The sequence below is a fragment of the Dioscorea cayenensis genome, chromosome 5 (assembly GCF_009730915.1).
Source record: "Dioscorea cayenensis subsp. rotundata cultivar TDr96_F1 chromosome 5, TDr96_F1_v2_PseudoChromosome.rev07_lg8_w22 25.fasta, whole genome shotgun sequence".
NCBI lineage: Eukaryota > Viridiplantae > Streptophyta > Magnoliopsida > Dioscoreales > Dioscoreaceae > Dioscorea > Dioscorea cayenensis.
Window position 1 is genome coordinate 11,700,064 of NC_052475.1, and position 72,089 is coordinate 11,772,152.

Below are 72,089 nucleotides of genomic sequence, written 5' to 3' on the forward strand. Positions count from 1 at the left end.
GATGGGATATTTTAGCTCATTGTCACTCGGGACGGTGGGTGGTCATTATGCTTGAGGGAGGAGCGGCCGAAAAAGGTCATGGCGGCTGGTTTTTATTGGCTAGCGTTATTTCAAGATGCAAGACAATTTGTACAATGTTGTGATAGTTGCCAAAGAGCGAGGGAATTTGTCTAAAGCGTGATGAGATGCCGCAAAAATCCAATGCGGTTTTGTGAGGTTTTTTTGATGTGTGGGGTATCGACTTTATGGGGCCATTTCCTAGCTCAATGGGAATCGTTATATCTTGAGTCGCGATGGACTATGTGTCTAAGTGGGTTGAGGCTCAAGCTCTCCCTACAAATGATGCTAGAGCGGTGAGTCAAATTCCTCAAGAAATTGTTCACTCGGTTCGGGACACCTAGGATCATCATAAGTGATCGAGGGACTCACTTTTTGCAATGCACAACTTGAGAAAATTCTGAAAAAGATATGGAGTGAACCATCGTCTTGCTACTCCGTATCATCCATAAACAAGTGGACGGGTAGAGGTAACCAATAGAGAGTTGAAGAGAATTTTTGTCCAAGTCGGTGGAGCACGGTCGGAAGGATTGGTCGGGAAAGATTAGATGACACGTTGTGGGCATACCGGACAGACATACAAAACCCGGTGGGGACCACACCATATAACTTAGTCTATGGGAAGCGTGCCATCTACCGGTAGAACTTGAGCACAAGGCATATTGGGCAATTAAAGCAATGAATTTCAGCCTTTCCCGGGCTGGTGACCAAAGAAAGTTGCAATTGAATGAGTTAGATGAATGGCGTTTGAGAGCTTATGAAAATGCGAATCTACAAAGAAAGGATACGTCTATGGCATGATAAGCACATTAGACTGCACAAGGACTTCAAAGTAGGTGATCGAGTGTTACTCTTCAATTCTCGATTGAAGTTATTCCCGGGAAACTAAAGTCAAGATGGTCGGGACCATTTGAGGTCACTCAAGTATTTCAACACGGGCGCAATCGAAATCACTCACCCGGAGAAGGGAACCTTCAAGGTGAGCGGACATAGGTTAAAACCTTACTTTTGAAGGAGAGGTGCAAGATGCTAATAAAGAGGTTTTTCCATCTTTATGATCCACCATAAGGTAAGGAGAGAGTACGTCAAGCTTAGTGACGTTAAACAAAAGCGCTTCTTGGGAGGCAACCCAAGTTTTTAGTTAGTTTTTTTAGACTTGAAATTTAATTCCTGCGATAATAATTTCATGAGTGTGTGCCTTGATCAATTTTTTTGTTGTTTTGCTTGGTGTTTTTCATGAAATTTTTTTCGGTGATATGCATTATTTTTTTCATGTGTATGACATGGTTTAGGGTGTTTCAATGTTAAATGTTGAGCAGTTGGTGTCAATTTGGAGTTTTTGGGCCCTTAGTGGGTATGCTGCGAAGTGCATGCACGCGGCAGCGTGGAATTTCCCGCGGTGCGTGTACGGTACCTGCAGGGGGGAGTGGCAAATCCACACCCCCATGTGCCTATAAGAATGTGAAGGGGCACTATTCATCATCTTCCATTTTTAAAGAACCCTTTCATCTTCCATTTTTTTCACTCCTATAAAACTCAAGTTTTTGATCTCTAAAACCATTTGTTTTTCAATTCCTTGGGGGATTAGAAGTGATTTGCGGAGTTTGCACCGATTTTTTTCTTCTCAATTTGCTCGGTAGCTCTCACTTTCTCCCACCCTTTCCATGTTCTTCAAGGTCATTTTTCATGGAGTTTTTCATGGTATTTGTGTGCTATTTTTTTCATAGGAAATCATGTTAGACACCTAATGAATGCTTGAGAATGATTTATGTGAGGCGTAGGGAGCCCAACTCCGGCGAAATCGCTGGGTCGAGGCGCCCAGCGAGCGTGGCCTGCCCAGCGCTGCGTGGGCTGGCGCATGCGACCCGCGAGCCCGCAGCGGCCCGCGTGGCCCCGCTGGCGCGAGCGACCCCGACCCAGCGCCCGGCGTGGGCTGACAGCGCAGCTGGCTGGCGGCAGCGCGCCAGCGACCCGCGCCGCTGGCTGGCCAGCGCAGCGCCATGGCGCCCAGCGCCGCGCGCTGGCCAGCGCGCGTGCCGTGCCAGTGCCGGCCCGCGGCCTGCGCGCCCAGCGTGGCTCGCCGCAGGCGCAGCGGCCACGGCCCGAGCGGGCGCCGCAGCGGCGCGCGTGGCCTGCCCACGCGCCCGCGTGGGCTGGACAGAGGCCGAATGGCCCTGTTTTCTCTCCGACTCGCTGCCCTCGCGCGCGCGGTGCCCTGTTTACACTGTATACATGCCGACTGATGTTTTTACACGTTTTCTTCGCAGATATGGCACCGCGGACCAAGAGATTGGCTCGAAAAGCGTCCTCGCCATGACGAGGGAGCCGACTCCACCACCGATGGTGGAATTTCCACGACCCCGTTCATCGACAGCGGTTCGGCGTCTCGAGAATCTCAAGATTGGGCGATCACGATTTATTGGTAGGGGCGCACTAGAGGATATTGGTCTTCTTGAAGAGGTCAGAGAGCTAGTTAGTGTGGGAGGTTGGGACCGATTGCTTGCTATTCGAGGGAGCCCGTCGGGGCGAGATACCACCTTGGAGGTTCTTGCCTCGTTTTTCCTTCGATCGTGATGCGATTGATACCGGTTTTGACACGGAGGATGCCATTTGTTTCCGAGCCTTTGGTCGGCCCGCATGGGATGTCTTTGACCCGATTCTCGATATATCTTGGGTTACTCTGATCGGGACTATCTTGATACTATCAGTACACGCTGACTCCTCACCGATTACCCTCATGGTATCACTGCGGGCGGGTTTTTCCATGATTTATCGCGGTGACCGTCAATATTCTCGAGGCGATCGAAGGCCTCTTGCCTCACTCGACCCGGTGCGCAGGTACATTCACGCGATTCTCGGCCCGGTCGGTGGCGGTCGGGGAGATGAGTCTTGGTTCACTCAGCGGGGACGGATCTTTTTGTACCTCCACTCCATGGTCCATGGGTCCCTCTCCCACCTAGGATTTGTGGTCGCCGATTACTTTCGCCATCAGAGTGAGTACCTACGGTTGGGAGCATTGTTCGCGGGACCCTATATCACTCGTCTTATGTTCAAGATGGGTCTGATCCGCTCGGTCGAGGGCGAGGAGAGGTCGATAGCCCAGTACCATTGGGTTTTGGTTACTCTCCGTTTGATGGGCATTGTGAGGCGTCACGAGGGCTCGGTGGATGCGCACTAGTGGAGTCGTCTTCGAGGGACGGCGAGGGAGCTCTTGAGGCCACGGAGGCACCATCTGCGGTCGAGCCCGGGATCACCCAGGCGGCACCGATAGCATCCAGCGATCGAGTCATCTACCTCTCGAGTACCACGGCGCTGGCTCGACTCGAGGCTGCCGTTGCTACCATCTTGGAGAACCAGTGCGGATTGCGGGCGACTTGATCGTATTCGGCAGACTCTCGGCGAGGAGGTCTCATCCGCTACGTACCCGGCGTCGCGCCCGGCCTGACCCTGACTCGGATGCGGCGGCTTAGGCGTCACATTCATGAGACTTTTTATTTTTTTGCATTTTTATGTTTTTTATGTGTTTTCATCTTTAGTTTGTGGACTTTTTGTGCTCGAGAAAGGTTTCACCTTCGAGAGTTATCTTTATGCTTTCGTTTTTGTTATTTGTTTGCATTCGTATTTCCCTTTTTCTATTTTTGTTGAGATTCTTGAACCCCTTGTATTCCGATGCGGTTGGCCTTGAGAGTGATGTTGTTGATGTTTTTAGTCATGAGACACGATCATGTGCTTTATTCCATGGTCGTGTGAGCTTCACAACCGTTACAATGCGCCCTTGAGATAGACTTCACCAAATGTCCATGAGGGATTCAGGGGAGTATTGTTTTAATTGCATTCCGCACACATGTTGCTTTCATTGATACTATTTTTATTGTGCTTACATGTGTACATTGAGGGACAATGTACATCTTAAGTGTGGGGGAGGGTTCACTTTATACATGACTTATACTTGTGTTTTTCATGAGCATGCTCTTGTTGCTAATGAAGGTTCACCTTAGGGTTAAGAGTTTAATTCTTAGTTTTTTTGGAGGTTGTGAACATTAGATTTTTATCATGCTCTAGTTTTTCATCCAATTTTTCTTGAATATTTTTTTGTCCGTTTGCTCTTTGTGCACTTTTTCTCGCTCATTAGACCTATGAATACTCTAGTTCATTATGTTTGGGACTTTAGTGTGCTAGTTTAGTTAAAAAAAAAAATCAAAAAAATCAAAAAAATTGAAAAAAAAAAATTTTGGAAATTGTTTGTTGCTTGTACATAGAGGGTGGAAAGAGCTACCACTCATGATGTATGTATCTACTCTCATAAGTCGGATACTTGTTCTGCCCTAATGAGAGAAAGAGCTATCTCATGGGATGTGTGAAAGCTACCATCCCTTAGTAGAAAGAGCTACCACCTCGAAAGTGTGAAAAGCCACTCGGGAGGCATCTTGGGAAAGGGCTACCTTAGAGGATTGTGTGAAGCTACTACTTTTTCTTTTTTTGTTCATAAATAAGTCCCGTTTTAATAAAAAAACTTAGTAGTGGACATAGTGTTGACATGAGTTGAGCTTTTTCACACACACACGCATTCGGATTTTTATCATATTCATTTTTTTGATTGGATTGTTTGCTAGAGCATTGATTGTTTTTTTGTCTAGTGTTTTTATTTTTCTCCATAACTTTAGAATTTCATTCTTGTACCCTTCTTGGTGAACCTAAGGCCAATCACTTCTCTTTTTCTTTCCCATGAGTTTAATGTTTAATTTTTGCTTGAGGGCAAGCAAAGGCTTAAGTGTGGGGAGTTTGATAAGTGCTTGAGTGAACATGTTTTTTTATGCATGTTTTACATACATTGAGCATCATATTTTTATACGGTTTATGTCTCATTTCGTGTATTGGGTGTTCTTTTTATGCATATAGGTTGTGAAGGCATTGGGATTTCAAAAGGGAGCGAAGATAGGCTATTATGGCATAATATTGGGAGTTCTTGTACAAATCAAGTTGGAAGACACAAGAGGAGTTCGTGTATGAGGAGATGTGTGCCAACTTCCATAGTTTTTTTGCAAGCCAAGTTATTAATGGAAGGGCACAAAGGCAGCCATGTCTCCACATTCCTCCTCTTTGTAAAGATTTCAAGACCTTTTCAAGGCAGCATTGATGAAGGAAAAGCCGGATAGCCTACCATATGATCGTGTGCCCGATCGTGTGGCCTTAAGAGGAGAATGTTTATCGTTGTGCGGCGAAATCATGTGCGGAATCATCGTGGCGAATTCATGTCACGCGCCCAGCGGAAATTCCAGCGACCGCGTGGAAATTCCTGCGACCCGCGAGCGTGGAAAATCCACGGGCGCGTGGGGGCACGTGACAGACACGTTGTGAGGCTATAAATACACCTTTTGGCCGATTCTAAGAGGGACTTTTTGCGGAGCTTTGAGCATAGACATTGAGAGAGGCGGCTAGGGGTTTGAGGAGAAGGTCTTCGCCAATTGAGAGGGAGTTCTTCACCAACTTTGATAGGTTCCTTCGACGTCATAGCATCTTTGGGGGAGCCATTGGCGACCTAGCTTGAGAGGAACCCTTCAAGGCGTAGAACTACCAATCAAGGCCAATCCAGCGAGTCGAGGGGTTTTCTCTATGGGTTTTTATTGCTTTTCATTGTATTGATTATTGTTTTTGTAACTAGGCCCATGGAGGGCTAAACCCTAGTAGGTATTTGGGCATGTGAACCCTAAGATTTATATTTTTTTGGATTGATTCTCTTAATGTTTCTAGTTAATCCGAGTTGTCTTGAGTTTTTAATCTTGTGATTTAATTGCTTGCTAGTGTTGTTAATCCTTGTGGTTGATTTACATTGCATGATTTAATACTTTAATGTGTGAAGTCTCCATTAGAGTTAGATTTCCAAGATTAAAGAGGGTTGAGAGGGTGAGCCTTGAGATGGAGGAATGTCCCCTTTCCCCTTTCGATTGAGTGTTTCCCTATCTCCAGTATTCCATATTCTCTTTGCAACCATATTTGGTGTGAGGCGTGAGATTGCTCGATTTCTCCGCCGGGACCTTGTAGGGGGTTAGGATCCTTCGCCGGGAATTAGGGGTTGGATCTACATTTAGGAATCGGTTTCACTCTTAGGTTTCCTTAGAGCATATTGCGGTCATATAGGGGTGTGAAGTGTTGAGATTGGTCGATTTCTCCACGGGACCTTGTAGGGGGACTAGTGCCTTTTGCTTGGAGACAAGGATTGGTTATCGTTGGATTACCTCGACTCATTAGACTCGATTCTAGAGCATTTAGTGAATCTTGAGCTTCAAGGAAGATCTTAGGGGGATCATTGCCCGAATACCTCATCCTTAGTGATTGAGACTCTTCTACTTTATTTCTTGCATACTCGTTTGCTTTGCTTGCAATTAGTTCACTTCATCATATTAATTGATTCCGACTGAATAATTGAGAAGTGGTTATTACTAATACTTCCGTTCCCTGTGGATTCGACTACCCACTCACCGGGGTAATTATTACTTCGACACCCGTGCACTTGCGGTTTATACACGCATATTCGGATGTGTCAACAAGGTCCCCTTGCGTATATCCCGCAAGTGCACGGGTTTGTCAAAGTAATAATCCCGGATAAGCCGGTATCGAATCCACAGGGAGTAGGGAATAAAAACACTTAATCTGCTTCTTAGCTATATGAAAGTTCAGTAGTGATAAGTGTGACAATGATTCAATTCTCAAAAGTAAAAACAACAAGTAGGAGAGCACGAGTAAAGGAGGAGGTAAGGCAATCGATAAAGATAGGGTACTCGGATATTGCTCCGCTTAGGACAATCGTTCAAGTTCAAGAACCCTCTATTATGCTTCCTAATCAATGCAATGGTGAGTCGTGGAAATCCTCAAATACATAGTCCCAAATCTAAGGTCAACTATGCCTAACTCTATACATGTCCTGGAGGAGAGATTAGATAACCTCTCAACCTCGCACTCGAATAGAGTTGCAATGAGCTCTAGGGATTCCAAGTGATAAATCTCTTCCTAATTATGGACCTAACCCTTTGGTCCAGGTGGAAGGTCCCTAACCACGATTAAGCCCTAGATTCTAAGATCACCTCAATGCTTCCACTCCCGTTTCATGCGCGCAACTAAGCCCCTAGCGAGGGTCATCCCTTAGTCCATTCACTCTATTATGGCCGCAAGAACTTTAGGAACGAGGTAGAATCTATCACGTCGGAGGGGGAAAAGGGATGCTTCCTGTACCTCTCGACTCACCCTCTCAACCCTCCCCAACCTGGCTTTGCTTAACGCTCGTGGTGTGTCACTCACTCACAAGGTTACCAACAAGAACTCTCAACCCTAGTGTTACTCTAGGGGAAATGTTCATACAATCAAGTATTCAAGGTTGGAACTCACAACAAACATCAATTAATTGAAAGCATAATAAAGAGATTCAATGACACAAATACATCCTAGGGTTCACAAATACCCAAGTACCCACTAGGGGTTTAGCTCTCCATGGAGCTAAGTACAATCAAAGAAATAGAACATAAAAGCAATGAATCCATAGAGAAACCCCCTCGATAGTTGTGTCGATGGTCTTGTGGAAAGTCCTCTACTCGTCGTCCAAGGATTCCCTTATCCGGTATAGGATATGCCTCGACAGAAGCTCCCCTACCAACCTTCTTCCAAACGAATGACGATGTCGGAGCCATAGAACCTCTCCAAAACCCCAGCCAATACCTCTCAAAACCCTAGCCAAAACCTTCTCCCAAGTTGGGGAAAAGATGGAGAAAAGAATGCTAAAATTGGGGTTGAATCAGCTTTAAATAGGGTTGGAATCGGGAATCCACACGCCCTTGTGGGGCGCCTCTTTGTGGAAATTTACGCCGAGCGTTTGTAATTTCCACACGCCCTTGCGGATTCTCTAAAAGCTAGTATTTTTCTGCAGTGCATGAGCGATCGCCCTCTGAGTTTCTCTGCATTACTCTACCAAAAATACTCCCGAAAACCACTTTTTCATCGAGGTAACCTAAACGGGCATGCGTTTATCGCAGTGGATCGCTTTTGCTTCTTCAATGACGAGATAAGTTGATGAAAATCTTGTTCTATGTGCATAAGTCGGGAGTGCTTGAGTGTAGAGCGCCTCTTTTGCCCCTCCAAATGGTTGTTCAAACTCAAATCACGGGAGGTTGGCACACACTCTAGCATCTCGCACCCGACTTATATCTTCGCATTTGAACTTTAGCAAGATTTCCTCCAAAATCGATTGCCTTTGTGATCCACATTGGCTTCTTTCCTTCATAATTGGTTTCACAACCCTACTTCGATAAAAGTAACATAAAAACACACATATTAGTGTAAAAACCCGAGAAACGTAATGCTCAACATAAGGAAAGAATCAAATTAAGCAACCTTCCACCTGGACAAAAGGGTTAGGTCTATATTTTGGAAGAGATTTATCACTTGGAATCCCTACAGTTCATTGCAACTCTATGCGAGTGCGAGGTGTTGAGATTGTTCGATTTCTCCTCCGGGACTTGTATAGAGTTAGGCATAGTTGACCTTAGATTTGGGACTATGTATGTAAGGATTTCCACGACTTACCATTGCATTGATTAGGAAGCATAATAGAGAGTTCTTGCACTTGAAGCGATTATCCTAGGTGAAGCATTATCCGAGTACCCCATCTTTATCGATTGCCTTACCCTCTTCTTACTTTTGCTCTTTCACTTGTTGATTTTATTGTTGAGAATTGAATCAATTTCACACCTATCACAATTGATGTTCCACATAGCTAAGAATCAAATTAAGTATTTTCAGTCCCTACTCCCTGTGGATTCGACCCCGCTCACCCGGGATTATTACTTCGACAAGCCCGTGCACTTGCGGGATATAAGCAAGGGGAACTTGTCATGGATCAATCATCATTCAAGTTCCATGCAAGAAAAATGTAAATAAGACAAAATAAAAAAAAATAGAACTGTGGAAGAAGGTAGTGAAATAGATAAAAAAACAAAATAAAAAAATCGATGAGAATGATGGAAGAAAAAGAAAGTGCGGAATAGACAAAATAAAAAGAAAAAGATAAGTGGCTAGAGCAACAAAGTCCTAGCGTTCCAAGTATCACGTTCACCGACAATGGTGCCAAAAAAACTTGACACGTCCGAATATGCGTGTAAACCGCAAGTATACGGGTGTCGAAGTAATAAAATACCCGGTGAGTGGGGCAGTTTAATCCATAGGGAACAGGGCTTCTAGTACTAAGGTTTTCTCTGCTTTCTAGCCTAATGATAAATGGAAAGGTGTGGTGATCTAATGTGCTATGAAATGAATACCGAGAGCGAATATGCAAGGGTGAAATGGAGGAAGAATCTCAATCAATAAAAGATGAGGGTACACGGGTAATGATCCGCCTAGGATCTAACATGAAGTTCAAGATTTGCTAAATGCTTCTAAGTCTAGTCTAATGAGTCGAGGTAATCCAAGAACAACCGGCCCTTGCCTCCAAGCCACTGGTACTAATCCCCTACAAGGTCCGTGTGGAGAAATCACTCAATCTCAACACCTCACAACCCATATGACAGCAATACTCCCCAGGGACACCTAAGAGTGAAACCGATTCCTAAAGATAGATTAAACCCTAATTCCCGACGAAGGATCCCTAACCCCCTACAAAGTCCCAATGGAGAAATCTCTCAATCTCACGTCTCACACCAAATATGGTTGCATAGAGTCTAGGGAATACGGAGATAGGAAACACTCAATCAGAAGGGAAAAGGGGCGCTCCACTATCTCATGACTCACCCTTTAACCCTCTTTAACCTTAAAGTTCTAACTCTAATGTAGACCTCTCTCTCATCAAAGTAACAAATCATGCATACACAATAAACCACAAGGATCAATAAAACATGCAAGTAATGGGAACACAAGATTAAAACTCAAATCAACTCGTATTAACTAGAAACATAAAGCAAATTAATACAAAAGAATAGATCCTAGGGTTCACATGCCCAAATACCTACTAGGGTTTAGCCCTCCATGGGGCAAGTTACAAGACAATGATTAATACAATGAAAAAAACAAAAACCATAGAGAAAACCCCCTTGAATTTGTGATGATTGGCCTTGGTGGGTAGTTCAACATCTTGAAGGATTCCTCTCTGAAGCTAGGTCTTTTTCTTTACTTATGGTGCAGCTCCAGGTTATGACCCCGAGGGAATCCATCAATATTGATTGAAGGAGACCTTGAGCTTGAACGTACACTTCGAAGGAAAGGGAAAGAACCTGTACAAGAACAGCCTAATCTAGCTGATTTGGAAGTAGAAGGATCTGACAACATGGCAGAACAAAATGAGCAACAACGGATACTATCCAATTATACCAAACCTTCAGTGTTGGGGACACAATCGAATATTGTGCGTCCCCCAATTACAGCTCAGAATTTTGAGCTAAAGCCGGCATTCAACCATATGCTGCAGCAGTCTGCACAATTCAACGGTTTGCCCGATGAGTATCCAAATAGTCACATAGAGAGCTTCCTCGAGGTGTGTGACATGCTGAAGAAAATGGTGTGACGGATGATGCCATCAAATTGAGAGCCTTCCCATTTTCCTTAAAGGGGAAAGCAAAGCAGTGGCTACACTCATTACCTAGGGCATCAATCACTACATGGGAGGAGATGGTAGAAGCTTTTCTAGCCCGTTATTTCCCTCTCGGAAAATCAGCAAAGCTTAGGAATGAGATCTCATCCTTTATGCAGTTGGAATTGGAGTCTCTATTTGAGACATGGGAAAGGTTCAAGGAACTCCTACACAAGTGTCCGCAACACGGATTCCCGGAGTGGATGATTGTTCAAACCTTCTACAATGGTTTGAACACGAGTACAAGGCAACTCTTGGATGCGGCGGTAGGAGGTACCTTAGGTAGCAAGACCCCCGACGAGGCTCGTCAATTGATTAAGGAAATGGGGTTAAATAGCTACCAGTGGAACGCTAGAGAGAAGAAAAAGGTGGCCGGTTTCCATGAAATTGATGCGGTAACATCATTGGCGGCCCAAGTGGAGAGTTTGAGTAAGAAGCTAGATCTTATAGCTTTGATAGAGTGGCGGCCGTGACCAATTGCACCGGTTGTGGTGGAGGACATGCTTCCTCCAATTGCCCAATTGTCATTGGTGATGTTACTTCAGTTGAGAATGTCGACTTTGTAGGTAATGGAATGAGACATCAAGGGAATCCATATAGCAACACCTACAATTCAGGTTGGAAGAATCATCCCAAATTTTCATGGAGTAATCAAGGACCACAGAAGACCATGGGGCCATCGGGGTTCCAACAACAACAATAAGCCCCTCAAGTGGAAAACAGAATTTCAGGTTTGGAAACCCGAATGATGGATTTGGAGAAATACTTGGCTAGATTTGTTCAATCGGCAATACAAGGTTTGAATCAGTCGAGGCTACACTTCGCAATCACACCGCCTCCTTGCACAACCTTGAAAATCAAGTGGGGCAAATTGCAAAATCTCTTTCCGAAAGGTCACATAGAAGTTTACCAAGCAACACGGAAACCAACCCGAGAGAACATGTGAAGGCGATCGCTTTGAGAAACGGTCGTGAGGTTGAATGGCGGCTTCCGAGTGAAAAGCCGAAAGAACACGCACCCGATGTCGTAGAGGTTGAGAAGGGAGCAAACAAAGAGAAAGAGGTGGCACCCCATATTTCAAGCCAAGAATCCCTTAATCCTCTAGATTAAAGAATGACCAAGGGGATGACCAGTATAAGAAGTTCCTGAGTTTGTTCAAGCAACTCCACATCAACATTCCTTTTGTTGAGGCTTTGGCTCAAATGTCGAAGTATCGCGAAGTTCTGAAAGACCTATTGACCAACAAGAGGAAATTGGAGGAGAGTGCTTTAGTGGTGCTTGATGCTTCATGCTCGGTACGTGTTACAAAAAGAACATGCCGAACAAGAAGAAAGACCCGGGAAGCTTCATTATTACGTGTAACATCGAGCAACTTAGGTGAGGAAATGGCATTGGCGGATTCAGGGGGCAAAGTATCAACGTCATGCCATATACTTTCTTCGAAAAGCTAGGCTTGGGTCAGCCTAGACCTACTTGGATGACTTTACAATTGGCGGACCGAACGGTACGACATCCGAGAGGCATCATTGAAGACGTACTTGTCAAGGTGGACAAGTATATTTTTCCGGTTGACTTTGTAGTGCTAGATGTTGATGAGGATGCAGATGTACCCTTGATACTTGGGAGACCGTTCTTGCGGTCTTCCAAAGCATTGATTGACATGGACGGCGGAGAGCTCACATTGAGAGTCGGAGACGATAAACTCATTTACCGCCTTGCTGAAGCCATGCGGCATTCTATCGATTTTGATGACACTTTGTATTTTCTAGACACTACTGATGAAATTATTGATGAATATATACAAGAAATGTTCAACCCGGATCTGTATGAAGGTTTGTTCGACCAAGGGGAGAGCAATGAAGAAGTAATGATGCTTTGTTCGACTGGAGAGGAAACATATACCCCGGGAATCTTGAAGAAGGTGCTTCGGAAAATGAAGAGGGCTGGAAGATGCCACCGAAAATGCCCCAAGACTGTTGGAGACGTACATGAGCAAAGGGAGTTGGACGAACAATTGCTAGGTGGTCCGAAGCCCGATAGTACACCCTCTACCCTCAAGAGACTTTGCTCATCATGCTTTCAAGTTATGGGTAAGAGGACAACCTTCATTCATGAACCACCGTGAGGTAAGAAAGATACGTTAAGCTTAGTGACGTTAAACAAGCGCTTCTTGGGAGGCAACCCAAGTGTTTACTGTTTTTTTGTACTTTTAGTTTAGTTTGTTTGCGTGAATAAATTGTTAAGTGTTGGTGTTTCAATTTTTGAGTGCTTGTACTGTAATTTTATTGTGGGTTTTTAAAAGAATTCATTGTATGTTTTGTTGAGAATTGGCGAAGTTTGGTCGTTTGAGTTCTATTTTGTGTTTTTATCTGGTATACCTTGCACTATAGGGCAGGCTCTGAGTGTGTAAACATGTTCAGGCTAGTTCTGCATAGCCTGCAGGTTTTTCTAAGTCATCCAGAGAAAACACACGGGCGTGTGGAAATGGGTGTGTACTGTGAACTCTTCCAGAGAGGCACAGGGGCGTGCGGCTGCCCTTGTGGACGATCATGCGACTGGCGCACGCCCGTGGGTAATTTCCACACGGGCGTGTGCCTTGCTGCAGAGTTGGGCAGATTTTCCCGAGAATACACAGGGGCGTAGCTTCGCCCATGTGGATGACCTTGTGAACCACGTACGAGTGTGGGTAATTTCCGCATGGCTGTGCGAAACTCTGCAGGTTGGTTCCTCCATCCCGAGAAAACAAAGGGGCGTGCGGCCGCCCCTGTGAGTTGAGGCCTTTGAATGCCCACACCCGTTGGGAATTTCCGCACGGGCATGTGGGCGACTTGATATTTTTCTCAGTTGACCAGGGAAGCCACAGGGGCGTGCGTCTGCCCCTGTGGATCTGGCGCACGGGCACGGATAATTTCCTTACGCCCGTGGGAGATCGTTTTAAGTCAGTGAGAGTTTTTTTTCCGAGAGTGCACAGGGGCTTGCATACGCCCCTGTGGAGCTTTTGAAGTGAGGCACACGGGCATGGCGAATTTCCACACGCCCGTGAGGACGCACAGAACGTCAAAAGTCGCGAGTTCTAGTTTAAAAAGGGGATGATTTCTCTCCTTCTTCACAACTCCTTTTCCCTTGAAAACACTCTCACAATACTCTCCGAGTCCATTGCGCCAGTTTGGTGGGATTTTAGCAAGTTTTCCGGCCGGCTCTCTTTTTTCTCATTTCTCCTCGTCGGTAAATTCATTTTCTTTATCTTCTTCATCAATTCATGATTTCTATTGATTAATCTAGTCAACAATGCTTCGTTTCTTCAATTGGAACAATGATTTACATTTAGAACGAAGTTAGAGATATTATTGATGTGTATTTTTGGATTGTTGATACCTGGCCGTGCGTTTCTCACGTCTCGTGAATCCACACGGGCGTGCGAAAATTCCACACGACCGTGTGGATTCCTGCAGTATTGTTTTATGAACTTGTTTGACTAATTTGGTTTAAATTTGGCAGATCATGGCACCTAGGACAAAGAAGCAAACTGATAAGAGGCCACATGAGTCATCCTCTGAGCCCGAGGCCGTGCGATTTTCTATTCCCGTACATCAGGCCCGTTATGAGCGCTTATCGAGACTCCGCTTCGGGAAGACTCGATTCCTGGACACGACTATATTACGAGATCTTTAGCAAGGAGATGATTTCGCTGAGGAGATTGAGGACCTTATTTCAGAGGGGGGTTGGCGGCAGTTGTTGATAATTAGAGAGCCAGCTATCCGAGAGTTTGCACTGGAGGTGCTGTTCTCGTTTGAGTTTGATAGAGCGTATGCGAGCTTCAACAGTTTGGGCACCATTCAGTTCAGAGTGTTTGGACGCCACCATAGTTTGAGTATTACGCAGTTCTCCATACTACTTGTCTTATACGAGGAGGCATTCACAGATTCTGAGGAGTACGCACAGTTACCTACTGATTATCCTGGAACCTTGACCCCGCGGAGAGCTTACAGAATGCTATGCGGTCAGGGTCAGTACGAGCCCGGGTTTCCAAGGCCACGTGCCTTTCTCGGCCAGCCTACAGATACTTGCATGAAATCATGAGTAGGTCAGTGAATGACCGTGGTGATAGTACTGGTGTCCTGAGCCGGCAGGAGTTGCTGTACTTCTACTCGATGGTAGAGCGCATACCGATACACTTAGGGCACATCTTGGCTGATTACATCAGACATCAGGGACAGTATACTAGACTGGGAGCGATCTTCTCGGGTCCTTACATTACGAGATTAGTGCTGGGCATGGGTCTTTTGGATTCGATTCGCGGGGCCGAGAAGATGAGTGTACCGGCTCCCCTGGGTCTAGAGACGATGCGGTTGATGGGCATGGTCCGCAGGGTTCGGACAGGGGTTTTTGCGTTAGTTCTACCAGCCCCAGAGATGGCTGAGGATGAGGGTGATGATGCCGGAGGATCTCAGCCCGCCCCCAAGCCTCAGCCCGCATCGATGGACACCGAGGCACCTCCAGCGGCCGAGTAACCACCTCCAGTGCGTATGTTTTCACCTTCTCGAGCCAATGATCGTTTTGAGAGGCTCGAGAATGCTATAGGAGTGGTCCGAGCCGAGGTTGTTGAGATTAGGGTTACGCAGGCCACTCAGTACACAGAGTTCATGGCAGATTTTGACATATTATAGCAGATCCTAGAGCGAGACGTTGTCTCATCATTCGTCCTGCAGCCGAGGACTCTTCAGGCACCACCAGTACCTCCAGCACATCCATCCTCGACCCCAGCACCAGAGGACCCACTATATGCTTCCACTTCAGCAACAACAGCAGCGGAGACTGAGAGCGACTTCGACACTTGACCTTTCTTTTACTTTCATGCATTTTACTTTATCTTATTTTCTTGTTTTTAGACTTCTTCACTCAGAAAGGATTTTCCTTCTGAGTTTATGTTATTTTGCATTATCGAGTTGTATTCATTGCTTCATCTTTTATACACTCGAGTTATTTTTGTTTTTCTTGAGCTTCACTGAATCCCCTCGTGTGTGCATGCAGATGGTCTTGTCTTCTTAGAAATTGAGACTTAGTCATGGGTACGGCCGAGATGCTTTGGCACTTGGCCGTGCGAGCTTCACAACCCGTTGGAACACTACTCCCAACGAATTAGCTTCATCAAACGCAACACTAGGAGTCGGGGAGTATTGTTTTTGATTGCTTCTCCCACATCTATTTTTTTGAATGATATATTTTGAGTGAGCTTGCATGTGTACATTGAGGACAATGTACAACTTAAGGTGTGTGGGGGAGTTTCATAATGCGCACATCTTTTTCTATTGTTCTTGATTGATATATGCTCACATAGCCAATGGCGGTTCACCATAGTTGCAATGATTGTATTCTTAAGTCTAGGAGAATTGTTAACATTGAATATTTTCATACTCTAGTTCTTGCTTGAATTTTTAGGAATTTTTGCCCGATTTACACTTAGTGCACTACTCACTCTTTGAACTCTATTGGAAACTCATGTTCGATGTTAAAGGGACTAGTTAGGTTTATTTTCTTGTGCTAAACTCCAAAAAAATATATATTTTTTGAAAAATGAAAAGAAGGAACAAAATAGTTTTATTATTTATTTGTGTTTGTTGGGTGGAAAGAGCTACCACCTATGAAGTATGAAGATACTCTCACAAGTCGGATACTAGTTATGCCCTTATGAGAGAAAGAGCTATCTTATAGGATGAGTGAAAGCTACCACTCGGGTAGAAAGAGATACCACCTCGAAAGTGTGAAAGCCACCTTAGCGGCCGCTTTGGAAAGGGCTACCTTAGAGGATGTGTGAAGCTACTACCATCTTTTAAATTTTTGTCACTTTTGTAGATAAATAAGTCCCTTGTACTTCGAACTTTGAGGACTATAGCTTGGGTTGTTTTGAGTGAGTTCACACACATACACGAAATTCGGGTTTGTTGTCCTTTTTGATTCAAGTTTTTAGCTAGAGCATTGATTTTTCGTATTTGGTGTGAAATTTTCCTTAGTTGTAGAATACTCTCTTTGTATACCTTGGTGAACCTAAGGCCAAGCACTTTCAATATTTTCTTCATCAATGCATAGAATGTTTTAATGTTTGCTTGAGGACAAGCAAAAGCTTAAGTGTGGGGGAGTTTGATAAGTTCTTGTGCGATATGGATGTGAACCGTTCATTCCTTATGTTGAGCATTACTTTTCTCAGGTTTTTACATTAATATGTGTGTTTTTATGTTACTTTTATGCAGGTAGGATTGTGAGGCCGAGTATGAAGGAAATAGGCCAATGTGGATCATAATGCACCTATTTTGGAGGAGATCTTGCTAAGGTTCAAACGCGAAGACATAGGTCATGTGTGAGATGCTAGAGTGTGTGCCAACCTCCTCGTATTCGAGTGAGCATATTCATTTGGGGGGGGCACAAAGGCAGTCACACTCGAACTTTCTGATTTATGCATATAAGAACAAGAGATCCACCAACGTGCACATCATTGAAGTGGCAAGTGATTCACGACGTAAACGTGTGGCCGTTTGCGTTACCCCAATGGAAGTATGGAATTCGGGAGTAAGTACTGTAGCAAGTACTGTAGCATCCCAGCCGAGAAATCAGAGAAACCGAGAATCCACACGGGCGTGTGGAAATTATCCACACCCGTGTGGAAATTCGACAGGGGCGTGTGACATCATACACGCCAGTGCAGTCGCCCGATTCCAGCCCTATTTAAAGCCGATTTCAGCCATGATTTTGGTATTCTTTTCTTCATCTTTTCCCCAACTTGTGAGAGGACTTCGGCTAGGGTTTCGAGGGGTTTTGGCCAAGGTTTTGGAGAAGTTCTACGGCTCTAACATCGTGATTCCATTAGGAAGAAGATTGGTAGGGGAGCTTCGATCGAGGCGTATCCTATACCGAACGAAGGAATCTTTGGACTACGAGTAGAGGACTCTCCACAAGACCATCGACACGACCATCGAGAGGGTTTCTTTATGGATTTATTGCTTTTACATTCAATTTCTTTGATTGTATTAAGCTCCATGGAGAGCTAAACCACTAGTGGGTACTTGGATGATTGTGAACCCTAGGATGTATTCATTTCATTGAACTTCTTTATTATGCTTTCAATAAATTGATGTTTATTGTGAGTTCCAACCTTGAATGATTGATTGTATGAACATTTCCCCTAGAGTGACAATAAGGTTGAGAGTTCTTGTTGGTAACCTTGTGAGTGAGTGACACACAATGAGCATTAGACAAAGCTAGGTTGGAGAGGGTTGAGAGGGTGAGTCGAGAGGTACAGGAGCGTCCCCTTTCCCCTCCGGTGTGATAGATTCTACCTCCGTTCCTTGAGTTCTTTGTGGCCATAATAGAGTGAGCGGTCTAAGGGATGAACCACCGCTGGGGCCATAACGGAGTGATGTGTTGAGAGGATCTTAGTATCTAGGTCTTAATTGTGGCTAGGGACCTTCCGCCTGGACCAAAGGGTTAGGTCTATATTTAGGAAGAGATTTATCACTTGGAATCCCTAGAGTTCATTGCAACTCTATGCGAATGCGAGGTGTTGAGATTGTTCAATTTCTCCTCCGGGACATGTATAGAGTGAGGCATAGTTGAGCTTAGATTTGGGACATGTATTCAGGTTAGAGATGATGAGATTGATGGGTATGATTCGCAGGGTTAGGATGGGAGTTTATGCTTTGGTTCTATTTGCTCCAGACATAGGCGAGAATGAGGATGATGATGCCGAGGCTCCTCAGTCTACTTCTGAGCCCCATCCAGCACCAATGGAGTTCGAGGTACCTCCGGTGGCAGAGGACCCATCCCTAGTACGCATGTTTTCACCATCTCGAGCCCATGATTGCTTTGAGAGGCTCGAGAATGCTGTGGGGGTGATACAGACAGAGATCGCTGAGGTCCGAGCAGAGATTGCTGAGGTTTGGGCTGTGCAGGCCACACAGTATATGGAGTTCATGGCACGTTTCGACACGTTATAGCAGATTTTAGAGTGAGACATTGCCTCGTCATTTGTCTTGCGGCCGAGGACTCCTCAGGCCCCTCCGGCATCACCATCACCACCTCCACCAGCACCCTTCTATCTTACACCAATAGTTGCAGAGGAACCAGAGTGCGACACTGACACTTGATTTATTTTCTTTCTTTTTAGTTCATTTTGCATTTCATTTTAGATTTGTATACTCAGAAAGGACTTTCCTTCTGAGTTTATTTTCATTTTGTTATCTCGAGTTATATGCATTGCCCTATCTTGTATATACTCGAGTTATTTTTGTTTTATTGAGCTTTACCGAACCCACTCGTGTATGCATGCAGATGGTCTTGTCATCATGGAAATTGAGAACTAGTCATGGACACGACCAATGGTGTTTCGGCACTTGGCCGTGTGTGCTTTACAACCCGTTGGAACATCACTCCCAAGGATTTAGCTCCATCAAATGCAACACTAGGAGTCAGGGGAGTATTGTTTTGATTGGTTCTTCTGCATTTGTTCTTGATTGATATACATTATGAGTGAGCTTGCACGTGTACATCAGGGACAATGTACAACTTAAGTGTGGGGGGAGTTTCATAGTGCACACATCTCTTTTATATTAATTTTGATTGATATACATGCTCACATAGCTAATGGCGGTTCACCTTAGTTGCAATGATTGTATTCTTGAGTTTAGGAGAAATTTTAACATTGAATGTCTTCATGCTCTAGTTTTTGCTTGAATTTGTAGGAATTTTTGCCCAATTGACACTTGTTGCACTACTCACTCTTTAAACTCTTTTGGAAACTCATGTTCGATGTTAAAGGGACTAATTATTGTTGTTTCTTTTATTATTTGAAAAAAAAGGTGAAATAAAAAGAAAGAACAAAAATAGTTTTATTGTTTAGTTCAGCTTATTGGGTGGAAAGAGCTACCACCTATGAAGTATGAAGCTACTCTCATAAGTTAGATACTAGTTATGACCTAATGAGAGAAAGAGCTATCTCATAGGATGAGTGAAAGCTATCACCCCGGTAGAAAGAGCTACCACCTCGAAAATGTGGAACCCATCTTAGCGGCCACTTTGGAAAGGGCTACCTTAGAGGATTTGTGAAGCTACTACCATCTTTGAAATTTTGTTACTGTTTGTAGATAAATAAGTCCCTTGTACTTAGAACTTCGAGTAGTATACTTTGGGTTGTTTTGAGTGAGTTCACACACTTACACGATTTCGGGTTTGTTGTGCATTTTTATTCAAGTTTTTAGCTAGAACATTGATTTGTCGTATTTACTGTTGAAATTTTCCTTACTTGTAGAATGCTCTCTTTGTATGCTTTGGTGAACCTAAGGCCAACCACTTCCAATATTTCCTTCATCTATACTTTAATGTTTTAATTTTTGCTTGAGGACAAGCACAAGCTTAAGTGTGGGGGAGTTTGATGAGTGCTTGTCTGATAAGAATATGAAGTGTTCTTTCATTAGGATGAGCATTATTTTTATCGGGTTTTAATACTAATATGTGTGTATTTATGTTACTTTCACGCAGATATGGTTGTGAGGCCGAATAATAGAGAAAGAAGCTAATGTGGATCCTAAATGCACCAATTGGAGGAAATCTTGAGAAGATTCAAATGCGAAGACATAAGTCATGTTCGAAATGCGGGAATGTGTGCCAACCTCCTCCTAATAAAGTTAGCACAATGATTTGGAGGGGCACAAGAGCAGTCACATTCAAGCATTCTGGCTTGTGCATGTATAGCAAGATCTCTACCAACATGTCCGTTATTGAAGAAGCAAAATGATCTACAATGTAAATGTGTACCCGTTTACGTTACCTCGATGAAAGCATATATTTGGGAGTGTCTCGGACGGTACTGTAGCAAGGCAATGTAGCAAGCACTGTAGCAAAACAATGTAGCAGTGACTGTTCACAGTCGGCCAAAGAAGGTTGAAAAGAGAGAATCCACACGGGCGTCTGGAAATTCCACATCCCCATTCGAAAAATCGACAAGAGGCCCACATGGGTGTGTGGATTCCTGATTCAACCCTATTTAAGGCCGATTTCAGCCCCGATTTCAGAATTCTTTTCTCCATGTTTTCCCCAACTTGATAGAGAGCGATGGCTAGGATTTGGAGAGGTATTGGCTAGGGATTTGGAGAGGTTCTACGGCTTTGACATCGCGCTCTATTTGGAAAAGGTTAGTGGGAGAGCTTTCGTCGGCACCGATCCGGCGAGGTGTATCCTAAGCCGGACAAAGGGATCCTTGGACAAGTAGAGGACTCTCCACAAGACCATCACCATGACTATCGAGGGGGTTTTCTATGGATTCTTTGCTTTTACATTTGATTTCATTGATTGTAATTAGCTCCTTGGAGATCTAAACCCCCTAGTGGGTACTTGGGTATTTGTGAACCCTTGGATGTATTCATTTCATTAAACCTCTTTATTATGCTTTCAATTAATTGATGTTTTATTTGAGTTCCAATCTTGAATGCTGGATTGTGTGAATACTCCCTTAGAGTGACAGTAGGGTTGAGAGTTTTTGTTAGTAACCCTTGTGAGTTAGTGACACACCACGAGAGTTAGACAAAGATATATTGGAGAGGGTTGAGAGGGTGGGTAGAGAGGTAACAGAGCGTCATAGTAGAGTGAATGGGCTAAAGGATGACCTTCCGGTGTGATTTATTCTATCTCCATTTGCTCAAGTTCTTTGCGGTCATAGTAGAGTGAATGGGTTAAAGGATGATGATAAGTGCTTGTGTGATATGAATGCGAAGCATTCTTTCCTTATGTTGAGCATTACTTTTCTCAGGTTTTTACATTAATATGTGTGTTTTTATGTTACTTTTATGCAGGTATGGTTGTGAGGCTGTGTATGAAGGAAATAGGCCAATGTGGATCATAATGCACCTATTTTGGAGAAGATCTTGCTAAGGTTCAAATGCAAAGAATAGAACAGGTTTGAGATGCTAGAGTGTGTGCCAACCTCCTCGCATTCGAGTGAGTACATCCATTTGGAGGGGCACAAGGGCAGTCACACTCGAGCATTCCATCTTATGTATATAAGAACAGGAGCTCCACCAACAAATATATCATTGAAGAAGCAAGTGATTCACGACATGAACGTGTGCCCGTTTGCGTTACCCCGATGAAAATATGGAATTGGGAAATTATTCAGAGCACTGTAGCAAGATAATAGCAGAACACTGTAGCAAGTACTGTAGTAGAACTGTTCACAGCCGGCCGAGAAACCAGAGAAACAGAGAATCCACACGGGCGTGTAGAAATTATCAACGCCCGTGTGGAAATTCCGCACGGACGCATGTATCGTCCACGCCCGTGGAGTTGCCCGATTCCAACCCTATTTAAAGCCGATTCAGCCCCGATTTTGGTATTATTTTCTCCATCTTTTCCCCAACTTGCAAGAGGGCTTCAATTAGGGTTTCAAGGGGTATTGGCCAAGGTTTTGGAGAGGTTCTATGGCTCCGATATCGTGATTCCATTAGGAAGAAGGTTGGTAGGGGAGCTTCGATCGAGGCATATCCTATACTGGACGAAGGAATCCTTGGACGACGAGTATAGGACTCTCCACAAGACCATTGACATGACCATCGAGGGTGTTTCTTTATGGATTTATTGCTTTTACATTCGATTTCTTTGATTGTACTTAGCTCCATGGAGAGCTAAACCCCTAGTGGGTACTTGGGTGATTGTGTACCCTAGGATGTATTCGTTTCATTGAACTTCTTTATTATGCTTCCAATAAATTGATGTTTATTGTGAGTTCCAACCTTGAGTGCTTGATTGTATGAACATTTCACATAGAGTGACACTAGGGTTGAGAGTTCTTGTTGGTAACCTTGTGTGTGAGTGACACACCACGAGCGTTAGACAAAGCTAGGTTGGAGAGGGTTGAGAGGGTGAGTCGAGAGGTACAGGAGCGTTCCCTTTCCCCTACGACATGATAGATTCTACCTCCGTTCCTCGAGTTCTTTGCATCCATAATAGAGTGAATGGTCTAAGGGATGAACCTCCGCTGGTGCCTAGTTGCGCGTGCAATGGAGTGAAGCGTTGAGGTGATCTTAGTATCTAGGGCTTAATTGTGGCTAGGGACCTTCCGCCTGGACCAAAGCGTTAGGTCTAAATCTAGGAAGAGATTTATTACTTGGAATCTCTGGAGCTCATTGCAACTCTATGCGAGTGCGAGGTGTTGAGATTGTTCAATTTCTCCTCCGTGACATGTATAGAGTTAGGCATAGTTGACCTTAGATTTCGGACTATGTATGTAAGGATTTCCATGACTCACCATTGCATTAATTAGGAAGAATAATAGAGAGTTCTTGCACTTGAAGCAATTATCCTAGGTGAAGCATCATCCGAGTACCCCATCTTTATCGATTGCCTTGCCTCCTCCTTACTTTTGCTCTCCTACTTTTTGCTTTTAATTTCTGAGAATTGAATCATTACCACACTTATCATTGTTGATACTCCACATAGCTAAGAATCGAATTAAATGTCTTTACTCCCTACTCCCTGTGGATTCGACCCCGCTCACCTGGGATTATTACTTTGACAAACCCATGCACTTGCGGGATATAATCAAGGGGACTTTGTCAGATGACCTTCAGCTGGAACTTAGTTGCGGGTGCAACGGAGTGAAGCGTTGAAGTGATTTTAGCACCTAGGGCTTAATTGTGGCTAGGGACCTTCAACCTGGGCCAAAGGGTTAGGTCTACATCTAGGAAGAGGATTTATCACTTGGAATCCCTAGAACTAATTGCAATTCTATACAAGTGCGAGGTTGAGAGGTTATTTAATTTCTCCTCCGGGACATGTATAGTGTTAGGCATGGTTGACCTTAGATTTGGGACCATGTATTTGAGGATCTCCAAGACTATTGTTGCATCAATTAGGAAGTATAATAGAGGGTTCTTGCACTTCAAATGATTGTCCTAGGTGGAACAACATCCGGGTACTCCATTTATATCGATTGCCTTACCTTCTCCTTTACTTGTGCTCTCTTTCTTGTTCTTTTACTTTTGTTATTTCACATCTTGTCACACATATCACTATTCATCTTTCACTTAGTTAATAAACAATTTAAGTGTTTTTATTTCCTACTCCCTGTGGATACGAAACCCCACTCATCTCGGATTTTATTACTTCGACAAACCCGTGCACTTGCGGGACATACGCAAGGGCCATTGTCAGGTACTTTATTATTTCGACAACCCTTGCACTTGAGGTACACACACGCAAGGGCTGTGTCACTCTTCATCTCTGATTTATGTATATTTTCATGTCAAATTGGATGTTTTTCATGAACAAGTTTGAAAGGTATAGAGTTTATTTTGAGTTGCCAATTTGAGCAAAATGATCTTCTTTTCTCTTTTCTTTTGTTTTTTCTTTCTAAACAAAATATACATTTGCCCAACCCTTGAATTCTTTTCATTCATTTTGGGTTTCAATTGGTAGTAGCATGATGTGCTTGTCATAAGGCATTGGCTAAACTGATTTAAGTTTCCATATTTTTCCCTCTTTTTATCTAGTCTTCACTCTATTGTTTTTGTTTGATTTTGAGTTTTGAAAAGAAAATATTTACTGGTTTGGAATGCTTCTTATTCTTTTCTTTCCTAATGATTCTTGCTAGAGTGTGTTGGATTCCCCCTTTTTGTATGTTTTCTGGAGTTTCATCAAGTGATAAAATCAAGAATATGCTAATATATGGTTGTGATGAATGTCGATTTTTTGTATTAAAAAACATAGTGAAATCCCTAATGCTCATGAAGAACTATTAACCGTGCCTCGAATTTTCCTTTGTCGAACCAACTCTAAAATTTGGAGTAATGCTCTTAGTTTTTATCTTTTGGGATTATAATATTGATATCATTTTACTATACAATTGATTTGCTCACTCTACATCTACGGTTTTGGTCGGATTTGTTTGGACTATTTTGTATATTTTTAGCTTTAATTCTTAAAGATAAAATTCCTTCAAAGTATACCCTGTTACGTATGCAGAATTGTAATGCTAAGAGCAAGGAAACAAAGTATAAATTGATCATTCTCTATATCTTATATGAAAACTACTCAAATTGTGTTTAAATGACAATCAAACTCTCTAGATTTTTTTATGACATTGAGGATAGCTGATCAGTCAACTCGTGGGATATATATGAACTTTTTCGGGAGGATACTACCAAATTACCAAATGTTAGGTCAAATGGGAATATCATATGTTTACGTCGTGTTGTGCTAGTTTCTATGACCATTACTTATGCATTTCATTTGTTCAGTGTTCAAACAATATTTTATTTTTATTTTTGCCTGTACGTGTGTTATCATTTCTTTCAAATAAATTTCTCGTATGTTATTGGAATGTGGTGATTTTCAAGCTGATTTCTTTAGTATCACTTTTGAAATGGAAACTCAAATATTTTGTTGAATACCTCTATTGATCTTATTATGATATTTGCTCATTTTTTTTGGGTATTGATATGCTTGTCGCTATAAGATCTATTTTAAAGAAATTTTAGCTGAACAGAATGTGACTTTCCTTTTCATTTCCTATATTTGGTATCTAATGATCTCAATTTAAGTTTAACTCCTACTTAAACTTTTCCATTTTTTTAAACCTTCATGAATACTAATTTCGCATGTGATAATTTTGTAATTGATTTTATCATAAAGAGTCTTTTATCAACCGATGACCTTTTTTTCAATAAAAGACTATTGTTTCATCTTCTAGATTCTAGCCATTTATTGTTTAGTGAAAATGTTCCAAACATTCTACTCTATTAGATGTTGTCATGCCCAAATCCATGGGTCCCACACATGACATACAACCAAGACAACCAAAAGGAGGTCCAACACTCCCTCAATATTTGATCGCCATAAGGCTAACCTGTTCCCTGTACAATACATCTATAATAACAAAGAATAACTCAACAATAAATACATACATTAATCTTCCTATACTGGATCAACAAGTTAACACCAAGGTATAAAATACAACAGTCACAATAAGGTAGTGATAATAGCCACAACAACAACAATAACAACTCCAGAATATAGGGTAAAATCCCTCATAGAAAACCTAATCCTAATTGACATACAACCGTATTCAAAGAAGAAAAATACATAATAGTGTTCAACAACATCCTAGTGGATCCCTAATAATATGTGCCAAAGAAATAAAGTAACGTACACAACTCAAAATGTGGAAAAAAACACTAAATTTGCTAAGCACATCACGCTTTGATCCCTTACGTTGTGCTTTCACCTAGGAGGAAGAGAGAAAGGGGGAGGGGGTGGTTTGAGTAACTAGGTTACTCAGTGAGGAGCTAAACATGGACTATAGCTCAAACATGTATAAATAAAAATAGAATATCAAAACATGTTTCAACTCCCCACAATAATAAAGATAATTTAAATCACAATCATAACATAAGAGTTTAAATTGTTCTTAATGAAATGTATGATAAAACCTTTTGAAATCATCTAAGAATTCATACAAGTATGAAATCCAAGTTCCAACATTCTTTTCAATAGCTTAAAATCTAGAATGTTTAAAAAGAGATAAATCAACAAATCAAAATATTCGATAGTTTCCCAAATAGTCTCAGAAATCCTCCATCGCTAACAGTGGCCTTGGTTAGGTCGGTAGCCACCAAGATGCGCCTATCTTGGCATTGGCCATTACAAAACACATGTGGTAACTCCGGGTACCCATTAGTTCACACCTTTCAGGCTCTCTACGCGCCCCCTGAAAGGGTGACACCTCATTTGAGTACTCCATGCCACCCCAACTAGATCAACCTATGGAAACTCTATCAATTACTGCAGTAAGTATTGGAGATCGGCTACATTGTTACCATCAAAACAAATAAACAATAATTAACCCATAGGTTTTAGTATACACACCAACACAATAATATAAGCCTTATCAAGAGCTCATAAGTTCTCACATATACAACTCTGACTCCAAGAGTGAACAAATTTATCATAACATCTTCAATGAAATCCCTTTTAATCAATAAAACATAAATTTATCAATAATCCTTGAAGATACACTTCAAGTATAACATCATAAGAATGTAGTTCAACATAGTTTGCACATCTCATTTAACATCGTAACTAAAATATCAAGTTCCATTAAAACATCCTTATGAAATATCTCATCAACAGTGAGATTTCCAAAATAAAATGTTCTTTGTGAAATTCTAGGAAATAGCTAAATCATGATTTAACTATGATTTCCAAACATCAAAGAAAGAATTTCAAAGGCTTTAGTAAACATAAGTCATCATTCAAAGAAACAAATGAAATGTAAATATAAGAAAACATGCACGATTTATAGTCCTTTATTTAGTAAATTCCCACTCACAAACTGGGCGATCTATAAACTTCGGTGTCACTTCTCCACAGGCTCATTTCCCTTGTTTGAAGTTTCACTTCCTAGAAGCAATTAAACAACCAACAAAAGCAACAACCATTAGCAATAAATTAACCAAGTAGAAAGAAGCAAAAAAAACTCAAAATGGGAAAAGATTACTTCTAGGGTTTGCTACACAACTCATCTAGAAGATCCTACAAGAATGAAACTCTTACAAGGCTCAAAACTAACAAGAAAAGCAAAAGAAACCCAACTTGGGTCGTTGCTACAGTAACTCTAACCTAGAAGATGATAGATCTTTCTCAATCCTTCACCAAATCAAGGATTTACAACTTTAAATTTTTTCCTAAACTTTAAATCCAAACAAAACCCAAGATTTTCCATCATAAATCCAAAGGAATTTGGTAAAAAAATCAATGAGGAGGAGAAGAAGAAGGAACTCACCTCCAAGCTTCACCAAACCCAAAGGAAGCTCTTCTTCAAGAGAGGAGGAGAAAGATCTATGATGATTGCAATTCATATAGATATTTTTATACCTTTTCATGTATTTATCTTGTCCTTAAGTGTTTATTTGTTATGATTCAATGCTACTATGAGTGTTATTGTGTATTTGTGTAGGAAAACAGGTCCTTGTACAAAAGAACAGGATTCGGCATAATAACAATGTGAAAAGGTCAAAACACGGTGTTACAAGTGAAACACGGTCTAAGCACGAGCGTGTTTCTCCCCCTAATTATCTCTTGATTTATGCATCAGATGAAGCACTGGTACTGCAGTAAAACACCGTAGCTATGTTACTGTAGCATTTATTATAGTAAAACACTGTAGCACAAGTTGGTGAAAAAACACAGTTTCAGTGCTCCTTTCACGGGCGTGCTCAAGCTATGCACAGCTGAGCACACCCGTGGTTCACCCCCTGATTTTTACTGGCTTAGAGAAATTGAAGGGCCACACTCTTGCTTTTGAAAGCACGGACCTAAGCAATCCTGTGCTTAGGCCGTGTTGAGCTCAAAAACCCTTTTTAAGCCAGATCTAGGTCATTTCTATGGGGATTCTTCATCCTTCTTCTTGGGGGTAGGTACCAAGCTCTCCCCCTTCACATTTCTCGGGCTGGAATAAAGCTATGATATAGATATTGAGTAGAGCAGAGCTTGGCCAGCGGGATTTCATCGAGCATCGTCGGAGTGGTTGAGAAGCAAAGGAGGGAGCCTTTCATGGCTTCTTAATGTTTTATTTTCCTTAGCATTGTATTGATCTATACAACTATGGGGGGCTAACCATTCTCTGGTACCACGGATCTATGAACTTGGATGTTGATGTGATATGTTGATTTACTTGCATTTAATGTCTATGGAGTTCTATTGGTTTCTTGTGTTTAATCTTGTGTTGCATAACATGATGTGTTTGACTTGCACAATTGCTTAGGTAAAACTTGGTGTGTGGATTACCATAGTTTTAGTTGCCTTGTGTGAATGTAAAACTAGATGTGTATGAAACTCACAGTTATCTTAGCAAAACTTGGTGTATTTAAGAACCATAGATGCAACATTGCGTTTGAGCACACACAAGAAGCGTAGGATGTACCTAGTACGCATTAGAAGGAAGTCCAAGCACATTTCTCCAAGGGATTAGTCTGAGGCACGGCTATATCTCTTTGTTTCTCACCTACTTTATTTCCAGCCCTTACCTGTCATCTTACGCCCTTTTAGGATCTATAGTTATCATTTTTACCCATAATTAGTGATCCTTCTAGACATTGGAAGATTAACTAGTATTAGGAGTCCAGTCCCCGTTGTTCTACAATCCTACCCCTCATGTGGTACCATTGTATTACTTGCAATGATCCATACACTTGCAGAGAGTACATCAATCTCCATTTCTTTCTTTTCTTGGAGGCCAAAGATGATGAGTTTAGAGAGGAGAAATGAAGGCTCTAGAGGAGGAAGAATGACAACGACCCTTACATATGTCCCGCAAGTGCACGGGTTTGTCGAAGTAATAAAATCCCGGATTAGTGGTGAATCGTATCACCAGGGAGTAGGAAATCATTTAAATTGTTTCTTAACTAAGTGAAAGATGAATAGTGATATGTGTGACAAGATGTGAAATAACAAAAGTAAAAGAACAAGAAAGAAAGCACAAGTAAAGGAGAAGGTAAGGCAGTCGATATAAATGGGGTTATTCGGATATTGTTCCGCCTAGGACAATCGTTTTAAGTTCAAGAACCATCTATTATACTTTCTAATTGATGCAATAATGAGTCATGGAGAACCTTAACTACATGGTCTCAAATCTAAGGTCAACCATGCCTAACTCTATACATGTTCCGGAGGAGAAATTGAATAACCTCTCAACCTCACACTCGTATAGAATTGCAATGAGTTCTAGGGATTCCAAGTGATAAATCCTCTTCCTAGATATAGACCTAACTTTTTGGTCCAGGTGGAAAGTCCCTAGCCACAAATAAGCCATAGGTGTTAAAATCACTTCAGTGCTTCACTCCGTTGCACTCGCAACTAAGCCCCAGTGGAAGGTCATCCTTAAGCCCATTCACTCTCATGGTGTGTCACTCACTCACAAGGGTTACCAATTAAAGCATTAAAGATTGGAACTCAAATAAAACATAAATTAATTGAAAGCATAATAAAGAGGTTCAATGAAACGAATACATCCTAGGGTTCACAAATACGCAAGTACCCACTAGGGGGTTTAGCTCTCCATGGAGCTAGTTACAATCAATGAAATCAAATGTAAAAGCAAAGAATCCATAGAAAACCCCCTCGATAGTCATGATGATGGTCTTGTGGAGAGTCCTCTACTCATCCAAGGGTCCCTTTGTCCGGCCTAGGATATACCTCGCCGGATCGGTGCTGATGAAAGCTCTTCCACTAACCTTCTTCCAAATGGAGCGCGATGTCGGAGCCCTAGAACCTCTCCAAATCCTAGGCAATACCTCTCCAAACCCTAGCCATTGCCCTCTCTCAAGTTGGGGATATGATGGAGAAAAGAATCCTGAAATCAGGCCTGAAATCAGCCTTGAATAGGGCTAGAATCGAGAATCCACACGCCCATGTGGGTGCCCCTATGGATTTTTTACACGGGCGTGTGGATTCTCTATTTTCATCCTTCTTCAGGAGACTGTGAACAGTACCTGCTACAGTATTTTCCCTACAACGCTTGCTACATTGCCCTACTACAGTGCTAGCTCGAGACACTCCCGAATCCAGGCTTTCATCAAGGAAACGTAAACTGGCACACGTTTATGTCGTAGATCATTTTGCTTCTTGAATAACGGACATATTGGTGGAGATCTTGCTATACATACACAAGCCGGAATGCTTGAATGTGACTATCCTTGTGCCCCTCCAAATCGTTGTGCTAACTTGAATATGAGGAGGTTGGCACACATTCCCGCATTTCGAGCATGACTTATGTCTTCTCGTTTGAACCATCTCAAGATTTCCTCCAAATGATGCATTTATGATCTATATTGGCTTCATTCTCTAACCTTCGGCTTCACAACCCTAAATGCATGAAAGTAACGTAAATGCACACATATTAGCGTTAAAACCCGAGAAAAGTAATGCTCATCATAAGGAAAGAACACTTCGTATTCTTATCACACAAGCACTCATCAAAGAAAGAGAGGAGAAAAAGACTCAAGAAGACCCTAGAAGGTCCAAGAAGGGCCTTAAATAGGCCCCAGTCCAAAGATTGTTCAAGGGCTCCCTTGTGGCCGCAAGGGATGCCGTGAAAGTCCTCTAGAAAGCTTAATGGGCTCCCTCATGGTTGCAAGGAAGGTCGGGAAAAGGTCGTGAAGGTTCCCAGAATAGTCCCTTGTTTTTACCCCTTTTTAACATTCTTGAAGACCTCAACTAAGGTCCTAACATAAGAAGACACTCAAAAGAACTCATGCACACAAGAAACACTCAATAAAAAAGAATCAAAGAGAAATAGAGTAGTAGGAAAAAAGTCGAACTTCCATAGATGTGACACTAATGCTAACGCTCTTAACCAAAATTTCTATAATTAGTCTTATGGAAATTGTTGCCAAATCATACTATTGTACATTAAATGAGAAACTTCATTTTCAAGAATATTAAAGAAAGTTGATAAGAGAGGGGTCATGGTCACCAAATAGAATAATCCATAATATGTCCTTGGCATGGGCAGTAAATTACTTTACATTCCCACCATGTCATTTATTAAGTCTATGTCCTAGAATATGTTGTATCAATATATATATATATATGGTACAAAGTGTACTAATATTACAGGTGGCCCAAAATTTAACTACTCAAGAGAAGCTATTACAGGTGATAGCTCTTTCTACCATTTTTTTGCATAATATTTACAAAGAACCGATGGGGCATCCCTAATGGAATCTGACTTTCCAGTTTTTTATTAACATAAAAACTCATAGCAAGGTCTCTAAACTAGGTCTTATTCCTAATCACAAATGGCTCCACAATTAGGGTGACATGAACGAACTTAGAATTTCAAAGCAAGAACCAGTCTACAATTAGATTCAAACACAAACTAAAAATGCATAAATAAAGACTGAAATGAAACTAACTAAAATGTCAGTTTAGCAAGGGACTCCCCTTACTAACTGAGATAAAATCATGTCCAGATGTACAAAAAAAGAAATACAAGTCTGAAAATAAAATACAAAACATAATGGTAGCTGAGAATAAATCAAAATACGACTTTATTTGCCATTGCAGTCGGCAAGTTTCCTCTAGAATATGTGTGAGTGGTCAGTAAGTCTGATGTATCTACACCCATATGACATGAGAGAGATGTAAGAGGAGGAGATTGCGTTGAGGATGACATGACACAGTGGTCCACAATGCGTTATAAGCTCTATCCTAACCAACAAAAAAGAGGGAATTTTTGTGGGGAGGGTGAATCATTAATGGATTATTCACTAACTATAGCAGACAATGAGTGTGATAAGTGCTTGTGCGATAAGAATGCAAAGCGTTCTTTCCTTATGATGGGCATTACTTTTGTCAGGTTTTAGCACTAATACGTGTGTATTTATGTACTTCTATTTGTGAAAGAAGCCATTGTAGATCATTTTACACATTATTTGGAGGATATTTTGAGAAGGCTCAAACGCGGAGACATGAGTCAGGTTTAGAATGCTAGAATGTATGCCAACCTCCTTGTATTCGAGCTAAGGCAATGGTTCAGAGGGGCACAAAGGTAGTTACATCCCAGTATTTTGGATTGTGCATACTTAGTAAGATCTCCACCAATGTCACCATTTATTGAAGAACCAAGATGATCTACGACGTGAACGTGTGCTCGTTTACGTTACCTAGATGAAAGCATGGATTCGGGGGTATTTCAGGTCGTCACTGTAGCAAAAACTGTTCACAGCCGGCCGAAGAAGAAGCAAAAAAGAGGAGCCACACGGGTGTGTGGACATTCCACATGCCCATGCGTTAATTCCAGATGCCCATGTGGAATATCCATAGGGGCGTGTGGAACCCCGATTCCAACCCTATTTAAGGCCGATTTCAGCCCCGATTTGAGGATTCTTTTCTCCATCTTTTCCCTAATTTGAGAGAGGGATGCGGCTAGGGTTTTGAGAGGTATTGGGTAGGGATTTGGATAGGTTCTATGGCTCCAAAATCATCATCTCTTTGGAAGAAGGTTGGTAAGGGAGCCTCCATTGGATTGATTTGGCGAGGCGTATTTTATACCGGACAAGGGGATCTTGTGACGAGTAGAGGACTCTCCACAAGACCATCGCTATGACTATCAAGGGGGTTTCTCCTATGGATTGCTTTCTTTTACATTTGATTTTATTATCGTTTGTATTGTGCTCCATGGAGAGCTAAACCCCTAATGGGTACTTGGGTATTTGTGAACCCTAGGATGTATTAGTTTCATTGAATCTCTTTATTATGCTTTCAATTAATTGATGTTATTGTGAGTTCCAATCCTGAATTGTTGATTGTTTGAATACTCCCTTAGAGTGACACTAAGGTTGAGAGTTCATGTGGTAACCCTTGTGAGTTAGTGACACACCACGAGAGTTGGACAAAACTTGATTAGAGTGGGTTGAGAGGGTGAATCGAGAGGTACAGGAGCGTCCCCTTTCCCCTCCGATGTGATAGATTCTAAACTCCGTTCCTCGAATTCTTTGTGACCATAATAGAGCGAATGAGCTAAGGGATGACCCTCTATTGGGGCTTAGTTGCGAGTTCAACGGAGTGAAGCATTAAGGTGATTTTAGCATCTAGGGCTTAATTGTGGTTAAGGACCTTTCTTCTGGACCAAAGTGCTAGGTCTAGAATTAGGAAGAGATTTATCACTTGGAAATCCCCAGAGCTTAATGCAATCCTTCTTACGACCGCGAGGTTGAGAGGTTGTTCAACCTCTCCACCGGGACATGTAGAGTATTAGGCTTGGTTAATGCTAGATTCGGGACCATGCATTAAAAGGATGTCCCTGACTCATCATTGCATTAGTTAGGAAGCATAATAGAGAGTTTAGTTTTGCATGAATAACCTGTTAAATGTTGGTGTCGTCGTGTTTAAATGCTTGTGCTATGTTCATTTTGGTGGATTTCTGTGTCATCGTGTGTTTTCAGGTGGATTTGGAAAAGATTTATTCGTTTGAGCTTGTTTCTATTGTTTTTTTTTATTAGTAACTGTTGCATAAAAGAGCAGGCTCTGAATGTGTAAACATGTTCAGAAAATTTCTGCATAGCCTGCAGAGTTTTTCAAATCATCCAGAGAAAACGCACGGGCGTGTGGAATTTCCACACTCCCGTTGGGTTGTATTGCGAGCTCATCCAAAGAAGGCACAGGGGCGTGCACTCTCCCCTGTGAGCGACCATGCGACCAACGCATGGGCATGGGTATTTTCCACTAGCCCTTGTGAGTTAGGCCTGTGATTGTCCACGGCCGTGCGGAATTTCCGCACAGGCGTGTGGAACACTTAGTGATTTTCTCTCGGTTGCACAGAGAGTGCATAGGGGCGTGTGGCTTCTCCGGTGGGTCAGGCGCACGGGCGTGGGTAATTTCCACACGCTCGTTCGAGTGTTTTCAGAGACAACAAGAGCTATGCCGAGAGTACACAGGGTTGTGCGTCTGCCCCTATGGCTCTCCACTGTGGAGACACACGGGCATGTGGAATTTCCACACGCACGTGTTGATATACAGAATTCCAAGTGGCACGAGTTCTTTTTAAAGAAGACTTGTTTCTCTTCATCTACATCTTTCCACTTTCTTCATAATACTCTAGCATTGATTATATCTGTATTCGATGGTGCAGCGCATACCGATTCATTTGGGGCACATCCTTGCAGAGTACATTCATCATCAGGGGCATTATGCTAGATTGGGAGTGATCTTCTCGAGCCTCTACATTACGAGGCTAGTCATGGGCATGGGCCTCTTGGATGCAATTCGCGGGGCTGAGAGGATGAGTACTCCTGCTCTCCTAAGTCTGGAGATGATGAGATTGATGTGTATGATCCGCTAAGTATGGACGGGGGTATACGCCTTGGTTCTACCCATTCCAGAGATGGTTGAGGATGAGGGTGATGATGCAAAGGCTTCTCAGCTGCCCCCGAGCCTCAGCCGATGCCGATGGAGACTAACGCACCTCCGGCGATAGAGGACCCACCCCACGTACATATGTTCTCACCATCTCGAGCCCATGATCATTTTGAGAGGCTCGAGAGTACCGTAGGGGTGATACGGGCAGAGATCGCTGAAGCAAGAGCGGAGATAGCAGAGGTGCATGCGATGTAGGCCACACAAGTCATAGAGTTCATGGCGCGTTTTGATGTTTTACAGCAGATCCTTCAGCGAGATGCTACAACATCTTTTGTACTGCGACTGCGCACCTCCCAGACGCCCCTGCATGACCATCATTGGACCCCCCAGCATCTTCTGATCCAGCACCAGCAGCAGAGGAGCCAGAGCGTGGCGCCGACACTTGACTTGCTTTTATTTTACTTCTATTTTTATTTTATTTTGGACATGTTATCCTTCGAAAGGACTTTCCTTTTGAGCTTATTTTCATTTTGTTGTCTCGAGTTGTATTTCTTGCTCTATCTTATATATACTCGAGTTTTGTTTTTCTTTTATTGAGCTCTACTGAACCCCCTCGTGTATGAGTGCAGATGGTCTTGTCGTCATGGGAATTGAGAACTTGTCATAGACACGGCCAAGATGTTTCGACACTTGGCCGTGTGTGTCTCACAACCCATTGGAACATCACCCCCAAGGATTTAACTCCATCAAATGCAATACTAGGAGTCATGGGAGTATTGTTTCGATTACTTCTCCCACATTTTATTTTTGATTGATATACATTATAAGTAAGCTTGCATGTGTACATTGAGGTCAATGTACAACTTAAGTGTGGGGGAGAGTTTCATAGTGCACATATCTTTTACACTATTTTGATTGATATATATGCTCACGTAGCCAATGGCGGTTCACCCTATTTGCAATGACGGTATTCTTGAGTTTAAGAAAATTTTTTAACATTGAATGTTCTCATGCTCTAGTTTTTGCTTGAATTTTTAGGAATTTTTTTTGCCCAAATAACATTTTGTGCACTTCTCACTCTTTAAACGCTTTTGGAAACTCAAGTCTAAGGTTAGAGGGACAAGTTTAGTTTTGTTTCTTGTGTTTCTTTACTAAAAGAAAAAAAAAGTGTGTTTATCGTTTAATTTTGCTTGTTGGGTGGAAAGAGCTACCACCCATGATGTATGAAGCTACTCTCATAAGTCGGATACTTGCTATGCCCTATTGAGAGAAAGAGCTATCTCATGGGATGTGTGAAAGCTATCGCCCCGATAGAAAGAGCTACCACCTCGAAAGTGTGAAAGCCACCTTAGGGGCCGCTTTGGAAAGGGCTACCTTAGATGATGTGTGAAGCTACTACCCTTTTTGAAATGTTTGGTATTCTTTATAGATAAATAAGTCCCTTATACCTAGAACTTTGAGGAGTATACTTTTGGTTGACTTGAGTGAGTTCACACACTTACATGACTTCGGGTTTGTTATCCTTTTTTATTCAAGTTTTTAGCTAGAGCATTAATTCTTTCATATTTAGTGTTGAAATTTCCTTTACTAAAAGAATATTGTCTTTGAATGCTTTGGTGAACCTAACGCCAAGCACTTCCAACTGTCCCTTCATCTATGCATACAATGTTTTAATTTTTGCTTGAGGACAAGCAAAAGCGTAAGTGTGGGGGAGTTTGATAAGTGCTTGTATGATAAGAATGTGAAGCGTTCTTTCCTTATGATGGGCATTATTTTTATCAGGTTCTAGAGCTAATACGTGTGTATTTATGCACTTTTATACAGGTTGGGTTGTGAGGCTGATTATTTGTGAAAGAAGCCATTGTAGAACGTTTTATGCATTATTTGGAGGAGATCTTGAGAAGGCTCAAACGCGGAGACATGAGTCAGGTTTAGAATGCTATAATGTATGCCAACCTCCTTGTATTCGAGCTAAGGCAATGATTCGGAGGGACACAAAGGTAGTTACATCCCAGTATTCCGGCTTGTGCATACTTAGCAAGATCTCCACCAACGTGACTGTTTATTGAAGAACCAAGATGATCTGTGACGTGAAGGTGTGCCCACTTACGGTACCTCAATGAAAAGCAAGGATCCGGGAGTATTTTGGGCTGTCACTGTAGAAGGTACTGTTCACAACCGATCGAAAAAGGAGCAAAACAGAGGAGCCACACGGGCGTGTTGAAATTCCACACACCCGTATGTTAATTCCACAGGCCGGTGTGGAATATCCATAGGGGTGTGTGGAACCCCGATTCCAACCCTATTTAAGGCCGATTTCAGCCACGATTTAATTATTCTTTTCTCCATCTTTTCCCTAAATTAAGAGATGGCTGCGGCTAAGGTTTTGAGAGGTATTGGCTAGGGATTTGGAGAGGTTCTACGGCTCCAACATCGTCATCTTTTTGGAAGAAGGTTGGTAAGGGAGCCTTCGTCGGATTGATTTGGCAAGGCGTAATTTATACCGGACAAGGTGATTTTTCGACGAGTAGAGGACTCTCCACAAGACCATTGCCACGACTATGAAGGGGGTTCTTCCTATGGATTGCTTTCTTTTACATTTGATTTTATTATCGTTTGTATTATGCTCCATGGAGAGCTAAACCCCTAGTGGGTACTTGGGTATTTGTAAACCCTAGGATGTATTAGTTTCATTGAATCTCTTTATTATGCTTTCAATTAATTGATGTTATTATGAGTTCCAATCTTGAATGTTTGATTGTTTGAATACTCCATTAGAGTGACACTAAAATTGAGAGTTCACGTGGTAACCCTTGTGAGTGAGTGACACACCACGAGAGTTAGACAAAGCTTGATGGAGAGGGTTGACAGGGTGAATTGAGAGGTACAGGAGCGTCCTCTTTTCCCTCTAGTGTGATAGATTCTACCTACGTTCCTCAAGTTCTTCGCAGCCATAATAGAGCGAATGAGCTAAGGGTTGCCCCTCCGCTGGGGCTTAGTTGCGAGTGCAACGGAGTGAAGCGTTGAGGCGATTTTAGCATCTAGGGCTTAATTGTGATTAGGGACCTTTCTTCTCGACCAAAGGGTTAGGTCTACAATTAGGAAGAGATTTATCACTTGGAATCTCAAGAGCATAATGTAATCCTTCTAACGAGTGCGAGGTTGAGAGGTTGTTCAACCTCTCCTCCAGGACATGTAGAAGATTAGGCTTGGTTAACCCTAGATTCGGGACCATGCATTAAAAGGATGTCCTTGACTCATCATGGCATTAGTTAATAAGCATAATAGAGAGTTCTTGCACTTACCTAGGCGGATCAATACCGGGTAGCCCATCTTTATCGATTGCCTTATCTTCTCCTTTACTTTTGCTCTCTTTCGGGTTGCTTTACTTTTGAGAATTGAATCTTGTCACGCATATCACTATTCATCTTTCATATAGTTAAGAAGCAAATTAAGTATTTTTATTCCCTTTTCCCTGTGGATACGATACCCCACTCACCAGGGATTTATTACTTCGACAACTCCGTGCACTTGCGGGGAGCATTGTCAGAGTGTGAATGGGTAGAGGGGTTATCCACTAATATAACTATAGAAGTTGAAATAGCCATCTTTTGCAAACTTCATTAGTTGATAGGGTTGAATCCCTGATAAGTGCTCGAGTAAACATGTTTTTATATGTGTTTTACATGCATTGAGCATCATTTTATATATGGTTTATGTCTCATATCGTGTATTGAGTGTTCTTTTTTGCAACTAGGTTGTGAATACCTTGAAGAGTCAAAAGGGAGCAAATATAAGCTATAAAGGCACAATGTTTAGAGTTTTTGTGCAATTCAAAGACCAAGACACGAGAGTTCATGAATGTGGAGATGTGTGCCAACTTCTGAGGAAACTCAAGTTAATTCACTAGTTGGAACGGCACAAAGGCGCCCACATCTTCATGTTCCTTATCTTTGTGAAGATTGCAAGACTTCTCAAACACGCGTCAATGAAGAAAAGTATTATTATCACGCCCCGAACCTGGAGCATTGACAAATGGCCACATACCTACAAGGTCGTGACCAAGTAGGCACGCAAGGTCTCAAAACCTGTCTCACACTAGATAAAACAACCTTTAACAAAGACATTAACTTTCAAAGGCATAATGCCCAAATTATGATGAAAGCGAATAACAAGCGTCTCACACGAAATTAAACATAAGACAGAGGTTCTAAGTTGACAACAAAGAAAGTTTAACTTGATAGAGAACTAGAAGGCGACTTGCTCAATGACCCCGCTAAGCTGTCCACCACCAAACACTACTCCTGATTTGAAAAATAGAGAAAGCAACTTAATGAGCTTGGGAGCCCAGTAAGCAACCACTAAAAATATTGGGATCACAAAAATGTTCAATAGTTTCTAAAAGTATACAAAATGTAACATAACGGAATAATATCAAAAGAAACCCAGAAACCAGAATAATTCAAAACAAATTTAATTTACCAAGTAACGAGCATATAAGTCCCCCAAACAACTAGTGCCAAAACAAAACATCAGAACTCATTTATTTAAACTCGGTTACCCGAGTCAAATTTCGGAACTCATAGGTTTACCCTCGGTGACCTGAGGTAGAATATCAGAAGCCGTTATTCTTCACCGATGGGACGGTGCGAAACTATAGTTTCTATGTCAGAAGTACGTGTTGACACGGTCAGTGTTTAACCCCTTAGTGACAGGGTTATTGCATAGTTAATTGGGGACTACGAATTTCTATACAAAAATTTATCGGTACGTCCAAAAATTATTGTCAAAACATAAATATTGAAATTCGGTGATCCCGTTTTCTAATGAAAATAATTCCAATTATTTCAAATTAAGAAAATGTTAATGTCTTAAAACAATATTTAGAACTTTAATCAATCATGTGACAACAATAATTAATATAAAAAAAATCATAAAAGGTCACGTGAGTCAGAACATATGTGAATATGAATATGATAAATAAATAAATAAATAAATAAATAATAACTAAACCTTTTCATACATGCTCACGAAAGTCAGAATATATTATCAGTCAAAACATTAATATATATTAAATAAAATTTAATTGAATGAATGAATAAATAATAATAATAATAGTAAACCATTACTAAAAATAATTAAGTGAACAATTTAAAATGACAATTTATCAAAAGTCAAGAGTCTATATACTGATATTTATATGTGATATACTTACCAGACTAGATAACACCAAAAACTATAAGCACCACGAAGCTAGGTTTCCACGGAATACCCATATATTTGAGAACACATTCCAAGGATATCAATAACCATGATCTACACAAACATAACAATTATACCAAATTACCCTTGCTCAATATACAACCACTAACTGAAAACAATTTCACAAAGGTTAAACTGAGGAATTCTGACATGAGTATCAAAAGCTTCTATACTAACTCAAGAAGTAGGTTTAAGACCCAACAACAAACAAGAAAAATCACACAAATTCAAATAATGTTTCTCACCACTGATATGGTACAACAATATTCGACTCACTAATTGGTAATTATTCAAACCTTTATAATATGCTATTCTTTTCATCACAATGTTCGCGTTTAACAAGATTATAAATCAGAATTTAGATGCAATCATTAAAATTAATGAAAAAAACAAATATTTATTTCACATGAATCATGAAAATCCACCAGCACCCGCAACTATTTAATTAAAAAGAACTAATAAATAACCTAATAAAATAAAATACTCTGATTCCTTTTGATGAAAAGGAAATTAAAATATTAAAATCTAAACAACCAAACTTTGCACAGAACCCGAAGCCATCTTAGCTTTTCAATTTAAAATATAAATATGTGTGTGTTAAATAATCGGACTCAGAACTGGAATCCAAATTCACATTCAAATGAAAATTAGAAAAGTTTGATAATCAGAATTTTTCCCAATAAAAGATAATTAAAAAAATCACAAGGCCGGTTTAATTTTGAGATAATTAATCCACTAGGCATACAACATAACCCTAATCAAGATCAATGAACAATACCATGACAAGATCTAGGAGGTAAAAATTCCATCACTTAACCTTAGATCTAGGAAGAGAATGTTTACCTCATAACGATAACGACACAACCCTTGATAAAGAGGCCTATCTCCGTCCTCGCCACCGGCACCACACACCAAAAAGAACAAGAGAAGAGCAAAAATGCCAGATCTTTCTCTCTTTCTTTGTCCAAACAAAATTCTATATCGGAAGAAATAAAGAGAAGGCGGTTAGGGTTTTGAAAACCTAATAAAATATAAAGAATAAAAAAAAACTTTAATAAAATAAAAAAAAAGGTTTTTCTTTTCCTTTTCCGTAACCGCCATGCATTTAAAATAAATGAATTAAATAAATAAATAAAAAAACGTGTGGGGCCCACAATTATAGCCGACTACATGGTTGTGTGCCCGACTACGTGGTCTCAAGAGGAGAATGTTTGGACCGTGTTTGTGAAAATTACTGTAACAGTAATGTAGAAAAATTATTGTTCACGTGTCCCGCGTTGGAATTCCTACAGTCCACGCGGGCACGTGGAAAATCCACATGAGCGCGTGAGGGCGCGTGATAGACTTGGTTCTGAGCTATAAATAGGCCATTTGCCCTATTTTTGGGGGACTTTTTGCGGAGCTTTTGACGAGTACTTGGATGGCAAGTCGGCTAGGGTTTGGAGAGAAGGTCTTTGCCAATTTGGAGGATGTTCTTCACCAACTTTGATAGATTCCTTCACCGTCATAGAACTTGGGAAGCCATTGGCGACCTAGCTTCGGAGAGGAATCCTTCAAGATGTTGAACTACCCATCAAGGCTAATCTACATGAATTTGAGGGGTTTTTTCTCTATGGATTTTATTAGGTTGACACGCAATTCGGTCATGTCAATCCCCAAATCCTTCGCATTTGGTCAACATTGCCCAATAGGCCCATCCCCCGAATAAGTCAAGAAACATAGGGGCGAGCAAAAAGAGTGCCCGCCCTAGAATCAGCACCCAGAATCACTTGTCTCATGTGGTAGGGAACGTTATCGGCCATGCTTGGAAGATACTCAAACTCACAATGACTAATAAATATGGTACTATCACCCCTTCTGATTGCCGTCGCATTGAGTAGAGCGTGAACAAATCTGAGGGTAGGTGACCCATGGGAAGATGCCTTGGAGAATCATGGTTCATGAGTATAACTATAATTGCTCAACCTCTGCCAACAATGGTTTCCTGGGTTCTCCTACTGGTCAAGAAACACTAAGGCTTTGTTATTCCTCTATGGCCATGTAGTTTTAATCATATAAACCCATGCAAAGGGTGAAGTATGTGTAGATCTAGTGATATTCATGTCCTTGAAGTTGGAAACTGATTGCATTAGGTCTATCCCACACAACTTGTCCCCTTACTTTCTCAAATGTGGTGAGGACCATCAAAGTTAGCTTGTGATAAGCTTGATCGGTTATGTTAAAAACACGTCGCCATCCTCCAACATTGATGAGTAGTTCCCCATCTTCAACTGAGTTGACTGCCCTAAAGGCACTACAATCAATAGTGTGCAATTTGCCAAATTGGCATCATAAGAGTTGATTGTAATGCTCTTGATGACTGGATGACTCAAAATGTTTTTAGGAGGAATTACTCGCTCACCTCTTAGCGTTTTCTTCATCTTCAAATATATTTTAGATGTAGTTTATTTCCTTGGCATATTGGCCTGCATGAATGAAAGCGCAAATTATATGAAGAAAGAATAAAAAAAACTAGATTAAAACATAGTCCAGCTTTCCAAGTAACACACCCGTGATTAGAAGAAGCAGTGGCGTGCTTCAGGGAAGACAAGCTTCCGCCGAGCCTAGGCACTTAGAAAGATTAAAAAAACACCAAGGAAAAGCAAAATGATGGAACAAAGAAGGACAAACAAGACCAAACAACATTAGAAAACCAAATCACGATAAAGCAAAAGGAACGAAGAAGAACATGAGGAAGAGAAAAAGACATGCCCAAATAGGTAACTAAAATGAGGGGGCGAAGAGAAAGGATGGCAGAGTAGGTGAGCGACACTTATAGAAGAAACAAAATGTCAAGAACTAGGGCAGGAAGAAGGCTGTTGTAAAGCATAAAAAATGTTAGAATGGGAGGAAAGAGAGAAACCCTTAGAAACCAACTCTTAAAAACAAAAGGGTTACAAGATAAAAGAAAGCACTATTGTGTTTGACCTGTGCTCATGGAAGAGCTTAGTTGTGATTTCCCACTGCTCCAAACCCATGCTTAACACAGGTTCTTAATAAATTTCTAGAAATATGAAAGACGAGCGTGCTTTGGCTGTGTTCCCAAGCCATGCTTTTTATAGGTTTTTAGAAATTGAAAAGTAAGACCATGAAAAGAGCAAGCAAACCATGCTCTTAGGGGAGAACGAGTGTGTTTTATCAGTGTTTAGTCTAGAACCGCTCTTAGACCCTTGATTACAAAATCCAAAGGAACCAACCGATTGCACTTAAAAGAAAAAAGCTTTTAAAAGCAAAATATCTAAAGAAACAAGCCCAAAGAAATCAGTGCCAAGATGAAAGTTAATAGCTACAAAAAGAATCAAACAACTAAAAACTAAAATAAGATGAACGGACAAAAACCCTTGGGTTGCCTCCTAAGTAGCCCTTGCTTAACATCACCACCCTATCATACCTGCTTGCTCATCATGGGTGATCATGAAGTGAAATATCCTCATATGATGCTAATGGGGAAATCCCATATGTGAATATAGTTTTAGGCAATGCCCATTAACCTTGAAAGTTCCCTTTGTAGGATGAGATATCTCTATTGCACCATGAGGAAAATTTTGAGTAACTACATAGGGTCCTGACCATTAAGATTTGATTTTCCGAAGAAAGGGCCTTAATCATGAATTAAAAAGCAACAATTGTTCTCCAACTTGAAAGTATTTATCTTTCCTTATGTGACTCTCATGGAGCCGCTTAATTCTTTCTTTGTACAACATAGAATTTTCGTAAGCATTTTAGCGGTGTTCCTCAATCTCATTCAATTGAAACTTTTATTTCTACCATGCTTCTGCAACGTTAAAGTTTAAAAATTTAGTTGCCTAATAAGCTTTATGTTTTAATTCGGTCGCTAAGTGACAATTCTTCCCATAAACTAGGTTGTATGGGGTATGCCCTGTGGTAGTCTTGAATGCAGTTTTATAGGCCCATAAAGTATCAACCAATTATTTAGACCAATAACGTTTGTTTTGATGCACTATTTTTTTCAGAATTCTTTTTAATTCCCTATTTGTGACTTCAACTTGCTCACTTGTTTGGGGGTGGTATGTCGTGGCTACACGATGATTGGCCCCATATTTCTTCATAACCTTCTCAAATTTTGTATTGCAGAAATGTGTTCCCCGATCACTGATAATTTCCCTTGGAGTGCCAAACCTTGAGAAAAGCTTTTTCATAAACTTCACTACCACTCAAGCGTCCTTTGTAGGAAATGACTGTGCCTTCACCCATTTAGAGATGTAATCTACCGCCACTAGTACATACTTGTTTCCATTTGAATTGGGGAATTGCTCCATGAAACTGATTCCCCAAACATCAAATGCTTCACACTGTTGGATAGGAATTTGTTTCATTTCATCACACTGAAAGAGATTTCCACTTCTTTGACATTGATCACAAGAATTTACAAATTTTTCAGCATCAACAAACAATGATGGCCAAAAGAATCCCGTTTCCAAAACCTTCTTAACTGTGCTATTCGCATTGAAATGACCTCTAATTACTCTTGAATGGCAATACTTCGAAATTTCCCAGCCCTTTGAATGAGACACACACCAAAGCACCACTAGATCAGCACATATGTTGTACAAAAATGGGTCTTCCCAAATATAATGCTTTACATCAGACAAGAACTTCTTCCGCTGTTGATACATCAAATGGATAGGAATGAGTTGTCCTACAATATAGTTTGTAAAATATACAAACCAAGGATGATTTGAGTTCTAAACTGATTTTTCCTAAACTCTGTAAAGATGTTCTTTAGAAAATGCATCATTAATCTCTGTGATGATATATTCCTCTCCCTCAAGGTATTCATGACGTGAAAGATGATGAGACACCACATTTTCTGAGCCCTTCTTATCTCATGTTTCCAAATCAAATACTTGTAAAAGAATGACCCATCTTATTAATTACAGTTTACCATCAGTCTTTGAAAGCAAATATCTCAGCATTGCATGATCAGTGTGGACTACCACCTTGGACAGACATAAATAAGATCTGAATTTATCAAAAGCATTAACAATAGATAGTAATTCTTTTTCTATGGTGGTGTAATTTTCTTGAGGTGAATTCAGCATATTGCTTACATAATAAATCGGATAAATTGCTTGTTGTGTCATTGCCCTAGCACAACTCCAATTGCCCAACCACTCGCATCACACATAAGTTTGAAAAGAAGGTTCCATTGAGGTGCCTTAATGATGTTATTTTTTATCAACATCTCCTTCAGTAGCTTAAAGGACTTAAGGCACTCCTAATCAAAGTTGAATAATGTGTCCTTCTCTAATATTTTTGTCATTGGTTTAGAGATTTTAGAGAAGTCCTTGATGAATTACCTATAGAAACTCATATGACCTAGAATGTTGTGAATGCCTTTTAGCAGGTCGGAAGAGAAAGTTTTCCCATGGTTTAAATTTTTGCCTTGTCAACCTCTACCCCTTCGTAAGAAATTTTGTGCCTAAGAACTATTCCTTCCTTCACCATGAAGTGGCATTTTTCACAATTGAGCACCAAATTTGTTTTCTCACACCTAGACAATACTTTTTCCAAATTATGTAAACATTCCTCGAAGGAATCCCCGAAGACTGAGAAATCATCCATGAAAACCTCCATGATGTTTTCAATGAACTCATCAAAAATAGACATCATGTATCTTTGAAAAGTTGCTACCGCATTGCATAATCCAAAAGGTATTCTTTGATATGCAAATATACCATATGGACAAGTAAAAGTGGTCTTCTCTTGTCTTTAGGTACTATTGGAATCTGTAGGTACCCTGACATTCTATCAAGGACACAATAATATAGGTGTCCAGAGAGCTATTTTAACATTTGATCAATGAAGAGTAAGGGAAAGTGGTCTTTGCATGTGGCATCATTTAGCTTACGATAATCTATGTAAACTCCGCATCCGATGACCTTGTGTGTGATTGCTCGCCCGCAAGTGTACGGGATGGCCAAGTAATACCTTGTGAGTGACACAGGGGTCGTATTCCATGGGGCTAAGAAGCTCCTATTACTCCTCCATCACCTATTATCTAACCTTATGATTTAAGCATCTTTTACTACTCTAACAAGTGCAATAATATAAACAACTTGCAAGAATAAACAGTACAATCAACAAATGAGATCACAAGATCAACAATGAGATACAGAGGCCTAGGGATGAGGATCCCTTTGAGGGGTCATCATGATTTATGGATGCACACTAAAAGCAGGGCAGGGGTGATTTATACCGAAGGATCTCAAGATTAGTCCAATCCCAATTTCTCGGCAATTGAAGCCTAATCACATACGAATGCCAATAGAGATCTCTCCCTAATCACATTTCTACAATCGCATTAGGTGTAGGGAAATCCCGCTATAAGGACACAATTACCCTAAGTCTATCCTTAAGATTCAGACGGGCTACCGACATCTAATTTCTCGGTATGTCGATCCAAGAATACCCCTTCTAGCTCATTAATGATCTAGTACATGCGAGTAGGTCACATCTACATGTATAACTCAACCAAGAACTAAGGATCTCTGTGTTTTATAGTTATTGACATGAAGAACAATGAGCCAAGACATAAATCAACCAAATGCATTTCAAATAAAAGTATAGCATCCAAAATACATGATGAACCCCCCAAGGTTCACCTACATCCAGTGGCCTTGGGGGTCTAGTGTATCATCATACAAACAAGTATAACAAACTCAATAAAATCAAGAACCAAATGCGTAAGTGGCACTCCCTAGTTCGAATGATGATGAAGAAGAGCAATGTCGGCCGAATGACGTTTCCTCTAGCCTAATGAAAGCCGAATGCCCCTCCTGCCTTGATGATGAAGCTCTCCCCTTGATGTTCAAGTCCTTGATCACCTCCAAGCCTCAAGTAAAGCTCTCTAATGATGTCTTTGTTCTCCTCCTTCTTCCTCCCAAAGTATTGACTACCCAAAAAGATTACCTAAGAAACCCTCCAAATGCTCCCTTATACACTCAAGCATACCCCCCAAGTGGAGGCCCTACGAGGCTCAAAAATGAGACTCCGAACTCCCCAAAAGCCATCCATATCGGGCCAATGAGGGTGTCCATACCGGGTCTATGATGGCCTCATTGAGGCAGTATAAATCAAGCAAAACCACATCTTCTCTTGCTACAGTGTTCATCTCGGGGTCAATCCCAGGCAACATTGAGGCTGTATGGCATGGATCAATTCCTGCCTTGAAAATCGTCCATGTGCTATAGTGGTTGCTATAGTGGTTTGCTACAGTGACATGCCTATAGCTCTCCAGCTACAGTAAATATGCTACGGTACCACGACCTTGTTTTCTTCTATTTTTCCACCCAAATCGTATCTCCGTGTCTTCCATGGCGTTTTCATGCCCAACGAATCAAATAATACATGGTTAAGCATAAAACGGGCATCAATACTTATAAAAGTACATGCTACCAATAACAAATACATATACTAAAATACATACATTTGGACACTTATTAAATATCCCCACACCTAAGCGTTTGCTTGTCCCCTAAGCAAACAAATCATAAAAAACAAAAATAATGATAAGTGGCTAAATGTATCACCTCCGGCTCAAATAAATATAAGAATCTACAAGCACTGGAAAATGATATACAGATAATGAGTTACAAAAAGTAAGCACAACAGATGATCCTGTCTCACCTCTTATATGTTTGTGCCATGTGTGTGAACCTTGTATCTCATTTTCCCTAATCTCGTCCAGCCTACTGACATCGATCAGTATAGCTCTAGATGCTAGTCACCCCACAAACAAAGAATACTAAGTCTTAGAGTGCTAAGTGCTACTTCACTGAACAGGTAAGATCACTCTAATTCAAGAACTTGAACTAACTTCCCTTTTTCTTCTCAGAACCTCTAGTAGATAGTCAGTAAGATCACTAGGGTTTTTAATTTTTCATTTCATTTTTTTTTTCGAGTCCGACTAACATAGACTACACCAAAAAATCTTTCTGGAGGATGCACATGCTGGTTAGGCACAAGAGCTAGGCAACTACTTGATTACAGTCTACATAGATGCATTCATGCTTCATTAGCAGAGGAATATTGACATAGACTCATTTTTTTTATTTACCCTAGATCACATCTTCAGACTACTCTACATTCCACAAAACTAGGGCTAGCTTAACAAGACTTAGATGTTCTTAGAAGTTCATTGAATGATAGAACTTAGTGTTCTAAGGCGAACTACTCAAAGTTGTGTGTTAAGCATACAATAGAGTTAGAGTAGTCATGTTGGCTATTCCCAGGGCAACGACACAAGATTTAGTGCACAAGAAAATACTAGATGTGAAATAGAATTCAATAGAGTACAACAACAAATATGTAACTCACATCAATCATTAAACCATGGTAGAAGAGTCTTACAATAATGAAGAAGCCATCATAGGTAACACTAGCATGCAAATAATGACCCTAATACATGAAATACACCCATCCCCATATCTAGTGTTGTACATTATCCCCAATGTACACTAATCATGAAAAGCATAGTAATATATACATTGAAAACAATGTAGGAGGGATGAAAACAAACTTCCCCGTTAATCTTGTGCACACGACGAGATATTACCCTAACAGAAGGTGTTGCAAGATTTTTATGTCGGGTCCGGCTTCCATGAAATGTGGAGAGGCTCACCAAGTTCCCTTAATCCTTGCAAGGCATAAAGGGGCATCATCATTCCAAACAAAATTTAAGATTGCAAAAATTTAAATACTAGGGAGTAGTCAAATACATAAACTAGATAAAATAAAGAAGGTCTTACAAAAGGTTGGTAGGGTATCCCCTCCCCAACTTATTAAAATCAAACAAACACACATGCAAGAAAAGTAAAGCAAAGAAACAAGATGCAGAAATAAAAAAGAAGTGTCCATGCTCAAATGAAAAAGATCATCAAAAGGTGCAACAGATGGCGGGCCAATGGACCAGGAAGTAGTAGTGGCCTGTGAGCATGATCCACGGGAGGAAATGACTAACTGATGGAAATGATCTGTGAGCTGGTGCTGACACTCTAAAACCTGGTAAACCTGTCCTCGCATCTCACGCTGCTCATGACGGATAGCCTCAATGTCATTTTCCATAACCTTGAACCTAAAGTCAAAGTCGGACAGAAAAGAAGTGCCAGGGGTAGCATGTGCAGGTGCACCATCGGATTCAGACCCTGACTCATCTGGTTCGTGCTGACTGGATTCTCCCTTTGTCAAATGTGGAGCAAGTCTGTACGTGCCACTTTTCTTCTCTAGTAACCCAATTGCTCTCAAGATAGGCACTCCAAGAGGTGCCACATCCTTGACTATTGTCATACCTCGAGTGCGGTCCATCAAGTTCATAGCGTGAATCAATCTGGTGATGTAGGGTCCTGCAAAGATGGATCCTATACAAGTACACTTACCCTAATGAATGAAAGCTTTGGCTACAAGGTGCCCAAGATGGATAGGATGCTGCTCAAAAATACCATACATGGTGAACAAGTTAGACTGTGTTACTACCCTAGTGCTCTCCTTTCGACCCCCAATAGAACATGAAATGAGAGCATCAATGTATTTGTGTATGGGGTTCACCAAACGAGTAGCCTTCCACGTATTTTTGGTGTCACTAGGTGCTAAGGAATTCCAATACTAGTTTGCACTCGATGTTTAGTGGATAATCAATGGGGGACCGATTTAGCAGCGACATGCTAATGAATTCATCATCATAAATCCCCAAGTACTTTGCAAATCCCATGTGGCTCATTTCATGAGTTCTTCCAAAAGTTTGGAATTGAATGGCATCTTGTCTTCAGGTGATAGCACTCCTTTCATCTTGCATCACTTCAATTGTGCTCAACACCTCCAATGTAAGTTGGCAAAAAATGGGTTCATCGATTGAAAATAATTCCGTCCAACCATTATGAGCTAATAAGTCCTTCACTTGTTCATCCCACCTTAGTTCTCCTAGAATACTCCATTCAATGTGACAGAAGGTACCAAAGGGCTTGGTCATTAAAATTTCATATTGAGCCTTGTGAAGAGCACTAGAGAAACGGGGTCCTTCGGCAATGTGAGACTCATTTCTTGGTCGTTTAGAGGCGAGTTTCTTGACATGCGCCATTCCTACATCAATAATAAACCATATAAGACTTAAAAGAATCCAAGAGATTGCAAGATGTGGAATGAAAATGGGGAAAACATTGATAAACACAAAAGAATAGGATCCATACGGCCATATGGGGGCCGTATGGATACTATTCAAATTGCAAGAGGTTCCCAACATCATGAAATTCAAAACATTTGCACATAAATTCAAGGAAATTCATAACCATGATGCTCATACCACACAAGACAAGCTAAAAACGTGAAACAATCCACACATAGGCTCAAGAAAGCAAGAACAAAGGAAGAACATAAAGTTAAGTCATCAAGATTCTTACCAACAAAAGATTGAGAAAACTTGAGTGGAGCTTGAAGAAAACCACTAGTCAAATTCTCAAAGAGATTAGGAGATGAATTAGAGCAAGAAATGGTGAGATCCGGACATGGCTTGATGGATAATGAAGATTGGAGCTCGATTGGAGAAGAAGAGTAGTGAAGAGAGAGACAAGGTGGGAAGTTTGGCATGATAAATTTGACTCCATACGGCGTCAATGAGCTCCTCAATGAGGTTGTATTCCCTAGTGCATTCTCACTGGATTGGACAGACGGCCTCAATGAGGAGCTCATTGAGGCCGTATGCCCTAGGCTTTTTTCACTGTGTGGGGCAAACGACCTCAATGAGCTCCTCATTGAGGTCGTATGCCCTTGAAATCATGTTTTAAAACTTCAATTACTTCTCCAAACACATGGGCATGGCTACAAAGTGTTCCAAAAACATCTCCAACATGAAATAATGGTTCAAACTTTTGATCTAATGTATGAAATGATAGCCAAAACAAGTGTTTCTCATTGATGAACACAAGTAAACAACCACATAGATGATGATAATAATATACAAAGTAATGAGAGCATGGACTTATTCAAATTCAAAACTCTAAAGAAAATATGAAAAGAACACTAACATGAATACAAAGAACATGAAATTAAACCCCTGAATGCTTGGCTTACGTCCCAAGAAGAGCTTGTTTAACTCCATTACCTCACAGGGGTTCTAATAGTGAGAAGTTACCCTCGGTCATCTTTGAATTGTTGTTTCTTCCCGGTAAATTCAACAGCATCAATAAATGAATTTGAAATGTTTCATGAGTAAAGGGAGGTGAAGATTGCACCTTCTTTTCTTGAGGTGTTGGATGAGAATGAGTGATACCTTTCTTCTTCCTTCCACGGACCTTTCTCCAAAGTTTTTTCAACATTGAATCATTTTTCCCTTTTTCTTTACCATTGGTACACATAACCTTCTCCTTTGGCTTCTTCAAATTAGAACTTGGAAAAGGAGGGTGAGGTTCTTCTAGATCTTCATTTACTAGCTCTCCCAAGTACTCATCCAATGGATTCAATGATAGCACCTCCTGCACGCAATCAGAAATTAAAAGTTCAGTTTCATCAATAAAATAAAGCATGTCATCACCTAGGATAATCGATAAAGATGGGGTTCTCGGATGATGCTTCACCTAGTATAATCGCTTCAAGTGCAAGAACTCTCTATTATGCTTCCTAATCAATGCAATGGTGAGTCGTGGAAATCCTTACATACATAGTCCCAAATCTAAGGTCAACTATGCCTAACTCTATTCATGTCCCGGAGGAGAGATTAAATAACCTCTCAACCTCGCACTCGAATAAAGTTGCAATGAGCTCTAGGGATTCCAAGTGATAAATCGCTTCCTAATTATAGACCTAACCCTTTGGTCCAGGCGGAAGGTCCCTAGCCACAATTAAGCCCTAGATACTAAGATCCCCTCAACACTTCACTCCATTGCACGCGCAACTAGGCCCCAACTGAGGTTCATCCCTTAGACCATTCACTCTATTATGGCCGCATAGAACTCAAGGAACGGAGATAGACTCTATCACGTCGGAGAGGAAAGGGGACGCTCCTGTACCTCTCGACTCATCCTCTCAACCCTCTCCAACCTAGCTTTGTCTAACGCTCGTGGTGTGTCACTCACTCACAAGGTTACCAACAAGAACTCTCAACCCTAGTGTCACTCTAGGTGAAATGTTCATACAATCAAGTATTCAAGGTTGGAACTCACAATAAACATCAATTTATTGAAAGCATAATTAAAAAGTTCAATGAAACGAATACATCCTAGGGTTCACAATCACCCAAGTACCCACTAGGGGTTTAGCTCTCCATAGAGCTAAGTACAATCAAAGAAATCGAATGTAAAAGCAATGAATCTATAAAGAAACCCCCTCGATGGTCGTGTCGATGGTCTTTGGAGAGTCCTCTACTCGTCGCAAGGGATCCTTTGTCTGGCCTAGGATACACCTCGCCGGATCAGTGCCGACGAAAGCTCTACCAATAATTTTCTTCCAAACGACGCGCGATGTCAGAGCCGTAGAACCTCTCCAAAAACCTAGCCAATACCCCTCAAAACCCTAGCCGAAGCCCTCTCTCAAGTTGGGGAAAAGATGGAGAAAAGAATATCAAAATCGGGGCTGAATCAGCTTTAAATAGTGCTGGAATCGGGCGACTACACGGGCGTGGGTGCTCCACGCGCCCGTGCGGAATTTCCACACGGGCGTGGATAATTTCCACACACCCGTGTGGATTCTCTGTTTCTGCGATTTTAGGCCGACTTTAAACAGTGATTTTCTACATTGATTTGCTACAGTGCCTGATACAGTACTCCACCAGAAATACTCCTGAATTCACTTTTCATCGAGGTAACATAAACGGGCACACGTTTATGACGTGGATCGCTTTGCTTCTTCAATGACGGATAAGATGATGGAGATCTTGTTCTATGTGCATAAGTCGGAATGCTTGAGTGTGACTGCCCTTGTGCCCCTCCAAATGGTTGTGTAAACTCAAATACGGAGAGGTTGGCACACACTCTAGCATCTCGCACCCGGCTTATATTTTCGCGTTTGAACTTTAGCAAGATTTCGTCCAAAATCGGTGCATTGTGATCCACATTGGCTTCTTTCCTCCATAATTGGTTTCACAATCCTACATGCACGAAAGTAACATAAAAACAAACATATTAGTGTAAAAAATCCGAGGAAAGTAATGCTCAACATAAGGAAATAATGCTTCGCATTCATATCGCAGAAGCACTTATCAAACTCCCCCACACTTAAGCTTTTGCTTGTCCTCAAGCAAACATTTAAACATTTTATGCATAAATGAAGAAAATATTGAAAGTGCTTGGCCTTAGGTTCACCGAGGCATACAAAGAAAGTATTCTACAAGAAAGGGAAATTTCAACACTAAATACGAAAAATCAATGCTCTAGCTAAAAACTTGAATAAAAAAGGACAACAAACCCGAAATCATGTAAGTGTGTGAACTCACTCAAGTCAACCCAAAGTATACTCCTCAAAGCTCTAAGTATAAGGGACTTATTTATCTGCAACAAGAAAACAACAAATATTTCAGAAACGGTAGTAGCTTCACACACCCTCTAAGGTAGCCCTTTCCAAAGCGGCCGTTAAGGTGGCTTTCACACTTTCGAGGTGGTAGCTCTTTCTACCGAAGTGGTAGCTTTCACTCATCCTATGAGATAGCTCTTTCTCTCATTAGGGCATAGCTAGTATCCGACTTATGAGAGTAGCTTCATACTTCATAGGTGGTAGCTCTTTCCACCCAACAAGCACAATAAAACTATTTTGTTTCTTTTTCTTTGCATTTTCCATTTTTTTTTTAGAATTTACACAAGAAACAACTATAACTAGTCCCTTTAACATCAAACTTGAGTTTACAATAGAGTTTAAAGAGTGAGTAGTGTAACAAGTATAAATCGGGTAAAAATTCCTAGAAATTCAAGCAAGAACTAGAGCATGAAAACATTCAATGTTCGAAATTCTCCTAAACTCAAGAATACAATGCTTGCAACTAAGGTGAACCGCCATTGGCTATGTGAGCATATAATAATCAAGAACAATAGAAATACTGTGTGCATTATGAAACTCACCCCCACACTTAAGTTGTACATTGTCCTCAATGTACACATGCAAGCTCACTCATAATGTATATCAATGAAGAATATATGTGGGAGAAGCAATCAAAACAATACTCCCCTGACTCCTAGTGTTGCGTTTGATGAAGCTAATTCATTGGGAGTAGTGTTCCAACGGGTTGTGAAGCTCACACGGCCAAGTGCCGAAGTACCATGGCCGTGCTCATGACTAAGTCTCAATTCCCAAGATGACAAGACCATCTGCATGCATACACGAGGGGGGGTTAGTGAAGCTCAATAAAATAAAAACAACTCGAGTATATAAAAGATAGAGCAATGAATACAACTCGAGATCACAAAATGAAAATAAACTCAGAAGGAAAATCCTTTCTGAGTATACCAATCTAAAATAAAATGCAGAAAATAAAATGCGAAAATAAGAACAAAGAAGGTAAAGATGCCTCAAGTGTCGGTGTCAATAGCTAGTACATCTGTTTCCGTTGCTGGTGAAGATGACGCTGGTGCTGCAAAATAAATGAAGATTGGCAAAGAAAAGAGAAAGAGAAGCTTACTGACAAAATGAGAATGAAAGACTAGAAAATGGCCGGAAAACTCAATTAACAACCCTCTAAAACGACGGTGAGAGGTCATGAGAGAGCAAGGATATGTTCTGAAAACGTATGAGGGTGAAAAGATGAAGAAACCTGAAAAGATTTTAAAGAAAACTTGCGGTTCTAGCATATCTGTAAATCCAAACGGGCGTGTGGAAATTACCCACGCCCGTGTGCCCGACCCACAGGGGCAGACGCACGCCTCTGTGGACTCTCCATGCAACCGAGAAAATTCTCTAAGACCCACGCCCGTGTGAAAATTCCACACGGGCGTGGATATTCACAAGCCCAACTCACAGGGGCAAACGCATGCCCCTGTGTCTTCTCGGGATGGAGAGATCCTCTGCAGAGATTCGCACGGGCGTGGGAAAATTACCCACGCCCATGTGTGGTTCACAAGGTCGCCCATAGGGGCGAGTCCACGCCCCTGTGTGCTCTCGGGATAAACCACCCAACTCTGCAGGAATTCACACACCCGTGCGGAAATTACCAACGGGCGTGTGACAGTCGCATGGTCATTCACAGGGCAGCTGCACGCCCCTGTGCCTTCTCTGGATGAGCTCGCAGTGCAAATCCACGGGCGTGCGGAAATTCCACACGCCCGTGTGTTTTCTCTGGATGCCTTAGAAAATTCTGCAGGGCTCGCAGAAATTTTTTACACACCGAGAGCCAACCCTAATATGTAAGTTTTACCGATGAAAAAAACATGTGAAATAGCTCAAACGACCAAAAACTTCACCAAAACACATGAAAGCACAAGATAACACCAACGGTCCACAAGAAAAGCATAGCAATGGCCTATAAGAATCAAAACACCAACACTCAAGCTCTTATTCATGCAAACACTAAACTAAAAACTAGGAAAAACAGTAATTGCTTGGGTTTCCTCCCAAGAAACGCTTGTTTTATGTCACTAAGCTTGGTGTACCTCTTCTTTACCTTATGGAGGCTTGAAAAGAGTATGTTCCTTCCGACTAGACATTGCATAGCTACTTCCCTTAAAGCAAAAATTTGCTTGCCAGGCTGGAATATTTGTTGGAGAGTCCAACCATCTTACCTTTGGCCTCCAAGGAAACAATTTGGGTTGGGAATTGTCCAAGCTTAGCATAGGTGGATCATTGGATGGTTTCAATCTCCTACCCACATCTTCACAAAAACCAAAATATCTTTCTTGCAATTTATGAATTGATCAATCCTAAAGAGTAGTGCTTGTTCCATTACCTTAGGAGTTTACTTCTTCTTGTGTATTTTCAGCTTGAAAGGAACATGACACTAGAAAATCCCCTTGAAAATTTTCTCGCTCACAAGCACAATCTTCTCGCTCACACTGTCCAAAATTTCAAAATGGTATTCAGCTTCTCCCTTTTCATTTTCTACACCAATGTACTCAATTTTCCCAACTTCTTCATTGTCGCTCACTACCACATCATCTCTACAAGGAACTTGAATTGCTTGCTCAAATGCTTGTTTTTCCTTGGAGGGTGTGTCAAGTATCCCTCCTAATTAATGCTCAAGGTTTTTATAGGAGGCTTCATGACATCTTAGTGTGGTCTCCATATTTTGGACGCAGACATCGTATGCTTCAATGAAGTTAGCTAATACTCTTTGCAACTGAAGTGCATCCTCTCCGAGTATCTCACCCGTTTGACATTCCTCTTGAGGTGCCTCCCAATGTTGTTCACCATTATCCCATAATACGTTTGGGTAGCCACTTTAATTGGATGATATGCGTTGTAACATGAAATCTTCTATTGTTGGGAAGCAAAAATTCTATCAACTTTTTCACTCAGAGCTTCAACCTGCAAATGTAGAGCAAAGACTGGATCAATCATCATTTAAAATCCTTGCAAGAAAAACTAAGACATGTCAAAAGAAAACAAATGAGAATGATGGAAGAATAAGAAAGTGTGAAATAAATTTTTTTTTTTTTTTAGAACAAATCAGAACGGTGATAGAGAAGAGATGTGAAATAGAATGAAGGGTAAATAGCTAAGAAAACTAAGTGCAAAGTATCTCTAAATGCCTACTCCCCGGCAACGGCGCCAAAAACTTGACAAGGTCCCCTTGCGTATATCCCGCAAGTGCACGGGTTTGTCGAAGTAATAATCCCGGGTGAGCGGGTATCGAATCCACAGGGAGTACGGAGTAAAGACACTTAATTCGATTCTTAGCTATGTGGAATATCAACAATGATAAGTCTGATAATGATTCAATTCAAAACAATTAAAAGCAACAAGTAAGAGAGCAAAAGTAATGAGGAGGTAAGGTAATCGATAAAGATGGGGTACTCGGATGATGCTTCACCTAGGATAATCGCTTCAAGTGCAAGAAATCTCTATTATGCTTCCTAATCAATGCAATGGTGAGTCATGGAAATCCTTACATACATAGTCCCAAATCTAAGGTCAACTATGCCTAACTCTATTCATGTCCCCGGAGGAGAGATTAAATAACCTCTCAACCTCGCTACTCGAATAAAGTTGCAATGAGCTCTAGGGATTCCAAGTGATAAATCGCTTCCTAATTATAGACCTAACCCTTTGGTCCAGGCGGAAGGTCCCTAGCCACAATTAAGCCCTAGATACTAAGATCCCTCAACACTTCACTCCATTGCACGCGCAACTAGGCCCCAGCGGAGGTTCATCCCTTAGACCATTCACTCTATTATGGCCACATAGAACTCAAGGAACGGAGCTAGACTCTATCATGTTGGAGGGGAAAGGGGGCGCTCATGTACCTCTCAACTCACCCTCTCAACCCTCTCCAACCTAGCTTTGTCTAACGCTCGTGGTGTGTCACTCACTCACAAGGTTACCAACAAGAACTCTCAACCTTAGTGTCACTCTAGGGTAAATGTTCATACAATCAAGCATTCAAGGTTGGAACTCACAATAAACATCAATTTATTGAAAGCATAATTAAGAAGTTCAATGAATCAAAGAAATCGAATGCAAAAGCAATGAATCCATAAAGAAACCCCCTCGATGGTCGTGTCGATGGTCTTGTGGAGAGTGCTCTACTCGTCGCAAGGGATCCTTTGTCCGGCCTAGGATACACCTCGCCGGATCGGTGCCGACGAAAGCTCTCCCAATAACCTTCTTCCAAATGACGCGTGATGTCGGAGCCGTAGAACCTCTCCAAAAACCTAGCCAATACCACTCAAAACCCTAGCCGAAGCCCTCTCTCAAGTTTGGGAAAAGATCGAGAAAAGAATACCAAAATCGGGGTTGAATCAGCTTTAAATAGGGCTGGAATCGGGCAACTACACGGGCGTGGGTGCTCCACGCGCCTGTGCGGAATTTCCACACGGGCGTGGATAATTTCCACACGCCCATGTGGATTCTCTGTTTCTGCGATTTTCGGCTGCCTATAAATAGTAACTACTACAGTGATTTTCTACAGTGATTTGCTACAATACTCTACCAGAAATTCTCCCGAATCCAGTTTTCATCGAGGTAACATAAATGGGCACTCGTTTATTCCGAGGATCGCTTTGCTTCTTCAATGACGGATAAGATGATGGAGATCTTGTTCTATGTGCATAAGTCGGAATGCTTGAGTGTGACTGCCCTTGTGCCCCTCCAAATGGTTGTGTAAACTCAAATACGGGGAGGTTGGCACACACTCTAGCATCTTGCACCCGGCTTATATCTTCGCGTTTGAACTTTAGCAAGATTTCGTCCAAAATCGGTGCATTATGATCCACATTGGCTTCTTTCTTTCATAATTGGTTTTACAACTGTACATGCATGAAAGTAACATAAAAACACACATATTAGTGTAAAAAACCCGAGGAAAGTAATGCTCAACATAAGGAAATAATGATTCGCATTCATATCGCACAAGCACTTATCACTTCCTCTCCAACCCTTAATGTTAATTTTCCTCCTTTAAGGTCAATTAGGGCACCGGAGGTAGTAAGGAATGGCCAACCAAGAATCAATGGTGTCTCCATGTCTTCATCAATATCCATGATGACAAAATTCATCGGGAACACAAATTTGTCCACCCGGACAATCACATCCTCCACAATCCCACGAGGCTTCCTTGTTGATCGATCCGCCAATTGCAAAATCATTCTCGTGGGTCTAAGTTCATCTAGACCAAGCTTTAAATACATGGTATAAGGCATAAAATTAATGCTCACTCCTAAGTCTACTAAGGCATTTTCTTGAACTCCACCCTCAAGTACGTATGGAATTATGAAGCTTCCTGGGTCTTTCAATTTTTGTTGGAGCTTCTTCACCAAAATCGTTGACCAATTCCCCGTGAGTGCAGCTGTGCCCTCTTCTTCCAGTTTCCTCTTGTTTGTAAGTAGTTCTTTTAAAAACATGGCATACTTGGGTATTTGAGTTAAAGCTTCCACTTTCGGGATGTTTATGTGTAGTTACTTGAAGATATTGCTAAATTTTCTGAATTGAGCATCCTCCTTATCTTGCTTTAATCTGGTAGGATAGGGAATTGGAGGTTTGTATTCAGATGGCTTTGATGAACCCCTTGGTGGAATTTCCTTATTTTCACCTTGCTTGCCTTTATCAACTATGTTGGGGTCTTCCGCTTCGGTTACCCAATTTCCTTGACACTTGGGTCAACTTCGACCTTTGTCTCAACCTGTTTCCCGCTTCTAAGGGCAATGGCCTTCAAGTGCTCTCTTGGGTTTTTCTCAGTGTTACTAGGAAAACTACTTGAAGGTCTCTCAGACTTTGCTTTTGCAAGCTGCCCCACTTGCTACGCAAGAGACTGTACAGAAGCTTAATGATTCTGCAAAATGGAGCCTACCTCATTGAACTGTCCAGCATGTTGATCAAGCTGACCATTCTCCTTATTGAACTGAGTATCCATACTGCTGGTTCTATTATGAAACCTTGACCCAGTGTTAATCATGAACTTGGAGAGCACGTCTTCAGTAGTGAATTTCTTCTCCAATATTGGTTGTTGCATTTGGGAACCTTGTGGAGGTGGTGCAGTTTTTTGTTGTTGCCCCTGATTCTATGAAACGTTTAGGTGGTACTTCCACCCCGGATTATAAGTTGAGCTGTAAGGGTTTCCTTGTGGCCTTTGTCCCCCAATGTAATCAACAGTCTCAACTGGGGCAACGGAGAAGCTAGCAATAGGACATTGGGCGACTCCATACCCTCCACCACAAGTGCTACAACTCATCACTGACTCTGACTTCGAGCTACTACCCATGAGTATGTCTAGCTTCTGAGACAACACATCAACCTTTGCTCCAAGAGCATCATTGGTACTAACTTCATAAATTTCGTCCCCATTTTGTGGTGCACCTCTTGAGGCCCAATGAGACTCATTGTTTGCCATTGATTCAAGGAGTTGCTTGGCTTCAAATAATTTATGAGTTGTATAGTTTAACCCATTGTAGATGATCTTAACCCGCATCCAAGAAGCAAAGCCATGAAGGAGGTCTTTGAATCTTTCATATGCTTTAAATAATGTTTCTGACTCTCCTTGCTTAAACGGTGACATTTCTTGCCTTAGCTTCGCCGCTTTCTAGGAGGAAAGTATCTTGCCCAAAAATTTTTGAACCATATCTTTCCATATTTTGATTGATCCCAGTGGTAAGGATGTGAGCCACTGGTATGCTCCATCTCTCAAACTGAATAGGAATAGTTGCAGCCAGATCGCGTCATCTGTCACCCCATTTATCTTGAAAGTAGAACAGATTTGGAGAAAACGGGAAAGATAATCATGAGCATCTTAATTCGCAAGACCAGTTAATTGGACTAAATCCTGGATCATGCCGATGGTGCGCTAGCCTTGATTTCAAAATTGTTTGTGCGATGGATGGTGCTTGAACACTGAATTCTTCACCTGTGAACAGTGGCATTTCATATTCGGATAAGGTAAGTCTTTCCTCGGCCATGATTATGGATTCTCTATCCTTAATTTCAATGTTTTCATTCACTTAAGCCTTCACGCACTTCTCTTAATCTTCTATGCAAGGTCCTTTCAATTTCACTATAAGGTGCAACTAAATTTGATGGATTCGCTCATGTCATGCACTGTACCTTGCAAAGTCAAGAAAGGTACAGGGGTCATATTCCATGGGGCTAAGGATCTCCTATTACCCCTCCATCAACTTCCAAATGTACGGGATCACCAAGTGATACAGAGGTCATATTCCACGGGGCTAAGGAGCTCCTATTACCCCTCCATCACCTATTATCTAACCTTACAATTTAAGCATCTTTTAATGCTCTAACAAGTGCAATAATATAAACAACTTGTAAGAATAAATAGTACAGTCAACACAGGAGATCACAAGATCAACAATGAGATACAAAGACCTAGAGATGAGGATCCCCTTGAGGGGTTATCATGATTTATGCATGTACAGTAAAAGCAAGGCACGAGTGATTTATACCGAAGGATCTCAAGATTAGTACAATACCCAATTTCTCGGCAATTGAAGCCTAATCCCATACAAATGTCAATAGAGATCTCTCCCTAATCACATTCCTAAAATCGCATTAGGTGTAGGGAAATCCCTCTATAAGGACACATTTACCCTAAGTCTATCCTTAAGATCAGACGGGCTACCAACATCTAATTCCTCGGTATGTCGATCCAAGAATACTCTTTCTAGCTCATTAATGATCTAGTACATGTGAGTAGGTCACATGTACATGTACAACTCAACCAAGAACTAAGGATCTCTGTGTTTAATAGTTTTAGACATGAAGAACAATGAGCCAAGACATAAATCAACAAAATGCATTTCAAATAAAAGTATAGCATCCAAAATACATGATGAACCCCCAAGGTTCACCTACATCCAGTGGCCTTGGGGGCTGCTCTCCCCTTGAAGTTCAAGTCCTTGATCACCTCCAAGCCTCAAATAAAGCTCTCTAAAGATGTCTTTGTTCTCCTCCTTCTTCCTCCCAAGTGTTGGCTGCCCTAAAAAAGCCCCTAAGAAACCCTCCAAATGCTACCTTATATGCTCAAGCATACCCCCCAAGTAGAGGCCGTATGAGGCTAAATAATGAGACTCCAAACTCCCCAAAAGCCATCCATACCGGGTCAATGAGGGGGTCTATTATGGCCTCTTTGAGATAGTATGAATCAAGCAAAGCCACATCTTCTCTTGCTACATTGTTCATCCCGGGGTTAATCCCGGGCAACATTGAGGCCGTATGGCTTAGATCAATTCATGCCTCAAAAATGATCCAAGTGCTAAAGTGGTTACTACAAGGATCTTCCTACAGTTCCACTGCTACAGTACTCCAGCTACAGTGAATACGCTACAATACCACGACCTGGTTTTCTTCTCTTTTTTCACCCAAATTGTATCTCTATGTCTTCCATGGCATTTTCTTGCCCTGCGAAGTGAATAATACGCGATTAAGCATAAAATGAGTATCAATCCTTATAAAAGTACATGCTAATAATAACAAATACATATATTAAAATACATACATTTAGACACTTATCAGTGTGTCAAAATTAACTCATTGTGCTCGTTGAGGACTACTATCATCCCCACTTTTTTTGGCACCAACCTAACAAGGCAAACCCATAGGCTATCTAAAATTGGGTATTGATAAGTGCTATTTTGTACGAACTTGATCTATACTTTTTAGCACGTAATTGAATATTTTAGGCTTTGTTTCTAAAGATAACTGGTGCTTATTTTTTCAATTCTTATCACAAATTAAAAAGAGCATAATACGAGCCAAAGGGAGCAATTTTGGAGTATTTTAGTGCTCAAACTAGCAAATAGTGAAATACACATCCCTAGGTACAAGCTCGTGTACTAGCCGATGTACATCTCAGCATAAGCAGCCACATGAGCACCATATGGATCAATCACAAGCCACTCGGTCATGTCCTATAGAGATCAATTACAAGCTCGTGTACTAGCCTATGTACATCTCAAAGAGACGTCGATGAAAAAAGTCTTTATAGCCTACCACATGGACGTGTGCCCGGCCTTGTGGCCTCAAGAAAAGAGTGTTTAGACCGCGATTATTGAGAGTATTGTAGCTAAGTAATGTAGCGAATAATGTAGTATTTCACTATAGCTAAATACTATAGAAGAATTACTGTTTACGCGCCCGAGTGGAAATTCCACGCGACCACATGGAAATTACTGCAGCCCACGCGGGCGCGTGGAAAATCCACATGGGCGCGTTGGGGCACGTGACAGACGCGGTCTAAGGCCTATAAATAGTCGTTTTGTCCTATTCTTTCTCATCTTTTGTGCGGTTCTTGAGGGGTGAGATGACCAGGGTTTAGAGAGGTGGTCTTTGCGGCTTTGGAGGCGCTTCGTCACCAACTTTGATCGATTCCAACTCCGTCATAGCATCAAGGAAGCCACCGGTGAAATTAGCTTCGGAGTGGGTGCTTCAAGACATCGAAGCTCTCCAATCAAAGCCATCAGTTCATATATAAGGTTGTTTATTTCTATGGTTTTAATGTACTTTCATTCATTGATGGTGTGTTTTGTATGTTGCGCCATGGAGAGCTAAAACCCTAGAGAGTATTTGGGCTTGTGAACCCTAGGATTCTCATCTTTTGTGGATTTGCTTAGTGTTTCTATTTAATCCAAGTTTGATTAAGTTTTAATCTTAATTGTCTAATGCTTGCTTGCCTTATTGATCTTTTGGTTATTTGGTTTGCATGATTTGTTGCCTTGGTGGGAGAGAGATCTCCATTAGGGTTAGAACCTCAAGATTGAAGAGGGTTGAGAGGGTGAGTCATGAGATAGTGAAGTATCCCCTTTCCCCTCCGATTGGTGTATTCTATCTCTGTTCCCCATACTCTATGTAACCATATTTGGTGGGAGGTATGAGATTGCTCGATTTCTCCGCTGGGACCTTGTAGGGGGTTAGGATCCTTAACCAAGAATTAGGGTTAGATCAATCTTTAGGAATCGGTTACACCTTTCGGAATCCCTAGAGTGCTTTGCGATCATTTGTTATGTGAGGTGTTGAGATTGAGCGATTTCTTCACCAGGACCTCGTAGGGGGCTAGTATCGGTGATATGGAGACAGATCCAATTATATTTGGATTTCCACGACTTAACATACTAATCATAGAAACACTTTGCCTATCTGTTACTAACAATGTTCCCCGCAAGTGCACGGGGTTGTCGAAGTAATAAATCCTAGGTGAGTGGGCTATCGTATCCACAGGGAAAAGAGAATAAAAATACTTAATTTTTTTCTTTATTATATGAAAGATGAATAGTAATATATGTGACAAGATTCAATTCTCAAAAGTAAAGCAACCCAAAATAGAGCAAAAGCAAAGGAGAAGGTAAGGCAATTGATAAAGATGAGGTACCCGGGTATCGATCGGCCTAGGAAACTCGTTTCAAGTGTAAGAACTCTCTATTATGCTTCTTAACTAATGCAATGGTGAGTCAGGGACATTCTTTTAATGCATGGTCACGAATCTAGGGTTAACCAAGCCTAATCCTCTACATCTCCCCGAGGAGAGGTTGAACAACCACTCAACCTCGCACTCGTAAGAAGGATTGCAGTGAGCTCTGGGGATTCCAAGTGATAAATCTCTTCCTAATTGTAGATCTAACCCTTCGGTCCAAAAGAAAGGTCCCTGACCACAATTAAGCCCTACATGCTAAAATCACCTCAATGCTTGACTCCGTTACACTCGCAACTAAGCCCCAATGGAGGGTCATCCCTTAGCTCATTCGCTCTATTATGGCCGCAAAGAACTTGAGGAACGGAGGTAGAATCTATCACACTGGAGGGGAAAGGGGGCGCTCCTGTACCTCTCGACACACCCTCTCAACCCTCTCCAATCAAGCTTTGTCTAACTCTCGTTGTGTGTCACTCACTCACAAGGGTTACCACATGAACTCTCGACCTTAGTGTCACTCTAAGGGAGTATTCAAACAATCAACCATTCAGGATTGGAACTCACAATAACATCAATTAATTGAAAGCATAATAAAGAGATTCAATGAAACTAATACATCCTAGGTTTCACAAATACCCAAGTACCCACTAGGTGTTTAGCTCTCCATGGAACACAATACAAACGATAATGAAATCAAATGTAAAAGAAAGCAATTCATAGGAAAAGCCCACTCGATAGTCGTTACGATGGTCTTGTGGAGAGTCCTCTACTCGTCGCAAGATCCCCTCGCCGAATCAATCTAACGGAGGCTTCCCTTACCAACCTTCTTTTAAAGAGATGATGATGTCGGAGCCATAGAACTTCTCCAAATCCCTAGCCAATACCTCTCAAAACCCTAGCCGCAGACCTCTCTCAAGTTGGTGAAAAGATGGAGAAAAGAATGTTGATATCGGGGCCGAAATCGGCCTTAAATAGGGCTGGAATCGGGATTCCACACGCCCCAGTGGATATTTCACACGGGCCTATGGAATTAACGCACGGGCGTGTCGAATTTCCACACGCCCCATGTGGCTCCTCTGTTTTGCTCCTTCTTCAGCCGACTGTGAACAGTACCTGCTACAGTGACGGCCCAAAATACTCCTGAATCCATGCTTTCATTGAGATAACATAAATGGGCACACGTTCATGTCGTAGATCGTCTTGGTTCTTGAATAAACAGTCAAGTTTGTGGAGATCTTGCTAAATATGCACAAGCCGGAATACTGGGATGTAACTGCCTTCATGCCCCTCCGAATCATTCACTTAGCTCGAATACAAGGAGGTTGGCATACATTCTAGCATTCTAAACCCGACGTTCATGCCCCCGTGTTTGAGCTTTCTCAAGATCTCCTCCAAATAATGCGTAAAACGATCTACAATGGCTTCTTTCACAAATAATCAGCCTCACAACCCAACTGGCATAAAAGTACACAAATACACACATATTAACGCTAAAACTTGACAAAAGAACGCTTCGCCTTCTTATCTCTTTTGCTTGTCCTCAAGAAAAAATTAAAACATTGTATGCATAGATGAAGAGACTATTGGAAGTGCTTGGCCTTAGGTTCACCAAAGCATGCAAAGACAACATTCTAATAGTAAAGGAAATTTCAATACTAAATACAAAAGAATCAATGCTCTAGTTAAAAACTTGAATCAAAAAGGATAACAAACCCGAAGTCGTGTAAGTGTGTGAACTCACTCAAGTCAACCCAAAGTATACTCCTCAAAGTTCTAGGTATAATGGATTTATTTATGTACAAAGAGTACCAAACATTTCAAAAAGGGTAGTAGCTTCACAGATCCTCTAAGGTAGCCCTTTCCAAAGAGGTCACTAAGGTGGCTTTCACACTTTCGAGGTGGTAGCTCTTTCTACCGGGGTGGTAGCTTTCACATATCCATTGAGATAACCGTCATTGCAACTAAGGTGAACAGCCATTCTCTATGTGAGCATATATAGGAATCAAAATAGTGTAAAAGATGTGTGCACTATGAAACTCCCCCCACACACACACACACTTAAGTTGTACATTGACATCAATGTACAAATGCAAGCTCACTTATAATGTATATCAATTAAGAATAAATGTGGGAGAAACAATCGAAATAATACTCCCCTGACTCCTGGTGTTGCATTTAATGAAGCTAAATCCTTGGGGGTGATGTTCCAATGGGTTGTGAGGCACACATGGCCAAGTGTCGAAGCACCTTGGCCGTGTCTATGACAAGTTCTCAATTCCCATGATGACAAGACCATCTACACGAGGGGGTTCAGTAGAGCTTAATAAAAGAAAAACAAAACTTGAGTATATATAAGATAGAGCAAGAAATACAACTCGAGATAACAAAATGAAAAATAAGCTCAGAAGGAAAGTCCTTTCTGAGGATAACATATCCAAAATAGAATGCAAGTATAAGTAAAATAAAAGGAAGTCATGTGTCGGCGCCAGGCTCTGGCTCCTCTACTACTGGTACTAGATAAGAAGGTGCTGGTGGGCCCCATGATGGTGATGCAGGGGGCGTCTAGGAGGTGCGCGGTCGCAGTTAAAAAGTTGCAGCAGCATCTCTCTAAAGAATCTATTGTAAAGCGTCCAAACGTGCCATGAACTCTGTAAACTGTGTGGCCTACGTCACTCGCACCTCTCCTATCTCCGCTCGTGCCTCAATGATCTGTGCCCATACTACCCCCACGACACTCTCGAGCCTCTCAAAATGATCATGGGCTCGAGATGGTGAGAACATACATACCGGGGGTAGGTCCTCTGTCACCGGAGATGCGTCAGTCTCCATCGGCATCGGCTGAGGCTCGGGGGCAGGCTGAGAAGCCTCTACATCATCACCCTCATCCTCAACCATCGCTGGAGTGGGTAGAACTAAGGCATATACCCCCATCCGTACTCGGCGTATGGTACCCATCAATCTTATCATCTCCATACTCAGTGGAGCAGGAGTACTCGTCCTCTCGGCCCCACGAATCGCGTCCAAGAGGCCCATGCCCATGACTAGCCTCGTAATGTTGGGGCCCGAGATGATCACTCCTAATCTAGCATAATGCTACTGATGAATGTACTCTACAAAGATGTGCCCCAGCTGAATCGATATGCGCTGCACCATCGAATATAAATATAACAACTCCTGCCGGCTTAGAACACCTGTGCTGTCACCACGGCCATTCAGTGACCTACTCATAATGGCGTGTAAGTATCGGTAGCCAGGTCGAGAAAGGCACGTGGCTTTGGACACCACCGACTCGTACTGACCCTGACCACGCAGCACTTGGTAGGCTCTCTTAGGGGTCAAATCTCCAGGATAATCAGTCAGTAACTGAGAATACTCCATAGTGTCCGTGAATGCCTTCTCGTATAGCCCAAGCGAGACTGAGAACTACGTGATGCTCATGCAGTAGTGATGTCCAAACGCTCTGAACGGGATGGCGTCCATGATGTCGAATCTCTCATATGATCGATCGAACTCAAATGACGACAATACCTCCAGTGTGAGCTCATAGATGGCTGGCTCTCTAGTCGTCAACAACTGACTCCACTCCCCTACTGAAACAAGGTCCTCGACCTCTTCAGCAAATTCGTCCCCCTACAGTAACTCTCAGAGTACGCTACTGTCCTGATACCGAGTCTGTCCCAACCGAAGTCTCGACAAACGTGCAAAACGAGCCTGATGCTTAGGTGATAAGTGCTTGTGCGGTATGAATGCGAAGCATTCTTTCCTTATGTCAAGCATTACCTTTCTCGGGTTTTTACACTAATATGCTTGTTTTTATGTTACTTTTATGCATGTAGAGTTGTGAGGATAATTATAAAGGAAAGAAGCCAATGTGCATCATAATCCACCGATTTTGGAGGAAATCTTGCTAAGGTTCAAACGCGAAGACATAGGTCGGGTGTGAGATGCTAGTGTGTGTGCCACCCTCCTCGTATTTGAGTTAGCACAACCATTTGGAGGGGCACAAGGGCAATCTTACTCAAGCATTCTGACTTATGCATATAGAACAAGATCTCCACCAACTTTTCCATCATTGAAGAAGCAAAGCGATCCACGACTTGAACGTGTGCCCGTTTGCATTACCTCGATCAAAGTATGGATTCGGGAAGTATTTAAGGCTGGATACTGTAGAAGAGAAATGCAGCAAAGTACTGTAGCAGCACTGTTCACAGTCGCCCGAGAAACCTGCTGAACAAAGAATCCACACGGGCATGTGGAAATTCCACACGCCCATGTGAAAAATCCACAGGGGCATCCATAGGGGCGTGTGGATCCCCGATTCCAGCCCTATTTAAAGCCGATTCAGCCCCGATTTTTGGATCTTTTTCCCCTATCTTTTTTTCCACCTTTCCCCACATTTGGAGGCGCCGGCGACTAGGGTTTAGTGAAGTTTTGGCAAGGATTTGGAGAGGTTTGACGACCTTCGACGCCGCGTTTCCTTCGGAAGAGAGCTATTGGGGGAGCTTTCGTCGACACCGATCCGGCGAGGTGTACCCTAGTTTTGACGAGAGGACCTTTAAAGAAGACGCGGCCGATCTACAAGACCTTCGACATGAACACAAGGGGGTTTTCATTCATGGATTGCATCTCTATACTTTTGATTTCATTATCTATTGTATTTTGCTCCATGGAGAGCTAAACCTCTAGTAGGTACTCGGGTATTTGTGAACCCTAGGATGTATTCATTTCTTTGAATCTGTTTATTATGCTTTCAATTAATTGATGTTTATTGTGAGTTCCAACTTTGAATGCTTGATTGTGTGAATACTCACCTAGAGTGACACTAGTTTTGAGAGTTCTTGTTGGTAACCTTGTGAGTGAGTGACACACCACGAGTGCTATACAAAACTAGATTGGAGAGGGTTGAGAGGGTGAGTCGAGAGGTACAGGAGTGCCCCCTTTCCCCTCCGATGTGTTAGATTCTACCTCCGTTCTTCGAGTTCTTTGCAGCCATAATAGGGTGAATGGTCTAAGGAATGACCTTCCGTTATTGCTTAGTTACGGGTGCAACGGAGTGAAGTGCAGAAGTGATCTTAGTATTTAGGGCTTAATTGTGGTTAGGGACCTTCCACCAGGACCAAAAGGTTAGGTCTGCAATTAGGAAGAGATTTATCACTTGGAATCCCTAGAAATTATTGCAATTCTATGCGAGTGCGAGGTTGAGAGGTTATTCAATGTCCTCCGGGACATGTATAGAGTTAGGCATAGTTGACCTTAGATTTGGGACTTTGTAATTAAGGATTTCCATGACTCACTTGCATTGATTAGTGATAAGTGCTTGTACGATAAGAATGTGAAGCGTTCTTTCTGATAAACATCTAAAAGTACGTACTCTGCATGTATTTGTTTTGTATGATTATTTATATATATTTGTTGAATCGATGCCCTTTTGGTTTAAATTGTGTTATTTTTACATTTTAGGCCCATTTGAAGCCTTGGGGCCTCGGCGACGCGATTGGGGATGAAGACAGTGTGGATAGCTTCATGGACGTGGAAACATGTGAGGAAGTGGAAGAAGCTCAATCGACTACAATTGAAGAAGCCACTTGTCTCAATATTGATCTTTCCATCAATCTACCCATTTGGTCAAGTGCAAAAACAAAATTTCGGGAATTGTATTTGAAGATGTGGGAAGGAAGCTAAGATGATCATTGAACCCACCAATGCCGGGCTTGGACAATTCCCCAACCAAAGATTTTTTTCCTTGGTCGCCCAAGCAAATGTTATGGGCACTTGATGTTCATCACACTATGGTTGAGAAAAATATTGTGGATAGGATGATAAAGCCAACAATTGATCCACCTATGCAAAGCTTGACAAGTTCTCAACCAAACTTGTTCCCTTGGAGACCCAAACAACACTTTTGGGTAGTTCAAGGTATTTTAAAATGGGTTGAGGAAGCAAATGCGGGTAGGAGATTGAAACCTTCCAAGGACCCGCCAATGCCGAGCTTAAACAACTCCCGGCCCAAGCTTTTTCCTTGGAGGCCAAAAGGTGACTCATGCTTGACCTCCAAATTTGCATCATCCCGGAGGGTAAGTTTCATATTTCTTGGTAGTTCTTATGCAACCTCAAGCCGGGATGAACACACTATTTTCAAGCCTCCCTAGGTAAGAAAGAGGTACGTCGAGCTAATGATGTTAAACAAGCGCTTCTTGGGAGGCAACCCAAGATCCTTACATTTCTTGTAGTCTTTTTCTCATTTGTGTTGTTTTGCTTAACTTGTGTTTTTAGTGTGGTTTGGCTTTAGTTGTGTTTTCATCATTTTTCTTAGTTCATTAGCCTTTGTATTATTTTCTTTTCCATGTGATCTTTGATTAATTCTTGTTCTTGATGCATTCTTGTTGATATTTTAAGTGTTTATTCGATGTTTCCAGCTTTGATTTTCAAGGTTTGATCCATAAGCGAAGTGTGCGAAATGTGCAAAGTGTGGAGAAAAGTTGTTGTGTGTTAGGAAAATCCCGAGGACCATCCTTGCGGCTGCAAGGATGCCCCTCGGGACTCATCCAGAGAGTCTTGAGGACCATCCTTGTGGCCACAAGGATGCCCCTCAAGACTACCCGAGTGAGGGCATTATATGTGGGGTTTTGAGACTGCTACTATTCATTCTTCTTCCCCATTCTTCTAACCGTTTCTCCCTCATTTCTCCACCGTTTTCCTTCATTTTTTTTCCTCTAGTTTGCTCTGCTCCTCCTCTTTTCTATTTTAGTAACAAAAATTTATAGTTTGAGCAAGTTTTTGGCCGGATCCAACCAATTAATCCACCCATCTTACTCTAGGGCAAGGGTTTGACCTCTCACTCTACCCTTGAGTTCTTCTTGTTCTTGTGGGTGAAATCTCTTGGATTTTTGTTGGTTTGTGAATGATTAATGATTATCAAAGTGTTTTTATTGATTTGTAAATTTTTTTGGCTATTTTTACAAGCAAAGGGCTTGCAAAATCTTTCCGAAATCACTGTAGCACTGGCATTTTCTTGATTTTCTTCATTCTTTTGATGCCCACTTTGCTTGTAACTTGGTTAGATGGGTTAGATGATCTCCAATTGCATCACATGGACATTCTTTTTTTTGTTTTGTTTTCTTTTACTACTATGTTTTGATTGCTTTTTGTGTTGTTAGTTGTTTATCGTGTTTGTTTTGATGGGTGTGTGATTAGATGCCTTGAGGTGATGTTCTTTTCTACCTTGCAGGGTGGAATTAGCACATCAAGCACACTTTCTTCCTCCATCATCTACCATGATCTTTGGTGGTCACCTCGATCTCATGGACTTCAAGACTCACGCTTTGAGACTCGGGGAAGTTCACGAAACCCTCTTACTATGTTTTTATTGTCTATCTTGTTGCATTCTACTGATTAGGCACATTGAGGGCAATGTGCATCTTTAAGTGGGGGATGGAGTTCTGTGAACTTTGAAAATGTTTGCATTTGCATGCTTGATTACCTATGATAGCTATGATTTTATTGTTAAGGACTTCCTAGCTTTGTAGAATGATAGTTGTGAGTTGTACTTTATTTGTGCTTGAATGTAGTTCTGTATCATCTCTAGTGCACCTATATACATGTTCATGAGCACTTCTACCTTGTACACTCCAACCTACCCATCATTTTGACTTGGGCATTAATTTGTTAAATTCTATCTTCAATGCACTTTTAAGAGCTTTTGTGTTCCTTTATTGTTTCTCTACCTTAAAGTGTACTATTGTAGCAAGTCTTTACAAGGGACATGAGATACAGTTTGTACATGTAAAAAAAAAAGGGTCTATGTCAGTATTCCTCTGCTTTATAAGTTTTTAAGCATGAATGCGTCTATGTAGACTGTAATTGAGTAAGTGGGTGACTCTTGTGCCTAACCAGCATGTGCATTCATCTGAAAGATTATTTTTCATGCGAGTCTATGTTAGGCGGACCCAAGAAAAAAAGAAAAAAAGTGTGTATGCTTGTATATATGTGTGAAAGAAATAAAGTATCTCTTTTGTTCCCTTGAAGCTTGCTGCATAGTCATTTGAAAGTTAGAGTTTTATCTAGGAACCAGAGGACTCTTAGTTGAGTATTGAGGGTGCCTTTAGCATCTTAATGCCATTATCATTATGTGTGGGGCGAATAGGCATCCTGGGGTAATCCAGGGTGTAGAGGTCAAGGTGGGGGTTATCACACACTCACAGGAGCACTTTAGATGAGATAGAACTA

At 41.5% G+C, this 72,089-nt stretch overlaps 1 non-coding gene across 1 annotated transcript; it reads right to left on the bottom strand.

Moving 5' to 3' along the window:
- Positions 1–10,752: 10,752 nt before the first annotated feature.
- Positions 10,753–10,859, bottom strand: LOC120262710. The gene has a single exon (XR_005536966.1). It is a non-coding gene; the product is annotated as a small nucleolar RNA R71 (small nucleolar RNA).
- Between the last annotated feature and the right edge of the window lie 61,230 nt (positions 10,860–72,089).